Below are 72,089 nucleotides of genomic sequence, written 5' to 3' on the forward strand. Positions count from 1 at the left end.
GTATCAGACCTCAACTGTAACATTGCCATTACTGACATTGTCTCACAACTCTGGACGGACCATAATCTAATAAACTTTACCGCCACACTTGATCTCCTTAGCCCCAAAACTATAACATGATAACCCCCCTCCCCACCAGAAGTAAAAAAGATATTACTGCCGAAAAACTCACCCCCCTCCTGCTCTCAGCTATTAATAGCCTGGAAAATAACACTAACCCAGACACCCTAGTGGATACCTTCAACAAAGCTATGACCACTGCACTAGACACCATCGCACCAACCAAACTGCGTAGAGGCAAGCAAGAAGCACACCTGAATGCCTGGTTCACACCCCAATTTAAGGACTTAAGAAAACAAAAAAGAAAGCTTCAAGCCATTTGGCGCAACTCATCTACCGAAAACAACAAAGTTAAACTAGCCCAATTCTCCAAGCTCTATAAGAAAGAAATTATTAATACAAAAAAAATCTATTCAACGATAGAATCACAAAAGCTAAATCCAATACCTAGGAACTCTTTTCCATCCTCCGGGAAATGGAATGCCCCTGCAACCAGTAGACACCACCCCCAAGGACAAGATATGGTGTACCAACATACAAAACTCCCTATCCAGCAAAATGACCACCCTTCAACACAAAATAACAAAAAAAGGACTCTCTGCCCCTCTCTGATTAAAAATCACCACTGCCTACTGAGCCAAATACTATCCCTCCCTTCAGTTTCAAAACTATCTCCACCATTGACACTCAAAAAGTCATTCTCTCCCTGAAACTGCCCAACTGCAAAGGAGACAGCTGCCCAGCGCAAATAATAAAGGACGCAACCAGGGACCTAGCCCCTTTTATATCGAAGCTTATAAACTCCTCTTTTAAATCTAACACAGTACCTACCAATTTGAAAGAATCCTGGGTCCTCTCCCTACTCAAAAAACAAACCCTTGATCCATCCATCCCAACTAACTACAGACCCATCACTACCATGCCATTCCTTCTCAAAATCATTGACAGAGTGGCCTATTTACAAATCCAGGACTACCTGGAAGCCAACCACCTGCTAGGTTCTCGACAATCAGGTTTCCGTCCCCTCCATGGCACCGAAACAGCCCTGCTAGACCTCAAGACTAAAATTGAGGAGTTGAAGGATAGCAGAAAAATGGCATTGCTACTTCTACTGGACCTGTCTTCAGCCTTCGACCTGGTGGACCACGCAGTTCTATGCAGCCACCTCAGGCTCGCTGCCAATTTCACTGGGGAAGCCATAGCATGGGTCCAATCCTTTCTAGCTAATCGAACTATGAGAGTCTTCTCAACCTCAACCTGCGCTGATCTGATCCAAATAACATGTGGAGTCCCACAGGGATCCCGTGTCTCACCCACCATGTATAACATCTTCACCAAGCCGCTGTTTGATAAGTTGGACAGACTGGGCGTCACCTACACAAATAATGCAGATGACACCCAGATCCTCATACCCCTTTCGGGCAACTATGAAACGGACCTGGCTTTGGTGAACAAGATTTACATCCTCATTCAGGCATGAATGGTGACCTACGGCCCCTGCCTGAATGACGATAAAACGGAGATACTGCTCCTCGGATCCGACACTAACCTAAATAAACTATCCCCAAACTACGCATCCTTCAACATTGAAAACAATATCATCACAGTTATGCCTGTAGTAAAAACACTAGGTTTCTATCTAGTCTCCTCCCTCACCCTTAAAAAGCAAGATAGCTACTTCGCCTCCACAACAGCTTACACTTGCAAGCTAATCTGGGCTGCCAGACCATTCCTCTCCAGGGCCAGTTGTATCACCCTGGCCTGGCCAACGCTCTAATCATGTCCAGACTAGATTACTGCAACGCCCTGGCTAAAAATAAAAGACAGAATCTTCCTAAAAACTATTTCCATCACATCCAAATGCCCAAACAACCTAGCTCCTTCGTACCTAGCGGATAAAATCTCGAGGAGAACCACGACCCGGCCCACCAGATCTGCCAATTCATTCATGCTCGAAACCCCTCGCTTCAAGCTGACTACGGCCGGAGGAACCAGTTTCCCAGTCTAAGCTGCGCAATCCTGGAACTCCCTCCCGATTGACCTCAGACGCCCACCACCTTACGCCAGTTTTAGACACAATGCTATCAACTGGCTCCGCACCAATGACCTATAACCTCCTCGTCCTGTCTCTGACACCCTCCCATCACCCTCTACTTAGACTATGTTTAGAGCTGATCTCCGATTTGCACCTTTGATCAGCTAAATCCTGTATTAGACACTGCATCCACATATATATACACTGTATGTGCACTCTGTAAGGCCCAGTCTGGTCCTGATTTGCACCTTGATCAGCTATAGCTTGTATCATATTTTGTATTATACACTGTATTATATCACATTGCACTATATTGTATTGTTCTCACATGTATGTACCTGCCTGTAACTAAGCTTCGAGAATTCTTGTACTGTTTCGCCCGTCTACCTAAGGGTTTGATGTGCATTAACAAATAAACAAACAAACAAACAAACTTACTACAAGGCCATTGCCTCAAGTTCCCAAGCTAACTCGCTGAGAAGCTCCGCACCTCTGGACGCCTATTATCCACCAACAACCTGGAGATGTGCGAAGCTGAAATCCGTCAGTGCGGGAAGGAAAGAACCAGAAGACAAGCCTTTTCTGTCTACACTTCCAGACTCTGGAACCTCCTCCCTGTCAACACCAAAATCGACCTTGTCCTGTACTTTCCAGGAAAGAGATCAAGACCCTCCTCTTCAAGAACTGACTCATCCTTAACTGGGTCCACACCGCTCAATCCCCACCTGACCTGAGACTGGGTGATTTGCTCCCCACACCCCCTGTTTCCTCCCCTGGTTGCTTGTAGATGCCTTAGTGCACACCCTCCTCCCCTGTTGTCAGCTCTCCGCTCCCTTGTTTTGATTCTTGTGATCTGTTTTCGTTGGCGTGTGCACCCCCCTGGCCCCTGACTTGTAACTCGTGCCAACTTGTGAAACACTTGTGTATATGCACACTATAAATAAAATATCATATATTATATCATTGTACTAATAATAATAAAAAGTTCAAAGACCTAGTCTTAACAAGTCATTTAGCTTCCTGGCCACCCTAAAAGAATAATATAAATGTTCCAAGGTTTTGATCCAAAGCATAAATTCACAAACCTAGTCCAGCTCTATACTAATATAAAACAAACAGATGTTCCATCAAGTAGTAACCAGACCAGCCCAGACCCTGGTGGCTTGCTTCTCTCAGATGTACAGACAACTCAGCACTTAAGTGATGTATTATGCAGCACAGATAATTGGGTTGAAAGTGAGAAATGGACATAACTGACATATGTAGACGTGCTTCTAGGGCATACTCAAAACATGCATGCTAGGAACAGAGCAAGCTGTCATGCATCCAATCTGCAGTGCCTTTTCAAGTTAGCAAGTTATCTATAAACAGCACTTCCTGTATCTGGCAGCAAACTATATTCCTTACATAGCAAGTAGAAAGGGATGCTGTTTTAGAGGGTTGGAAGCAGTGGACTCCTGTACTCCCTGCTACTAGGGATAGATCCTCGCATGTTGCAATCGCAGATGTGATAGGAATACTTCAGAATGACTTGTCTTCAATCAGAAATGATCAACATGCTGCCTCCAGTTGTCATTGCTCTACTAAGCACACTGACCACAGGCAAGCCAGATTGGTATTCAATCTCATGACCAGAACGAATACAAGCTTTTAATCTGACTACAGGAGCTAACTGTCAAGCAACTGCGAATCCTTGCATGACACAGCTGAGTGTGATAAGCAACAGTTCTGTTCTCCATCTGCTTAGGCTGAAAATCGATTTCTTGGACAATACATTCCAGTCCAACGTGTGCCTTATATGTCAAGCCAGACCCTTCAGTCCTGAGGCAATATACACCAAACTGATGGCACTTGGATGGGAGCAGATCAAAGCATTCTCTTCCCCCATATGCTAATGAAGATCCAACCATAAAACGGTATGCTCTTAAAGCCTCTGAAGGATCAGTAGTGCCCATGTATGACCAGCGAGCGTCAATTTGTCAGCGCATTTTCAAGCAAACAACTTATGTTCACATGGCTCATGCATAGTAAAGTTTAGTCAAAGCTGCTCCCACATTCGTGTTGGAGTCACATGGCTGGTTATAGTTTCATAATTGGCGAAACGCTACAGATTTAACTTAACTTGCACCTTTTAACTGGACCAACGTAGTGCTTTGAAGCCTTGAGTTACTGAACTGGTGCGGAAATTTGGCTAAGCGTAATAAAGTAAGAGGTCAGGTAGGTACAAACACAGCGTCGGAGCACACGCACGTCATCCACCATCACACACCAACATTCCAATCTCCAGGAACCGCGCGTGCACTCCCCACCACAGATATTACACTTCAGATACAACACTAAGCAAATTAATAAGCTTTGGTGTTAAGCATATCCTTTCTATTGTGACACAATCCTCAGCCTGAGTACTTTGGCGGGTGATGGGGAGGCGATGGGGAAGTCAAGGGGCAAATTGTAGGATTATGGGTCATGGGGTGATCCCCTGGGGTAGTATGTATGGGGAGATCCCCTGGCTAACCTCATCACACCACACATGCGAGGAGTAGGCTAGGGTCACATTGACAATACTTTTTATTTAATAATGTGTTTTTATATATGCCTTACATATGACATATTTACATATCTTACTATTATTACCCACTCGAAATTTGTACTCACTAATCGACCACGGAAGGATAAAAGGCTGAGTTTGCCTTGCTGGGATTCGAGCCTGCGACCTTCAGATCTAACACAAATCACAGGAACAAGCATTTAACCCGCTGAGCCATCTTACCGGTGGAGACTGTCCCTTTAAGAAGACATATTCTCAGTGAGGTAGAAGTCTTCATGGCCTAATTACTGTAGGACCCTCAGTAACATATATGGAAGAAGTATGTTGTGCTGCTTACCACTCGGAAACAAATTGAAGCTGGGTTCACTTATGCCGCAGTGAACAGGAAGGAAGGAGCGGTGGAGACCAGGAGCATGGCGGCTCAGCTTGTGGGACCTGGCCTCTGAAAGCCAGAGTCCACACACGTATCTGACAGATCCAAGTCGGTGGACTAGCCTCATACGTTCAGTCCACATTTCCAATGGCACCCAAAGTATTTAGGCACGATTGAAGCAAGAAATGAATTACACTCCGACCAATACTCAAAACGCAATAATAATTACATTTATGGAAAACCAGGGAAATCACAACAAGATGGTACCCACAAGATCAAATTAAAAATATGTGTTGATTTTGCGGGAAAGCAATAGAAACATTAGAACATATCATTAGTGAATGCGTTAATCTATTATCCCTACGCATCAAGTATTTTAAAAGTTTGTTTCATTCATCAATGTGTATGGATGCTAAGGATTTATGGCAGCATGTTTATCACATTCATTCAAAATCCATTGGATATGCAACAGCACATTTTTAATCTGTATTGAATTTAGACACTGATGATCTTGATGATATAAACTTGCTCACGTTTAATGTAATTAATGGTCTGGAAGAGAATAGTTTAAATATGTGACTCATGTGCCTGTTTTCTTCTCAATTTTACTTTTCATTGTTTTTTATTTTAATATTAATAGTAATGTATGTAGAAATAAGTTTTAATTGTAAAATTAATTGTATTATGTAAATTCTGTTGAAAGGTTGAAAATTTCAGACGAATCAATAAAAAAAAATATAATAATTATAATAATAATTAGCTCCAGATGCAAATCTCTGAGATTTACTTGGCCCAGTGGGAGGAAATGGGCAGCAATAAAACTCCATGCAGTGAAGCTGGCAGGGTGGGTGTTTCGAGATGCAGCTGGAGAGCCGTTGGGGGGAATTGGACAATGGGGCTTATTGGAGAAGGATGCAGCTGGAGAGAGTGGCGGAACAGGAGAAGATTGGAGAGAAAAGAATAGTAATGAAGCTGTCAGAGGTGGAAAGAGAGGAAGTGGGAGAAGGGAAGAACATGGGAGGGGAGTCACAGTGGAGGAAGTGAGGAACATCAGGGATGAGAAGGAAGAGGTGAAGAGACTCGTGCTAGAGGAGAGAATGTGCATCCAGCGGGAGAAGGAGGAGATGGTGGAGAAGGATCTATGGTGGGAATGGGGAAGTACTGTGGATGAGGGAAAGTTGGAGATTGGAAAGACGTGAACACTAAAGAAAAGGCAAACTTTTGTGCAGCCTGGAGAAGTACCTTACTAGGGAAGTCAGAGGTGGAGATAGGAGTTGAGAGAGTCTGGTAAAACAACATGAAAGTAAAGGAGGAGTTTTAAGGAAGAGACAGAAAAGCTCCCAGAGACAGAAAGGGAACAGTGGAAAGTGAACATAAGAGCGGAGGAATGATGCATAGCAGAAGGATGGCAAAGTTAAAAGAATGGGAGGTCAAACACTGATTGGGAAGATGATGAGAGAAATACACTAGAGCAGACATAGAGATTAGAGCAGGGTAGAGAAAGGGTCAAGCCAACGCTCCAACGGTTAGCGGATTAAAAGTTGGTGAACCCCTGGTGTATAATGAGCTACCCCATCTGTCCGCCTTCGAGATTTGACTGTATTTTACTGTGGCCTATGTGCCTTCCCACCCACCCTCTAGACCCACCAACCACCACATCCCCTCATTTCTCCACCGCTGGCCCTCTTCCCACCCCATCTGCAGTGGTTAAAGATGAACAAACTTGCCAAACTAACATGCAGCCAGTTGGCTGTGGCCAGTTGGGTGAATACCATGCATAAGGAGCGTACATGGGACAGGTGAAGGAATGTGCATGTGGAAGGCATCAAGGAGGTCCAGGACAAGAGCAAGAAAAAGAAAAGAGCAGGCCTAGTGCAGAGCCCCTTAGGAATGAGGTTATTGAGAGTTGGGAGAGTGAGGGATGCTCAGCGGCCCAAACCCACAGCCAGTGGAACACCTAAGGAGGGCGTTGCCTGCTGGCAACTCTGGGCCCCGCAGAGCGACATCCACAAGGTGATGCTGGACCCTTGACTGTCGGGAAAATCAGGCACACTGTCATTCTTACAATCTAAAGAATACTGGACATGTTCCTCTCACCAGTTAATAAAGAAAATCAATTATATGTGTTCTCCCTCGTTGAGTGCTTGTCTTGTCCAATTGATGAATCTCCCCAATAATGTGACAAGGCCTCTGAATATTCAAGCTTTAAATACTGCTACCACAGTTTCTGACCCGGAAGCAAAGTTAGTGTTGCAACGTGAAGAGGGGATAAACACAACCTGACTCTTACAGCTGTCCTCAAGTACATTTTTATTGTTATAGTAAACTGATGGTTTTGAGGGGGAAAAGGAGAACGGAACAAAGAACCTATTAGGCGTGGGCTAACCTAAAATTAAGCGCTTGAGTGGAATGCTCCTTTTACCAATTGCACTGTGATTTTGTTCACTGGACACATTTAGCGGGTACTTAGTTTGGTGTAGCCACGCTCGCGGCTCACCATTTGATGAGAGTGTGCAGCACACGTGCGCAAATAACAACTGGACGGGTGCTTGTAGACCAGTGGTGCAGTTTAGGAATACACGTGATGTCTAAATCCCGTTGTATTATGACGTGTGTCAGTCTCATTTTTATGTTGTCGTCTACTTTTCTCTCAGTACCATACTACAAAACCCTGTTTCTCCTGGTAATCCGCGCCCTGCTCCACTTTAATTTGCCACCACATTATAGTTATTTATTCTGTGTGCCTTGTAAATAATTAATTGTATTACTTGTTCAGGCTCATTAGTTCATATGGAGTTGGTGGTAGACTCAGACCTTCGAGAGAACCTCTGGTTTTATTAGAGAATAACGTAATGCTTTAGACCATCTTCATTGCTAGGGAGGTGCAGTCCCTGTGTTTAATAATTTGACTAAAATGTCTGGGTTTAATGTTAAAAGCTCTAACAATTTGTTTTAAAAAAGTGAGTGCATTTCCTGAATGTGAAGAGCAGTTTTGGTCGGCTGAAGTTTCCGGAGCTGAGGAATGCCTAGTTACCGCTCCTACTAGACTGTTTCACAACCCAAGTTTGCTAATGATGCGGAAAGTAAAACATTGAGTAGTGTACATCAGCAAAAAGATAAGACATTAAAAAAGGCTCTTAATAAGGGTATTTTCTTTAAATGGAAACGCAAAGCCGCCTTTTCATCATCCTCAGTGTCTGAGGCAGATGAAAATACACATTGCTCTGACCTGGTTTCGGTTTCGGAGAACCAAAACTGGCATACATATCTCACTGCTCCCCTCATGAAACAATAGGGGTATCAAACCGCAAAGGTTTAACAGAGGCAATTCCTCTTCTTTACCTTCAATATTCTTCCCAGGAGAAAATAGGAGGCAGATCAGCAAGAATGTTCAATTCTTGGTACAATATCACTCATAGATTCTACAGAATATCTGGGGTTTCCATATTCTATTTTACACAACACGAATTCAGACTCATTGTTGAAAACCAACCAATTGTTGACAGGAAAATATCAATTTCCTGAATTAGGAAATACAAAACCTCCTACTGGAAGGAGCCACCAAACAGAAACACATGAATACACTGGTTTTTCTCAGCAATGTTTTCCTGGTCAAGAAGAAGTTGGAAGGTTTTCACCCAGATATCAATCCAAAAGAATTCAACAGTTTCCTGCAGTACAACCATTTCAAGATGGAGGGCATTCATCTTTTCAGAGATACTCTACTTTCAGGGCACTGGATGACCAAATAGGATCTCAAAGCTGTATATCTGACCAGACCTTTTCACTGCCCCATCACAACTATCAACAATGTAGTTGGAACAAGAAGAAATGGAGATTTTTTGTTTTCCCATTCTGTCTATTATCAGCTCCTTGGTGTTTCACCAAAGTAATGAAATCAGTGGTAACAGCTTTGAGGGCAAGTGGAATTCATCTCCTCATTTACCTAGATGACATTCTCCTAATGTCACTAACAATTCAACAACTGAGAGTCGCCATAAGTCTCATCTAAGAGTTGAGGTTTGTTATCATCTGGAAGAAATCCCAGGTTAGACCCTGTCAAGTCATATATTTCTTGGCTTTTCAGCTAGACACAATACAACCCCCACTCCGCAAAATCAAGACTATCAAGAATGATATCAAAGCAATTCTGAAAGCTCAAATAATAGCCCTAAGCTCATTGGCTCGGTGTGTGGGCCTCCTATTGGCATCCATAAAAGCAGTTTTGAGCCCTCTTCATTATGGGTACCCAAAGGGGAAACTCAAAAACAGTCAGGAACAAATGAGTATTATAAGTCAGAACAAGGAGGTTTGTCCCCAAATTAACCATTCACAAACCTGATTATGGTCAATGTTATTTGTCCACACAATGAATGAGTCTACAGGTAGTTGTGGGCTAAGTCAGAACAAATAAATATGACATAGACATAATATTTAATATATAAAATATACTATTTTATTGTATTTTGGACCGATGAATCGTCCATAGGATAGGGGTATTCAATAGCCCGTACAGAACATACATAGTTCCAATTAATGCAGGGCGAAAGTATTGACTTAATTCTTGCTCTATACAGATTTATAACTGAAATGTTTTCAATGCTACAGCTATAATTCTGATTATTGCTGTTGATGGATTAATCCAGGGTCCTTTCTTTGTATTCATTTTTGCAGTTTTGAAAGCTTGATATTAATAGTGTTTTGTCTGTTTGTTTTGAATAAAACTCTGTGTTTTATTCTTATCTTTCTTCTTTGTTATTGCTATTAATACATTTTTGTGAAAGGTTTGATTTTAAACCATATCACAATTTTAAAAAAGTTGAATTCTTGAATAAAAGGCAAAGCCACAAAAATAGAAACATCTGCCTTTTCAAGGCTGACACAAATTGAAAACCTTAAATACTTAACATTTCGACGTTATATGAAACGTTTTTAGATGTGCCTTTCAGCAGACATTAAAGTAATGACTGTGCTCATCTAATACTATTCCATTCACTTTGTAAAGTAATATGAAGCAGAACCATAAGCCTTTAGTCATTTGATGCTGGTTCAGCGTGTTGTGAACAGGAAATGAACATGACTTTCACTTCTGCTAACACATCCATTGACCTCTAAATGACCTGAGGCCTGCCTCAAGTAACTGCTATTCTAGCCACATGGGCTGATAGAAACGAGCCGATTATTTAAGGTAGGTATGTAGAAGTTGAGCTTTAAAAACATTTGGGCCTGTAGCGAAGGCAAATTCTATAAATAGCCAATAAGCTTGACACGGGGAGGTGGAAGACTGTGGCGACCTGGCAGACGGCAGGTTGTCAGCCAGAGAGAGCGCGTTCAGCTGGGAGGCCTGAAGAAGGAATGGTTATCCTGCAGCTTGAACTTTAATGCGAGAGAGTACTAACTAAAGTAACTAACTAAATGAATTCTTGTATAGCGCAACGCTAACCCAAGGGTCTCAGGGCACTCACACAGACAAACAACAAGAAACATAAAGCAGACCACGGTGATAGGGGATTAAGAAGTCACTTAAAACCAAAGTGACTAACGGGGTCAGTGCCGGTGCCACGATTGATTCCGATACTTATTATTGATCTTATGCTTCAAAAAGGAATGTCTTGAGGCGCTTCCTGAACTGCTGCAATGTTGCACATTGTTTGTTTCAGGTATAATGGAATCGCATTCCAATTTTTTGGAGCCCAGGCGCCAAAACTTGCTCCGCTCAGCTTCTTCATGGTTCTACGCGGCTGGATCAGTAGCATCTGACTGTTTGATTGCAGAGTCCGCTTTGGTGTGGCATTTTCTAATCTGGTTTTAAGGTATTCTGGTGCATTACCTGAAAGACACTTGAAAACAATTACTAGTCCTTTAAAGTTTAGTCGATTCTCAATAGAGAGCCGGTGTACATATTTTGTTTTAACTGTGACCTAAGAAAGTGAGAAAATGATAGCTATGCTTTCTGTACTTTTTAGCATCAATGTTTTTGATCACGACAATGTTATTGATAATTATGGGATGTGTGTATGTAAAAACCTTTTAAAATGAATTGCTAGCGTGGGACATCGACTTCATATTTAGAAGATAAAAAAAACACTTATCAGGCCACTTTCTTGTTTGTTTTTATTTATTTATTTGAACCTTTATAACACGCCACATGCCCAAGGGCCTCAGGGCTCAGATACTTTGGTTTGCAAGACACCACCATGCCTGAAACGGTCGAGCTATCTTCGCTACCTTCCCCAGTCTGCAGTTAGAATCAAACGCAGGTCAGTGGGGTTGTGGGGGGGGGGGACCAAGTGTGGAAGGATCTTGACTGGAGGGTGATGATCACTGCAGGAGTCTCTTTGGCAGATACACTGTTTAGAGATGCTTGCAGGTTCATTTGTGATACAATGTTTTGCAGACAGGTTCTCCTATTGCATGGTGAGTCTTCTGATGGACAATGCAGCAGCCTGCTATATCAGCAAGTTGGGGGGAACCAGGTCTCGGTCCCTGTCCGGCAAGGCAAAGGTGTTCTGGGAATTCTGCATTCAGTTTCGCATCAACGTACGGGCGGAGTACCTGCCAGGTCAGATTGGTGCTCCCTGCATTGGCATGATGGGAGCGATTGAAGGCTGTGTTGGCCCCTTTTCTTGCCTCCCGAGAGGATTTGGTGTCCTTTTCAGAAGGACCTGTACGCATCATGACTGAACACACCACTGCAAACATTTTTCAGTTAAGAACAGATCCATTTGCGGTGGCAACCGATGCATTTTTTCAGCACTGAGGCAGGGTCAACTTTATGCATTTCCTCCATTTCCTCGAAACTTGCTGCACACTCATCTGCAGGGGACATCCCTGGTCATTGTAACTCTGCTTTCGAGGAGTAAGGCATGGTTCACTTTGTGCATTCAGATGGTGGTGCCACCTCTCTTGTAGCTTCTGGTGTTTCCCCAGCTACTGCTAGACCCTCGTCAGCGTCCACACCCCTTTGCACTGGAGAGATCCCTCAAGTTGGTAGCTTTGTCCAGAACAGGGATAGATGTTCCACCTGAGGGGATTTTGCAGAAAGCTTTAGATCTCTTGAGGTGCTCACGGGCTCCCAAGACGAGAAAAGCTTATGTGGCTGCTTAGCAACGATGGGTTCACTAGTGCGTATCAAGGAACTTGGTTCCCGTTCAAGCGGGATTACCACAAGTGGTAATTCTTTTGGCTTCTTTGCATCCTGCTTTGTCATATACTATCAATGAGTATAGAGCTGCTTTGTCCTCTGGGCACCGCTTAGTGGAGGAGTTGCCTGTCTGGAAACACCCTCTGATTGGTAGATTGCTTAAAGGAGTTTATGTATCCAGACCTTTGGCTGTATCCAAATATTCCTGTCTCTGGTATGTTAATTTGGTGTTGACCATGTTCCAGTCTTGGCCGATTAATACTGATCTGCCATTGCAAGCCTTATCACCCACATTAGTGATCTTAATGTGTTTGATTTCCTTCTGGGGGATGGGGATGTTGGGGCTTTAGACCTGTTGGAAGGAATTTTCTATGCCGAAGGATTCAGGTTCCGCTTACAATGCAGAACCAAGTGTGGCTCAAGGGTTGTTTACTTTTTCGGCATTTCCCAAAATTTTGCAATTCCCGTGGTTCAGTGTTTAAGGACTTATGAAGCCAGGTCACAGCGGTTGTGGGGTGCATCGGATCGGTTGCTTGTGTCCCTCCAGAAAACTTTCATCACAATGTCATTGCCTACTTTGGCCAGATGGGTTAAACGGGTAATCAACCACGCAGGGGTAGCTGTAACTTTGTTTGGGGCTCGTTCAGCTAGAGGAGCCATGGCCCCAAATGCCTTTTGGGCTGAGGCACGTTTGGAGAGCATTTGCAGGGAGCTGATTGGTCTAATGCTGGGGTGTTTTATCAGTCCTACTGCAAACCTATTGTGCACACTTGGGAGGAAGCCTTGGGATGGGCTTTGAATGTGCATAATAAGAAGCGCTCACCAATGCCTTAGCACAGCGAGCTTGTGATGGAGAGTCAGGATTTTATTAGTGGCACAAAGTCAAGTATTATCCCTCACTTTAATCCCCCTTACTTTCTCTGTTCTGTGTTTTGGTGTCAGACAGCGCTACAATCGGGCAATCTTTCCACCGACTGAGGCCAAAGTGGCGCTCAGTGGCTGTGGATCTGTTTGACGTTGCTGGCCTTCCTTCCCCAAGGGGCGCTCATGTAGTGTAAAGGGCGTTGCCGTTGGAAAAGAGGGCAGGCTAAAGGGGACTACATTCTCATATGATTCGCCTGGCAAAGGGAGGCAGAAGGGCGCAGGATGATGGTTGTTGTAGTTTTCGGTTTTTCTTGCTGCTGTGGTGTAAATAAACAGTGATGATGAATAATGCTCCCCTCCGTGCCATGAATAGAATCCCGACTCACTGTCACAAGCGAGGCTCATGAATTTCAATGTGTATGTCTGTGTCCCTCCCACCATCTGACGCAAAACCGCTGATCGGTTCCTCCAGCTGAACTTCTTAGCCCTGAAGGGAAACATTCTACAGCTCTAGGCAATATGTGTACTTTTGCTTGCTATGCTATTGAGCGGGGTAACAACTTTATTATACTTTCCACCCAACAGAAATATTGCGTGTTTTGGAAGAGAAGCTCTCAACGAAGAGCACTTGGTTAGAGAGGTCACGCGCCCCATCTTTTGTTTCACCTTTAGAGCCAATCCCCGCTTGAGTTACTTTATTGTTACCTCATAGTCTCCTGCCTCTTTTTAGCATCTGGTGAGACACCAGACAGGCTCAATGTCCTACTTTAGTTCCCAGGGCCATAGTGAGAAATAGCCTTGGTCACATGTAATGTTAGTTTCCTTTCCTTATCAAAAAACCATCTGTCATTTACGTTGTTATGAGGAGATGGAACCTGCCACCTACATGCTCCTCTTTTTAACGCTGTATTATTAGCAGAAAACAATTGAAAGAACCTGTCTTTGTTAGGGAATTATATTGAACCCTGTGGCAAAATGACTACTGCTCTGCAGGAGTGCAGGGGTGAGTAGTGGCTTACCTGCCTACTCAGTCACACACCCCTGCTGAACCACCAGTGACCCCAATCCTAAAGGTAAAACAGGCACAGCCCACAAGGTATACCTCTTTCGCCTTGTGTGATAGCGCAGGCCGAGGGAATGCTTCATCTTAAGGAGTGGTGTAAGCTGATAATAGTTGCAACATAAACGACTTAAGTACAATGGCTCCAAAATAAAAGAATGTCCAATCAAGGGACTATAATCAAACAATAAAAATCCAAACAATCTATTAGAAAACACTAGAAAAACCCACCCCCGTAAAAAAGACAAACTTTGGTAAAATGGCGCTTTGGGTATCTGAGCAGGGGTATTCGGGCAAACCGATTAGGCAACATTGTCAATGTTCAAGGTTATGTTCTTGAAGAAAATTTAGAGAAGGGAGGCTTAAAAGTCATTATCATTCCAAAAGTGGACCTGTGGGCTGAGCGTCTACAAAGTACCCTTTTTTCTTGTCTTGGGTGCATCGAGTTGGGTTCTAGATGCTTTTGCAGCTGTTGAGATGTTCAAGTTGATGCGACCGCACTGGCAGTCAACATCTAGTCGTTTCATGGTGCTGGCTTCAGTCGGTGTTCAAGATGGTGAGACAATGGCTTTCAATTAGCTCAGGGCAGCTGTTGAGAGTCGGTGGCGAGACAATGTTTATCCTGGGTCCAATCAGCATTCCAGACAGGCGAGTTTGATGGCTTCCAGTAGTGGACTAAGGGCCCAAGTCACTTACTGTGATGTCGAGTCCGCGATCTGGTTGTGATGAATCCGACCACTTCAATGGGTCGAGCCGGCATCTGAATGACACAAGATTCAGCAAGCGGTTTGAGGTTCACTTAGAATGCAAAAGGAGCACCTCAGGTTCTCTGGCGTCTCAAGGGTGGCGAGCATGATCAATCTGGCTTGTAGACAGCTCCAGGTGGTGGAACAGGATTCCAGCTGCTCTTGGGCTTCTTCGTTTTGGGGAATCCTAATCCTGAGGCTCCAGCACAAGGTGAGCCCTTCTATTCTGTACTTGTACTCCCACTCAAGGGAGCTTGGCTGACAATGACAGGGGATCCTTCACCTCCAATGAACAGGATCCTGCTTCCAGTGCCACTATCAAAGATGCCGTGCCTAGTAGGAGTTAACCCCCATTGTTCCAGGGGATGGTTATGGGACAGAGCTCTCCTCTGCTGTGAATGCATTCTGCCTTCACGTCACTGGTGGAGGACTTTGGAATGGACCACCCTGCCAACAGAGGTTCAATTAATTCTTACTGCTCAGTGAATTCAGTGATATCAGTGAATTCTTCCTGCTCCATTAGGCAATACAGACTCGCCATCCGTGCAAATAAAAGAGCCCCCATACAGGCACGGGTCTCCGGCGCATCTAACAATATGGCTGAACTTTTCAAGATCTGCAGGGAACTAGCCAACCCTTCTGCAGTCACCTCCTCCCCTTCTACTTCCCCGGCCCTCTGCAATGCACTGGCCTCATACTTTGCCACCAAAACCCAGGACATCCAGATCACCCTTTCTACACTCCCTCACAACTCATCCTGCACCCTTCATTTTCATTCCCCCCTTCCTTCTCCCCTGTCACACCTGAAGAAGTTACCAGAGTTGTCTGCTCCATGAAGGTCTCTTCTAAACAGGTCTCCCCTTGCTAAACCAGCATCATCAAGGATAACATCAGCTTTCTTGCCCCTGCTCTCGCTCATTCCTGCAATCACACTTTCGCCACTTGATCCTTCCCCTCCCACCTTAAACACTACCTTGTGCACCCACTCCTGAAAAAAGCATCCTCATAACCTACTTGCCCTGCCAGCTACTGCCCTATTTCCATCACACCCTTCCTGGGGAAACTGCTTGAGAAGCTGGCCTTGCCCCAACTCAACTCACACACTGAACTTGTTTGTGGTCTCCACGACGGGTCTCCACGACCATCAATCTGGATTTTGCACATCCAGAGGCACAGAAACTGCTCTTTTGAACACCCGTGAACAACTGCTTGCATCTCTGGACTCCAACTCCCCAGCTGTCCTTATCCTTCTCGATCTCTCCTGTGCCTTTCACACAGTCAACCATTCCATCCTCATACAAAGGCTCCACGATACCCTTGGTATCTTGGAACGGGCACTGGACAGGCTGATCTCTTTCCTCACTAACCGCTCTTCCCAAGTCATCCTGGGCACCTTCTCCTCTCCTCCTTCCCTTTTCACCCGTGGCATCCCCCAGGGCTCTATACTCTACCACTGGCTCTTTAACATCTACCTTGCTCTCCTTGCATGCCTCTTCACCTCCTTCTCCTCTAACTTCCAGTGTTATGCAGATGACACACAGCTCTTTTTCAAACTCCCTGCTGACCCTCTTAAACCCTCCATCATCCCTGACTGCCTATCTGCCATCCCGTCCTGGTGCGCCTCTAATGATCTGTGACTCAACGCCTGTAAAACTGAGATCCTTGCCACCGGGACCCCTGTTCTCTCCTTCCCCTCACTCTGGCCTTCCTCCTTGGGCTCTCCCCCTGCGCCTTCAACTGAAGACAGAAACCTTGGAGTCATCTTCGACTCCTCTCTTTCCTTTCGTCCTCACACTCGGGACATTACCAAGAAGTCCCACTTTCAGCTCTTCCTTCTCAAAGGAATTTTATCTTTTCTCACTTTCCCTCAGAGGCTCAATATGACCCAAGCCCTGGTTCTCTCTAGGCCTGACTACTGCAATAGCCTCCTCCTAAATCTCCCATCTTCCACTCTCCGTCCCCTCCAGCTAATCCAGCATAGGGCAGCAAGACTTATCCATGGCCTTTAGCCCAGGCACTGCCTTTTTCCTGCACTAAAAAGTCTTCACTGGTTCCCTGTTGCTGCACGGATTAAATTCAAATCCCTCTGCATCATCCACAAGGCTGTCTGGGCCCAGGGACCACACTATCTTCAACTTTATTTCACTAAATACTCTCCCTCTAGACCACTACGTTCCTCTGGCAACAACTCTTTGTGTGTAAAGCATTAGGTGGTCGTTCACTTTCCTCAGCGGTCTCCCTCCTAAGGAATACCCCCCCCCTTGGGCCTTAGCAGGATCTTTTCAAATTCCTGAAGCTCCTTAAGACTTTCCTCTTTTCCTACTCCTTCCCTTCTTTTCTTCTCTGCCAATCCTACAGTTGCTGCGACTGGTGTCCTGGGCCCTTATTCATCCTCGGGGCCCTGATCTCCCACACTGATTCTGCCCAGCTCCTGTCTATGCACAGCACTTGCATCTGCACACCCTCGGCCCTGGAGGTTCGCACTTACACTTCCCGCAGCCCAGTCTGCGTGGCACTCAACATTCCTAGCACTTCATCTGTGGCTCACCCATGAGCTCGGACCCCCCAGCACTTACCCACTCTTCCCTCCTCCTTGCTACACTGGCACGTTCTGAATACTCACAAGGCATAGTAGGTTCATCCCTTCTACCCATTCCCCCCCCTCTGTGCTTAAATATTGTGCTTTCCTGTATTTCCCACCATTGCTCCCTCCCTGCCCTGTGGGCGCTTTGAAACAGTATTTTCTTATTGTATAAGTGCCTAACAAGCAAACAAAAAATAAATAAGGGTCCAAAGATGAATCAAAGAAGGAGATTAATTCCTCTCCTTATAAAGGCAAAATGTCATAGGGGATTCATCCAAATCTGTTGTGACAAGTGCCCTTTGCCTTATGACATCATGCCCAGAGAGCTTTTATTGCAGTAAATGGGGAACAGGAAGAAGTAGAGGTAGGGAGCCCTAACAGAAACCAATGTGATGGAACCCCTCTCAAACCTACCTTCTGCTACTGGCAACTCTGCCCCTTTCCCATGCCTGCTGACTTCAAAGGAATTCGAGTGGCAGGACTGTGGTGTGAGAGTGGCTTTTGTTATGTCAGTGCTGCCTCTGAAGGACTGGTTCCCAAAAAATCTCTTCGGGGAAGATCTTGTGCCATGGTGAAGATGTTCTCCTTCTTCTGGTGGTAGGAGACTGGGGGTGAAAGTGGCAGCATCCTGGCCATTGTTACACATGGCAGTAGTGGAGACAGTCAGACAGGACACCAATGCACATCAGTCCTGTCATAGCTGGCCCTGCTCACAGAGCTGACACATGTGATATGAAATTGCTGTGGCTGTATAATTGTGTTCACTTATCAGTCACCATGTCAATACATGGCAAGGCTTATATGTAAGGCTCCCTGTTTTCTGTTTTTTATAATTTTATAGATAAATTCAGACAAGAAATCCATCCGCTTTCTGTCTATATTTATTTTATAAAATTGAAAAAACTGATAAACAGGTCTTTGTGCTTGGTTCCCTGCGCTGTCAATATTCATTGTAGGCCAATCACGTTGCAGACTGGCAGCATGTAGAGTGTAAACAATGTTTGAAAAATAGTATTACATTTACGATAATTGCTGACAACATGTCTGTTAGGTTAGCGGAAATCACAGGTGCAACCATTTGTTATTATAGTAAAAATGGAGATGACATTGACGTGGAATAACCTAGTTCCATTTGTGTCCTGTTTGGCTGCATGCATATTTTAATACATGTGTCTTTTTCAATTAAATAATTGCAGAAATATACTGGTTGGAAATTATTTCTTTAGATGCCAAATAATGTATGTGGATAAATACAGACAAAATAGCCACCATATAAATATGGATACATGCAGACAGAAATGACAGAAAAAATAAAACTGGGAGGCTTACTTATATTGAAAAATGTATGCACCACCAGACTGGCTAAGGCATGTAACAGTTATATTTTAGATCAGAAGTGCCGACTGCTAACAAGCCACTTCTGTCTGCAGGGATTTTGTGTTCCAGCAGCAGCCAGGAATGTACATGTTACCTTTGAAACTGCCCTGTGCCACTGCAGTTCTGAGGGCCCCAGTAGGCTTTTTCAGCAAAGGCACGTTTTGCACTATTATTTTTGGCATGGAACATTTATGAAAGGGAGTTTAACTAGCAGACCTCCCTTTCAGAAACAGAATTACCTGCATCATCATATTTTATTAAAAATCAATAAATTACGGCCTGTCCGGCCCTCACCAGATAGTCATTTTGTCACAAACCCACCACCCCAATTCAGCACAGCCAGCGACAATGCTGGCATAGATTGTGCACACATGCATCACAAACGGGTGCTTGGAAGTGATGGCATATATTGCGGATGCTGGCATCATGAAGTGTGTTTTAGAGTGACAATGGAAGCATATATTGTGAGCACAGGCATCATGCAAATGAATTGGAAAATGTTCCACTGTACTGTTGGTTACCTGGCATCTATATGATTTGTTCATGTTTTTACCCTTGGAACCTATGGTAAATTGTATGGCTTTTTACCCAATGTTTGATATAAACTGTACTGTCGCTGCATGTTCAACGATTATCTAAAATAATCTCTTGGGGTGAGAATCCCACTCTCCAGAATGCTCCATAATTGTTCTGGGGCCCCCTTGCTACGCTTGTTTAGTCTCATTACTAGGAAATATTTACACCCCAGCCACCAGTCACCACTGCAGTGGTGCTGCAACCATTTCCAGAGTGGAGGTGCTGTGGCTAGTAATATCCTGACTCAAAAGGTATTGTGAACAGTACTGGTGCTGCTGAAGCAGTGAGTGTAGTAAATATGCGAACACGTTTCAGAGGAACTTGTGCATGGGGGTATACAATGAACCTCAATGTATTTCTGAAAATATATGGTGCAGTTGTGCATTAGAAGCACATTTTACTAACTATATCGACAAAATGTGGTATGCTGAAGGCTGGTACTTTTTTGAGACCAGTTCTGCTTCAGAATGGCCTCTTAACAGCTCCTTGTGTTTATGTCAAAATGGTTCTGTGTCGAACCCAACCACCCTAATTACTGGCCATCCTGATCCATCCCTAGGCATGGTGGAGACAGATTTGTGATTCACTTTTGCATGCAGTGATTCCGGTGTTATCTCTGCCATGCATGTGGCAGAAATTTGCAACACTTTACATGGAATTTACTTGCGCCGGGAAACTGGGCACAATCCATGCATTCATGGAGATGCCACACATCACCAGCTTACCCACATGTCTGCCCAAAACCATTAAGCAATCCTTGAAATAGTAGAATTTAACATATGTCCGTCTCTTAAATATTGCTGCTCAAACCTTAAGTACTGCTGATCAATGCTAAGTGGTGCATGTTGTGGGATTGGAATGTCTGCTAAAAGCAGCCACTAGGCCTTTGATTCCAAAAAGACAAGCAACCCGGATCATGTGACCGGTATTGTTGGGAGAAAAATACAGCTCCCTTTTTAGTTTTGCCTCTTAAGTGACACTCAAAGTGCTAATTTTAAGCCGAAACTATTGTAATTAAAATAAGAGCTTTAACATAAGAGCTTCAAATAGGGGCTTTGAATGAGGCTCTCTAATGCTTTTCAATGCAGATGACATATGAGGGTGGATTTGTGTTGTTTGGCTATGTGTCCCACCCATTTAACACCCATCTCTAAGTGAAATCTATATGACGTTCCTCCCATTCTCACCCATCTCACCCAAAACCACACTCCTTTTGCACTCTTTGCCTGTATTTGTATTGTGTGCTGAATTTGTCAGCCATTTTTACTTCCAAAATGGCAGCCACCATATTTTAATGTTAAGAAAAAGTTATTTGACTTTATTGATGCTTTTAAAAATATCTACTACAGCTATGTTACACATTTTAATGTAGTTTGTATTTAAAATAAACAAGATAATGTAATAGTTATGTTTTGGTTTATAATGTCTTTCAAAATGTTCATGTAGTGATTTGTGGGGTGTTTTTGATGTAAGCAGCACCTAATTCACTGGGCAGTTAGTAATGGCAGTATAATGTGGGTGGTTCTCCAGTCTGTGTGTGTTTACTCAGGGCACCTATTTTCTTTCAGCATCAGACGATATGTAAGGGTGTTAATTTTGTTATGTTTATGTTTATTTATTTATACCAAGCACAATTGACCTGTAGGCATGATGGCGCAATAAAACATACAATACAGAGAGTAAAAAAAACAGGTAAACATAAAAGGCGATATTACTATTTGAATGATACAATCTAGATTAAATAAAGAGAAAGCAGTAACAAATGGCTGCATCTGAAAAAGTCAATTCAGTACAATGTTCATCTTTGTGATCGGTGATATGTGGTGAAATTTCGAAAGTCTTTGTAAGAACATAGCTAAGCTGTTTGATCCGCATCCCACCATAATACAATCAGTGTTCTCCACACTACACCAGTCATCAATTTGAATTCTTCGGAGGACCCTGAAATCTGAGGGGCTGACACAATTAGGGGCAACTTCTATGTTAAGCCAAGTTAAGATTTCATTCTTCAGGGCCTCCCTTGTTTCGAGCTGAGTTGGGTTCCCAACATTGGTTATAATGTTTCTTGTATCCAGAACAAAGCTACTTAGGGTTGGGTCGATCATTTTTGCCATTAATGTTCTTTTGAGGTGTGGATCCAAATGGGAAGTATTGACCAAAGGTTACACCGACCTGATCAGTGAAAAAAAACACCTTTTAATGGAATTTCAGCCCCAGGATTGATGGTGGAGGCTGCTTCTTACTTCTGAACGGGCAGTGCCAGGTCTGTGACAACAATGGGCTCTGTTCGGGTTCCTTAGTGAAGTTCTGTATAGCCAGGAGGCTTTCCAGTCCAAATGGCCTCGTTGGTGCCCCAAGATCATACAACAACTGCTCCTTATAAGCAGACCAGTTGAAGAGAGCCATAAGGGTATCTGTCCCGCACCTGGAACTTACTGAGGTTTTATTATCTAACTGTTTACTGCAAGACACGGATGAGTGGGGCAAATCAAAGAGTTGGGGCAGTTCAGTAGAAGCACAAGATAGAGAAGATGTGGCTCTAGAACTATTGTCAGTATTACTATTGAGCTGTTTATTATTACATAACAGCCCAGAAAGGAGACTTTGTTCCTTTTGGAGCATCTGTCGTCTCTTGGCACTTAAACGTAGCACCTCAGAGAAGCTATTGCTTTTCCTTTGATGGTCCGTCGAGGAGGAGGGTGAAAGATAAGACAAATTAGCTGCACCCTTCCCAGCATTTCCCTGTCAGGGATTGCATTCTGGTAACTGGCATGTTGTAACTTAAAAGCGGTCCAAAAGCAAATTCAGTCCAAACGCCTGGGAGCCACCCCAGGAGCGAATTATGATGCAAAGGAAAGACTCTTACTCACGTTTCCTCCCAACAACCGTGATCTATGGGCTGTTGCCGTCCCCACTACCAGGCGTAGCAGCTGCCTCAGCAGCCAGCACAGACACAAGGGATTAACTGAAGAGGGGAGCTATGGGCAGGAGCGCTGGGTCTAGGTCTCAGGGGACCTTGGGGTGAGTAAACGCAGAGTCCTGGTGCAATGCGGCTGACACCACCGCGGCCGACACCGCCGCCACCCAAAACGCCCTGAACTCCTAGCTGGCGAACATGCTGGACTCGCTGAGAGCACTCTCTCCTCCGACGCGGGACGCTAGAGTAAACGACCCTACGCAGTAGGCAGAATCAAGCCCCACTGCCTAACGCAGCCACCGGTGCATGCACTCACTCTGCCGTGCTGTACGCAAGGATGGAATTCTAAAGCAATGTTAGCTATTGCAGGGGTGAGTGGGACATGACCAAGCAATAGAAATACTGCGTTTGTGATCTGCAATAGCAAGTCTATGGTAAACTCGTGTGGAAGACCTGGTCACAATGCACAGTGGGATAGGCTCGCTTGGTCGGTCCTCTTAGCCGTCGGGTGACTAGAGAGCATAGTCGCCTTAAATTACTTTCCCTTCATCAGTCGTTCCCCCATGCCTGCTGCAGAGCTGTACCTGAAATACATTTTCCTTTGGGCCACATTAGCCATGTGTGTGATTTACATTTGTGTGCTACTGCAGCGCTTTAGCAAAGGCAAAGGCGGTGGCAGTGATTGTGTTGGCTGTGTCGAAGTGCCACAGATTTGGTTGCAATTTTGCCCATGGAGCACCCTGTGTGTGCCGCTCCGCTAGCGCTGACGTCTGCGCCTCACATCTACGCCACTCACCCGAAACACATGAGAACAGCACGCGCTAAGAAGAGTTGTGTGCTCTCTCTGTTCACGCTTCACTTCACTCACTCAACTGCACATCTGCAAGGAAGTCTTTCATGAGCTTTCCTGCGTCAGTAGCTCATTCCCCAGGACCAGAGAGGCAGCAAGGGCTACTGAGTGCTGTTTGCAGAACAAAGGTCTTTTCTTAAGAGTTATTGCATGCTATGTTTTTCTGACTCTCTTAGCTATGATTATTATTACATTGAATATATCCTCTTGGTACACTTATCCTCGGGATATACATGTCAACTGTCAGCGGTGCCATTTTCCTTGATATGTAATCCTGGATGAGCTACTTCCTCACGTAAACTGCGCCAGAAAACAGGTTATCGTAACTGAAAATAGCACATTATAACAAAACACTCTAAAACGGCTTCCATAAAGTGGAATGGACACATTATTTAAAATAGCTTGAACCTCTGCCTAGTGTAGCCATTATTGAGACATTGGAAATCACTCTGTTCTGCGTTTTTACCTTTGACACTTAACAGCGCCCAGGATCTGTTTCCCATCACATCGGCTTCTCCCTCCTTAGAAAGCTGGCTGCTTATGGTCATGCTGCTGGATTATGGATGGTGAGAAAACATGCCATTTCCACGTTGCATTATTACCGGGACTGAAAAAGGTTGTTTTTATTTTTTTTTTATTGAGGCTGACAAATGGTTCCTTCAATTCTGAGCTTGTTGCAAGCTGTCAGATCAACCATATGTCATCTGTGGTGAAAGGTAAAAGGCAAGAAAGTCACAGGTCTTAAAAATAATGTATTTTCACCACCAAATACATGAAAATAATTTTGAACTGCAGTTCCTTGAAGCACTCCACCTGTGTATAAGCGCTGCATAAATAAGCAATTACAGTTACAATTCAGTGTACTGTACATTTTGCTCACAACATGTAGCCTTTGAGATTCATAAGGAAATAAGGTTAGGTATCCTTCAGATAAAACTGTACTTCTCTTACATGTGGAATGTCTGAACATTCCTGAAACAAGCACTGGCAATGCCAACAGTTGGGCGTTTGTGTAGACATGCAAAAAGGCATTTGCCAGGCACTGTCGTAGTAGTATTAACTAACCATTGATGGTAGCAGGTGCACCGTGTTGGAAGTACCTGGGCATCTAATTGCAGTGCATGGAAAATGTCTAATTGTTCACTCTAGCATACCTGGTTGCCATGAGCCTGCAATGCAAGACATTACTATAATCCCTTACCCTATCATTGCCCACCATCCCCTCAGCTGCCTGGCACCCTTCCCCAGCACACTCTGTAGTATACACGTGTTGCTACATGTATTGCCTGATATAATGTTAGGTTATTTGCTTAGTGCCTGGCTCCAGGAATTCTCCTCTCAGCACTAACATATGTGACCCTCGTATGGTGTCTCATTCCAATAATTACAGAATGGCCGACCAATCAGCCCCATCCCATAGGGCGACGAGCAGTTAGGTACATCTTGGGCCATTCTGATGCTGCTCCCCAGGCTGCCCCTCAGCATTGAGAAGGGCATCTTGACTGTGGTGACACCTGGTTTATCCTGCCTTTCACAACACCCAGCAGCCGCGTGCAAAAATACACATGCTCTAGATCAGTGTGGGCGGTAGCCATTGTTGCCATGGAGACTGCCATTGCGACGATGGCCGCCACATCCCACTGCTGCGATGGATTGCAGCTGGTCTTCGCAGAGCCATTTCCAAGTGATTTCTTACTTCTTAAAATGAATGTAATGAGGCTGTTCAAGTTATAGGTATTGAGTGAAAGCCCAAGTTTTAAGTGTTTAAATCTGGGTTTATGGATAAATGTAACTCACTAGATGGTGTCCTGCCATAGTAGCCTGCATCCAGCTCCTAATTACATTTCCGGAGCCAGCTAAGTTCCCCCTTGCACTGTCCCTCCTTCTCCCTTGCACTGTCCCTCCTCCCCCTTGCGCTGTCCCTCCTTCCCCCTTGCACTGTCCCTCCTTCCCCCTTGCACTGTCCCTTCTTCCCCCTTGCGCTGTCCCTCCTTCCCCCTTGCGCTGTCCCTCCTTCCCCATTGCGCTGTCCCTCCTTCCCCCTTGCGCTGTCCCTCCTTCCCCCTTGCAGTGCGCTGTCCCTCCTTCCCCCTTGCGCTGTCCCTCCTTCCCCCTTGCACTCTCCCTCCTTCCCCTTTGTGATGTTGTGCTTCCCCCTTGCGCTGTTCCTGCTCCCTCCCTTGTGCTGTCCCTGCTCCCTCCCTTGCGCTGTCCCTGCTCCCTCCTTTGAGCTCTCCCTGCCCCCCAGGCCTTGTGTTGTCCCTGCTCCGTACTCCTTGTGCTGTTCCTGCTCCCCACCCCTTGTGCAATCTCTTCATAATGTATAGAAGTCCTGCCAAAAATGACCGTACTACTCCATTCAAAGTATAGCAGCCGCACTGAGAAATGTGCCCTCTTTCCATTCGAGGCACAGTAGGTCTGTTGACAAATTAAAGGTTAGGTCAACTCATCTGGGGTTCAAACCCACGACCTGCATGTTAAACACATATTTCTGCAGCAGGTACATTAACCCAGCAATATATCTCACCAGGATTGGAACCAGCAGGCTATTAAACTTAGATCTCTGCAGCAGGTGCATTAACTGACTGAGGTATGTTTTGCACAGGGCTGACTACCCTGCCAGGCCCATAGGATTTGACCAGTGTTAAAAAAATGTAAAACCTGCAGAACTTGTTGGCTCTGCGCCAGGGCTACAGGCAAACGAAAGGACTGCCCTGCAAATCAGGAGCTTTCAAAGGCTGGTAGGTGTGGGGAAGTGTCAGTCACTTGTCATTTATGTGGAATGGGAAACTATGCCCGGATTTTGCCAACCTCATATGGCCCATCAATGGTGCTCATACCTGCTCATGGAGGGCGGGAGATGTTCAAACATGGTTCCCCTACAGTCCTTCAGCTCTCTGCCCAAGCGGCCAGCAATGCAAGGGTGAATGCATCAGAAAGAGTGTGAATCCTCAAACTTCCACTTAAAAAGCCTCAAGTCATTAAATGCTGTTCCCAAACGAAAGTACACGAGGATGAAATTCCCCTGCAATGGCATTGCTCTGGTGGCGCTACCCAATTCCTCATTGTAAACCGGCTCGGGTGGCACAATGGCGAACAGGCTGACCATCAGGCCAGTGAGTGCCATGTTTGTGAGCCAATTTGGGCCACTTTGATGACTTGGTTCACAGTACAGCTAGTATTTTGTGACACAATAATTGGACATTGCGCTTTAAAATGCACAATTTGTAGCATCTCCTCTAAATGCGGAAGTAGGGGCCATGTTTTTGATGCGCAGTTCTATTTTGCGTCTTATTCCGAATCTTAAGGAAATGAAAACATATAGGTTAACTACTTTTATTGCAGGCAACATTAAAAAAAGAAAAGCTAAAACCAAAATGTAACTCCAGCCATTTTTTTTTTTTACAAAATTCTAAAGTATTATAGAGTAGACTCAGTGAGAGCAAACATTCATTTAAATAGTCTCTGAAGTACTAGAACAAATTGTTAACAGCATTATGCTGCAGTCGGTGCTGTGCTGGACGTGAACAGAAGGCTGGAGCTGGGCGAGCCAATCAAGTCAGCTCATGAAACCGTCCAGCACTGAACCCACCTCCTAGCCTTTTATATGACGCAGCAGCAGGTGAACGCCCAGGGCCAGATTCTCTCATGAAGAAGTGCACGAATGCGCTTCTTTCCTTTGCGCTCCTTCCAGAAATGCGCAGGTCACCTTATTCTCTTGCACCTGCACATTGCGCCAGGACCTCCACATTTCGGGGGCAGGGGGCTGGACAGTGGTGCAGCGATGCACTGCCCAGCCCCCTTGCGTATATTGGTGTTGGGAGAGCGCTCTTGAAGCCGTTGTATGACATGCTTCCAGCAAACGTGTGGTTGCTGGGAGCGCATTTCACAGAGGCGGCCACCAAAGGGACCGTGAGATGCTTGAAAAGAAGAAAAGCATTTCCATTCCTGTTTGGGGGGGTTGGGGGGTGGTGGTGTTAATGCAAGTGTGACAGCCGTGGTTTAAACCGTGGCCGTCACACTTAAAAGAAAAATCATGACAGAGTCAGAAATGACCGCATCATGCTTTGGTACGACGCTGTTTCGGTGGGGGTTTTTATGAAAACACTTTCCTTAAAAAAATCATTGACATTTTGGGGGGAGGTAAGGAAGGGCAGATAAGCGGTTGGGGGGGGGGGGGGGGGGGTCTGGAATAGTAAAACATAGGTGGGGGAGAGGGAGTTGGGGGAACCCAGCAAAAATATTTTTTACAGAATTGCGATGACTTTTTTTGGGAAAATTCTTTTGGGAAAATACCCATCGTAATAATTTCTGTCGATGAAATTACATAGAACCCATGCTCTGCACCCCCCTGCCCCCCTTTTGCATCTGTTTTTACAGTGCAGGGGGATCACCCTCCTTTCTGGACATCTTAAAGTGCACCGCATTTGTCAATTCAGCATGTCACTTTAAATGTCCAGAAGAGCCTCCTGATATGGGCAAGTGCACAAAGGGGTGAAAAATGGCATCTGAATGAGCGAATCTGCCCTCTGTGAATTGGGCAGAGCCTTTATCGGAGCAAGCGAACACCTGCGGCAAAAAGTGTTTTGAGAATCTAGACCCTGTTGTCTGGAATTACCTATTTAGGCGGGGTTTAACAAAACAAGGACTCAGAGCCTGATTTACAAGGCGTTTTTCGATGGGGGTTTCCCATTGAAAAACACTTTTATAAATCAGGCCCAAGACATCATCTGCTGCCTGACAGAACATGAGTTTCTGTCAGGTTTCTATTACAAAGCTAAATAAATATGTTGGCCTGACCCCTGAACAATTTGCCGACCCTGCTGTTAGCAGTCAATTTATTTGAAGATGTTTGCATGCGCTGCAGCATCTCCAGCACCCCTCGTTCCAGTGCCACTGTAGTTCTGGATTGTCTGAACCCTAAAATGCCCCCTTTTACATTTCTAAAATATTTCTGAACTTTTTATTTAGCAGGAATGACTACATCAGATGGATAGTTGCTTCACTTCATTCGATTTAGTTTTGGCTTGTGCGGGTCATCCAGAATGTGTCCGTAAATCTGACCTTTTGCCCAGAAGTTGTGTCTGTAAATTTGATGCTCTGTCCTGAAAAGTTTGACTGGCTGTCCAGAAAGTGCACAGGATCCAGATGGTGACCCTAGGGGGCATCCCCTTGGAGGGACGTGGATTCATAAAAATGCCAGGAGTAACGAAAGTGACATCCAGACCTGATAACATCGCAGGACGTGATGTCACTTAAACTTTGACCCGGATGGCATCAGTTCCTCTTTAACCCTAGTGGCATTACTGAAGGTGGCTTGCAGATGTAAAAAAACGTACATAGATAAATGTTAAAATACCAAATATGTATTGAAGCAGACAAGAATATTTTAGATACCAACCACATTTTAACAAGGGGTGCTGCTTTCATATGCCATGTATCACGTTATGATATAATTGGTTAGACCCAATAGTACAATGTAGGCCAAGGCAATATTGGTTCCACCATCGGGTTTGTGATTTAAACATTTGAATATATCTTTAAGCAATAATTATGACAAAGCATTGAGCAATTTTGGGGAGTTCAGTGACCCGATTCTTGCTGAAATGGACTCAAACAAATTTGCATTGATGGAAAGCCCAGTGAAGATGTACAACAAAATGATAATTGTAAAATGGGGAAAGATATACAAAGAATGATGCCACTGTATAAGCTACAAAGGGAGCTAACCACATACCTAAGGAAAAATAGCGAGATGCAGTCCTCTATGATGAGATTCTCAGGGCAGAAATATCACATTTATATGTGCTTTCTTCTTAACATACTAAGCTCCCTAAAAAGGTGGGGTTCCCATGAGAGGGATCCCTTGGCAAGAAAGAAATTGTCGGCTTTGTAAAAATCTCAGGGAGGCAGAAACGCTAAAATATTGGCTGATTGGCTGTAGCTCAACACTAGGGCCGCGGAAAAGTTAATATGGATATTAGACGATTTAAACAGTGAAGTCATGTGGGCTCGGCTCTTGTATGGATACTCTATCTCAATGACCATTGCTTTAGTGAATACCTCATTAATGATACACAAAAGGTTGGGGGAAAATGTTTTTTCTCGATTAGTCCACCATAATGAAGTAGGAAAGGGAGTCATTAGTCATATAGGTGTAAAATGTAATCTTAGGGGGTTAGAAAGGGAGGCCCTGATAGGCATCTATATATTGTGTTGTGTTGAATGAATGTCTGTAATATTTGTTTTAGAATATTGTGCCTCAAGTCATTTATTGCCATTTATAATGAACTAAGAGTTGTGAAGCATACGATAGAAATTGACAGGTTTTCTAGTCTTGCAATATCACCCAACTGCTGAGAGCTACGCAGGACAGCTGCATGGGAGGAAATCCCTATTTCCCCTTAACGTTTATCCACTGAGTGAAATAATCAGCCTGATAAATAGTTCACTAATTTGTCAATCAAAAAATGTCTGGGCTTTCCACTGGAGCATTGTTGGCAGTTCAAAGTAAATCGAACCTCTGCCGCTGAGCTGACTATACCAGAGTCCTTCTTGGGAGTTTTAGAAGAAGCCATGCAGCCATGTTCTTTACTCTTCTGAGTCTTTTTATTGCAAATATAGTCTGGATTGCAGTAATCATGTCTGATATAACCAGTTAGTCACAGTCATTTTATGCAAAGAAAAAACAAGGGCAGTAGGTGTTTCTTCAACAAGGTAAGTTGATCAAATGAAGATCCTATAATCTTATTAATTTAAAGCATCAAAGAAAGCTTTCGGACAATTTGCATAGTGATATTGTGGACTTCAGAGACAGGGGTGTGTGAAATACCCAATGCTATTAGCCAGATACATGGCTCTTAAGGGAGAGTGAGGGTGGGTTATTGGAATCAAGGGATCTACAAGCAACCGGGGTGGGGACAGTGGGGAGCCCATCACTGAGTTTCAGGTAAGGTAGGGTGTGCAGGGTGTGTGGACCTAGGTGTTAAAGAAGAGCTATTTCTTGAAGAGGGAGATCTTGAGTTCTTTCCTGAACTGTAAAAGTGATGGGGCGGGGGGCGTGGCTTGGAGCCAGAATCCGACAACCAAACGGCTAAAAGCTACCAAAACACTCCGTTTGCTCTGAAACTCAGCACCAAGACGGAGAATAGGACAGAGAACGGTGGTCCGGAGCGGGACCCCCCTTGGGACCCAGCTCTCACATGCCATGCCGTGGCATCACCTGGCCACCCAGCTAACGTGACACCCAAGATGGCGATGGGACCGAGTCACCTGTCCTGCAGGCTAGCGAGGAACTGCTGAAGCACTCTCAGCGCCTCCCACTGACCCACTTAAGGTCTGCTGCCCCCACCTTCCACTACGGCCCCCAGCACACGACAGCAACCCTAATGGTACCCAGCTAGGCGAGTGAGCAGCCATCCGCACTGATATGAAAGTAGACCGAGGCATGGACCCCTTGGCTGTTTCGCGCAACCGTTGAGTGGTTCCCCCCACCAAAGCAGACGCAATGAAGCAGAAACTGACCGGAGAACCAGCCAGCTGCGACGAGTCCCGGGGCAGCCCTGCAGGTGTCACCCCCCTAATCTCTTTCCACCGCTCCAACACAGAGCCCTGATAGTGGCGCACTGGTCCGGGTGGATGGGTCGCTGACTAATCGCCACGAGGAATATGACACTTCAAAGCTCCCTTGTTTCTCATGAAAGATATCTGGCGGCAGTACTACTGTGTCCCTTTCCTAAATCGGTGCTTCCCTTCAGCCACAGAGGTTCACTGAATGATAGGCTGCAGGGACACTCAACTACCTTTTTTTTTTTAAAGGCTCTACAAAATACTTTGCCATTCTAAACTAGGTTGACCAAGGACAGAAATGTTACAGCAGATCACAATAACCAGGATTTATCCCTTGCTATAGGAACACTTATTCCTCGCCATCATGCCCTTGCTGGAGGATTCAGCCCCACTCACTCACTGTTTTCTGCAATTCCAGGGCAAATGTCTGACACGTGTAACCAGCCCTTCTTCAATGTCAAAAATATTCCTCCGCATTGCCAATCAAAAACATGAGTCGGCTATTCAGCACTTGATAAGGAAAAACAGCTAGATAGCAGATGCACACGCCCCAGCTCTGTGCTAGCTATCCCAACTAAAATATCACCCCGTTCCAGATGCACTGCTATTCTATGACCAGACCCAATCTGAAAACAATCCGACCATCATCCACAGTATCAACTAATTATTGGTAGGTTCATGATGGGATCCTAGCACTGACATTCATTTCAATGTGACTTTTCTTTGAAGCAATGCTTGCATCCGGCAGCAGCAATCCTCCACCCACTCGGGGGAACACACCATTCTTGCAGTCACAAGTAGAAGAAATGTTGGTTTGAACACTTGAACACTCAAGAGTTTCTTTGGGCCTGTGGACCTCCCTGCAATCGACACTGTTAAGACGGATTTATAAACTCTGACCTGGTGGACAGAGGTTCAGAAGGCCAGCCTAGTTTCTTGAAACAGGATAACCTTCTGGACAAGCCAGACCAATCAAGGTAGCATTAGCGGTGGTCAAGGCTAGGTCTCAGGAAGGTTGATGGAGACGGAAAGACATCAATGAGCAGACAGAGTAACGGACACTTACAAATCACTTCCAGTCAGGTGAATAAATATTAAAAATACAAATACATTTATTTAAAGGCCTTTGAGATTCAACACACAGTAAGAAAATCACAGTAATACTTCTAAGCCAACACAATCCTATCTATACACATGTATACAAGACCAATGGGACCTAAAGGGTTGATGCCCAAAATGGGTCCACAACCTAAAAAGGGAAGGAAGCAGGTAGTGCAAATAGTCTTTAGGTAGTTCTGCATCAAACACAATCCTAAATGAAAGGCAGTCCAATCCCTAAAATGAGGGGAGCCTAGTGCTCAAATGTACTTGCATGGCTGGTGCACGCTGTAGTGCAGATGGACGAAACAGGGTCTTTTGTAGGGGCTGTAGCAGCTCAGGAAGGCAGGTGAGGTGATGCAGAATAAGTTCCCACTATTCGAGGAGGGTCTTCCCTTGAGGGCATAGCATGTTCCAAGAGTTGGGGATAGTTCACTCATGCATAAAAATGGATGGATGCGCTAGGGGCCACCGGTAAAGGTTGCAATTACTCACCGACCCCCGGCGCACTCCAGACCAAACTTCGGCAGTCGAGTCCACTTCGGTTGCAGGTTCGAATGTGGCAATCTCGCGGCTCTGTGGCTTTCAGCGACAAAGTTACAGTGATGATTCCCAAATGGGACAGTGGCGATTTTTCTGCTCCTGGTGGATGGATCAGGCTAGTTACACTGTAGCAGGCTTCAGGGCACAGAGGGGCACAGCTGCAATGAACTTGCAAAGTTCATCACCATGACTGGGCGACACAGTAACCGAGTATACTCTGGTTTGGGCGCTCTCTCTTTACTCCAGACCTGGGAACACCTGGTGTACGAAATTCGGTGTGAGAGTGCCGTGAACACAGAGCATGCAATGTACTTAGTTTCAAGGGCCTCCTCGAAATGGCAGCGGTATCATGGCAGAGCTCCTGCGCAAGCTGGTCAGCCCACTTGTTGGCCCAGGGACACTTCCGACAAGGCTTACTTGCAGGTTTTGATGAAGGTGCCGAGAATAGTTGGTCCCACCACTCCACTGGGTTGAAGCATCTTCGCAGACCTTCCAGGACGACCAGATGCAGAGGGGTGCAGCGGGACGACAGCGGGCTCAGGGTGCCAAACCTTCCAGGGGGTCACCAGCAGTTCCACTACTCAGCTTCTTAGTTTCAGTATACTTGGATCCTACTTGGATCCTATCCTTCGTTCAATGAGAACTTCAGTGATCGACATGGTATAGGTCTTATCTCTTATCCAAAATCTCCATCGCGCCAAAACAAAGAGGACCCAATGGGAGATCTGCTCACATACAGGCAAACCATATGTGGACCAATCATGGACCACAGTGGTCCCATGCATTCACAGCACACCATACTCTGTGGCTCCCAGGATGTGTATTGGACCTAGACAGTGCAGCCCACATCCTGGAGGCGCACACACACAAGGCATGCAGAAGCCAGCGAAAGCTTGGTGTTTCGCGAGAGAATGCATGCCCAAATAAGGACTGACCCCGGTTGGCTCGACATGGGGAAGGTGAAGGGGCAAGATGGCCAAAGGACAGGACAAATAACCTTGTGGCATGGCCATTTTGGTGCCAGGCCAACTATTCGTGCCAAACGCGGTAACTGCGGTTTACCTGGCAGGAAAGGGTTACACGAAAAGATAAGCTGCCACCAGCCCTGTCCAAGGCACATCTGCACTTCTCCTAAAGAATCCTTACAGAGTATCTAGGGCCTTTAGAAATGACAGGGAGACCCAAGTGTACTATACTGGAAGGTACACTGTGCATTTGCAACATGTTGCAGAAAAGTTGCAACATTGACAAGGACTAAGGGAAACAAAGTCTCCCAGTACTGACTGTCTTTAAGGGCATGTCAGCTTCCTCATAACAAAGTGAAAAAGCCCAGGGGAGTGGTGTTTAAAAAAAGCAAAACATGGAGGGGTACACAACTGCAGGGAAAATTACACATGAAACGGAAATGTTTTCTAACAGACACAGGTACTCCCCCGACCCCCCGGAATAGGGGAAGCCCGCTGGGGACCTAGCCAATAGGGCAGCTGAGCTCAGGGTACATGCTCAACACTGACTCCTAACACGCTTCTCTTTTGGGAGGACGCCACACAGGCTCACCATCCCATCTAAAGGGCTTCACTACACCTGTGCACAGGAGCTCACACCGCATAAGTGCAGGGTCGCCTCAAAGCACTGCTATCCGGAGGTGCAGTATGCAGCAGTCTGACCCTACAGGAGTGAGAAGGAGATTAAGCAGTCCGCATAAAGCTTATATGAACCTCGCCTAAGCAAGTCTGTAAGGAGGAGCAACAGAACTGCACAGAGCAAAGCCATGTCAATGTAGACATGACCTGATCCACCTTCACAAAACAATGATGCAAGATACAATCTCGTATCAGACGGATGGAGCACGGGAGCACTCCTCGGACATCGAAAGGAGAAGATGTCAAAAACCCCTAAAGCAGTGAAGCAAGTGGACATTTCCACTTTGCTCTTGGCGACCACCATGGAGAAATCAAAAAGAGGGGAACAGGCTGAGGCATTGACCCAAGGAGGAGATCTTCAGCTCCCCAACACTCCTCCTGCACAAGCTCTAACTAAGACAGACCTTCAGGCAGGACCCCCTGGCAGCCATGACAAAAGAATACCAAAAAGGCACCGCAGAACTACTGAAGAAAATCACAGCCTCGACAAACACGTGGACGAGGTCGAAAGTAGAACCACACTGTGCGACCAGTCATATGAGATTGTGGAAGGAGCAGACAGCTTCACTGCACAGGAGGCCAGATGTGAGGGCCTGGAACTCAAGCCGGAGGACTCAGAAAACCGCTCTTGCCACAATAACATCTGCCTACGGGTAATTCTAAATCCCATCACGGATGCAGAGCTAGGCGACTTCACCCGGGACCTCTTCCATTTCATCCTAACGCTTCCCGACAGCGCCCCACTGGAACTGGACAGGGTGCACCGTGCCAGATCGAGACTAGCACCAACCAGCCCACCAGATGTCCTAGCGAGACTGCACTACAACAGGGTTAAGGAGGAGATAATGCAAGAAGCCAGGAACTCTGCTCGCATTCAATTCAGAGACGCCTCCATGTCAAGACTTGAAGGTCACGAGGAACAAGAATACCTCCGTCCCTAAGCAGCCAACAGCGAGACAAAGAAACACTCGGTGTTCGAAGATTAGGGCCACAGGTGGTAGGAACAGGATACCCAAGGCTTCCGGATGGCTTCTGAAAGTGAAAGGGCAAATTAGGTGATGGCATGAATGCAAGCAAGTTTCTCTTATGCATGTAACAAAAAGAACACCTACCAGAAGCCAGGAGATGATGTGGAATAAACGGCTAGGGCAATACCTGTTCCCTCAGTGGGTCAAAAGAGCACACAAAAGCACTGGGCCTTTACATTTTATGAGTGAGTGCCTTTACACCACACTGGAGACACCTGAGGCTTGATGGAAAACCTGTGGCTGATAGAGTAGCAAATTAAGGCAAAGTCCAGGTCAGCTGATCCAAACAAAGGGGAAATACGTAAACAGTCCGCAATCAATCCAAGGTCATAACCGAGAAAACAATTAGAAGGTGTGGAACAAGAAGGATGAGGCAAGCAGGAGTCCTTAGAGCGAAGTCCAGAGGTCTGTAGCACGAAGAGACATAAATCCAGGTCGGAAAGCCAAACGCCATAACAAAACAGCTGAGAAGCGCTGTATTGCTGGATAGTGTTTGACTTATGCCGCAACTTCTGTCACGTGAGCCTGTAGACCACGTGATGCGTCACGTGATTCTAAGGCTGACGCAGCGTGATGGGTGCTTTTGTTGACTGCAGCAGTAGGCGTCGCTAGTACCTGGATGGACTGCACGGCAGTGTTCCTGGGAGCGAGGTACGCTTCAGGCGCTGTCTATATGAGGTACCCTTTCTCCATTGTGTGTGCAAACGCCACGCTAGTCATCACCCCGGGTACATACAGTGGCTCCTACCATGGCATCCTCTCCAGTAACTCGGCAATCTTTTTCCCACTGAGGGAACAAACCCCTGATGCAGGCGGAGGGGGGAATCAGGAACAACAGACCCAGGGCCTGGGCATTTTCGTGGGTGAGATCTGGAGTGAGAGCTAGATCCTTGCTGTATGTATGAGAGTGTGTGCGGGGACACGTGGGCGTGACACTCCATTACTATATCAAAACCTAGCCGCAACCACGCTGCTTTAAAGGCAGTCTCTAAAACCATTGACGGAAGGGTTACCAGAAAAGGAAGTTCCCCACCTCACTGAACTTCATCCTGGAGGCCAAGCAACGTCAAATCCGCACCATGAAAGAGGCAGAAAAATCCAACCGGGGAGGTGGAGCAGCACCCAATGAGGCCTCACTGAGAGGCACCACGAAACCCTGGACTCTGGTGGCTAGGAGGCAAAGGATCAAGGGCCCAACCTACAAAAGCAAGAAAAGCGACAAGGACTGAGACGGAATAACTCACCTGAAAACGAGAGGTACCTGCTCCAGGTGCTGCATATCTGATTTCCCAGATGACGCCTCTGGTGCTCTTCACAGAACGGCATCTACACCTCCCGCAGGGGTCAGGCAAGCTGCCCCCTGGACTGAAACTATTGAACACTCGCTGAGGGGACGCAAAAGGATGCAGACGCAATCCTGAAATGCCCCTGGAGCTGGCGGTCAGTGGAACGATAAGCAGAATTGACGCAACTGTAGTGTTTTAACTACGCCATCAAGAGGCACCAGCTGTTTCTATTAAGGTTGTCGGGCTTTAAGCCGATTGCCCCGAGGTTGTAGGCTGGGCTCATGTGCTCGCTGTTCGTTGGGGTGGGTCAGGTGTTGGGAATTTGTTGGGAAGAAATTTGTTTGAGGGGAAAGTTAAGAGGTAGGAGCAGCAACAGGGAATCACTTGGACAGTGAAACCGGAAATATGGGGCATTTGAATTTCATCCCATGGGGCAGAGGTCCGGGTTGGTGGCTGATGAGCTTGATAACACGGAACAAACATGACAGCTCACTCTACTAATGAACTATACATGGTGACCTGGAATGGGCAAGGCCTTAACTTTCCGGGGAAGCGGAAATCAGTAGAACACAGACTATCTGAGCTCTCAGCTGATATAGTCTGCCTACAGGAAACACACCTCCTGGTGGCCAACGAAAAACAGATACACTTTGGCCGATTCACTAAGCGCTATTTTGTCACTGCGGGAGAAGAAAAGAGGGGGGTTGTCTTACTTTTCAGTAGGGAGAAGCCACTGACACAAATCACTGTAAAACAAGACCCAGTGTGGAGATATTTACTAGTGAAGGGTCACCTGCTCGAACAGGCCCTAACCTTTGCCTCCATATACAGCCCAAACAGTGCACAAGACCGCTTCCTCCGCACCATTATACCAGACATCACCACATTCACGGAAGGCTGACTCCTCATAGGAGGAGACTTCAACCTGGTCCCTAACCCACGCAATGACAAAATGATTCCATCTTCAAGGGAAGATTATACTCGAGCAAAAGTTGTTGCCAAATTGATGAGGGAAACAGGGTTAGTAGACATATGGAGACTCCCTAATGAAGGAGCCCACGACTACACATTCTACTCCCACGTCCACAAAGGACTCTCTAGAATAGACCTAATCCTTATGTCTAGTGTGCTGTTCCCCTGCATCGTAGAGGTTCAAATCCAACCAAGAGTGCTGTCAGACCATGCCCCAGTATTAGCCTGAGTGCGAGTGCAGGGCCTTCCAAATCAGTCGCAAAGGCACTGGAAGCTGGAATACTCATTGCTTCAAGATGCAGTCACTACGGAAGAAATATCGAAGGCCCTTGTTTGTTATTTTAGGGAAAACTCCTCAGTGGGGTGCTCTGAGGCAGTGATCGGGGATGCCATGAAGCCAGTGGTGTGTGGAGCTCTTATCAATTGCGCTGCAGCGCAAAGGAGAGCTGGGCAGCTAAAACCAACTAGGCTTGAGGAAAAAGTGATGGAACTGGGGAAAGTATTTAAAAGGCGCCAAACCATAAAATCAGGAATAGAGCTCAAAAAAGCAAAATCCACTATGGAAATGCACCTAGCAGACAAATCCGTTCTCGGGCGTTAACATACACCAAACAATATTATTACATGAACAGTAATAAAGCGAACCGGCTGCTGGTGTATAAGCTGAAAAAAGTACATACCCAAAACAATATCCAAACACAAAAATGTTACTATGCACAGAGGGCGATAAAATAAAGTCAATGATGGACCACCACAGGGAGGTTGCGTCGGGAACCCCAACAGAGAAAGTGGCACAAACCAGTTATCTGACGGATATCCCTAGAGGCAGTGGTCGAAGTGTACGAAAAGAAGTAGTGGAACTATGTTCCCTGCTGGCCTGCACCCACTCCCCACAAACCACATTGCCACAACCCCTCCCACACACAATACACCCCCAAAACACTTGCACCTGCTGTTTAAGGGAACGTTCAGTGCAGTGCACTGAAAGTGAAGGTTTCAACTTCTTCCTACACTTTTATTTTAAAAGGAAACCATTCCGGAACGGTTTACTTTAAAAATAAAAGTATAGGAGCTGTAAAAGGTAATTTAAAAAAGTAGAGGAGCACCGCTCCCGACCGCTCCCGCTCACTTCGACCACTGCCTAGAGGTGAAGAACCACCCTAGCTAGACTCCCTCGAGCTTCCCATCACAATAGAAGAGGTAATAGAAGCAATAAAATCCCCAAAAAACACAGCCCAAGGTCCTGACGGGTTCACTGCATAATTCTATAAGGCTTATGACATCTTAGCTCCCCCAACTTGTGACACTATTTAACTCCTTCCTGACCACAGCAATTACTGCCTCCATGGAAGAGTCCTGAACAGTGCTCATGCCAAAACCAGGAAAAGACCCAGAGAATTGTGCCTCCTGTCGACCCATAACATTAATGAACAACAATGCTAAAATCCTGGCAACTTGACTTGCAAGGATCCTCCCCGAACTAATACACCCAGACCAAACGGCGATCATCCCAGGCCGCACCACACAAGATAACATTAGGCATACCCTAAACTTAATTGAGAGCACATCCAGGACAGGGATTTGACGCTAACCCACTATGGGGTCAGACCAAGATACATCAAATGGGCTCTTGCCAACTATCAACACCCCTTTACATCTCTGAGAATAAACGGTGCAACGTCTCAGAAACTCACCATCTCTAGAGGCAGACAGCAAGGTTGCCCCCTGTCACATTTTATATTCACACTCTCCATGGAACCTATTGTGTCCAGAATCTGCGACAATCCACAAATCAAAGTCCTATGGGTGGGTGGGAGCTGCTAAAATGCTTCCATGTATGCAGATGATGTTCTTCTCACTGTAACCCAAATTGACAGCTCCCTGGAGGCTCTCTGGCAGGCGGTCTCGGCATTTGGAGAGGTTTCAGGTTTTAGGGTCAACTACATGAAATCTAAGGCCTTGGGGGTAAATATTTCACAATGGCGCAGGGAAGCACTGACAAGCACAGACCCCATCCCCTGGACTAGATCCCACAACACTTACTTAGGGGTACAGATAGCAAACAAAATTGAGCGTGTGTACCAGGCTTATATCCCACAGCTATGCAGGGACCTACTAAATGACCTAGAATGCTGGCACAAACAAGAGGTGCCATGGCTTAGGAGAATTATGGCCCTGAAAATGAACTTAGTGCAAGACTGATCTACCAGAGCCTTGCCCTACCAGTCACCATCCCTGAGAGAGAGCTCCAAAAGCTAAATAAAAAGGGTTACTAAGATACATATGAGGCAGGGAAAAAACCATGAATAGCCAAGAAAGTCATGCTATGAGGTGCGGCAGAGGAGGCCTTGGTGTTCCAGACGTCTCTAGGTATTGCCATGCAGCACAACATTCACACTCCTTTGCTTGGCAGGTAGCCAATAACCAACCCCGGTGGAAGCAAATAGAAGAAGCATGGGGCTCATCTCCGCTTGCAACTCTGCCACACCTCACAGCACCTCGTGGGGCTCCGGGCATTGGCCCACTAACATCCACCAAAAACACGGTTCAGTGTTGGAGTAAAGCGGCATGTCGATGGGGCAACAGAGGCTCATTGGGACCCCATACCCGGTATGGCACAACCCTGACTTTACTCCCAGGATCAACCCAAGGGGACTCCGTAAATCACTGATTTTTTCAACAACGGGACCCCACTATCCTTTGAGGAATGCAAAGCAAAATTCTGACTCCCAGAAACTGAAAGATTCTGATATGCCCAGCTCAGGCACTGGATGTCACAAAACAGAATAAGAACACACAGAGGCAGGTAATTTAACTCGCTAGAGTGCACCCTAACATCAGCGGTCCCGAGAGGGAAAATCTCGCTCCTCTACAGACTCCTAGATAGAGCCGACCCCACCAAGAAGGAGAACTTGTCTTGGGAGGATAGCTCAGCGGCAATGTGCCCGACTTGGAAGCAAGACAGCACGGAGCAACACAGGTTCAATCCATGGGCCAGCGCTTAGAAACCTCTGGGTATTGAGCGTGTTATAAATAACATATCAGATCATAACTATATGCTTAAATGGGAAAGGACTGGGGTCCCATCTGGTACCATATGTATAAAAGCTCTAAATGTGTCACGAATAAGGAGGGGGCAGTGAAGGTGTGTTATCGATGGTATATAATCCCAGAAATTCTGAACAAACGCAACCCAGCACCATCGCCACAATGCTGGAGCGGCTGCACAGCAACACGCTCACTGCTACATCTCCTATGGACATGCCCAAAGTCAACCCGATTCTGGAGGGAGGTCCTAGAACAGATCCAGTTGATCACGGTGCTGACAATACCATGGGATCCAGGAATTGTACTACTGGGGGACACTATTGATGGGGCATTTCCACTGGCAGGGCACCTGGCGGATCTAACCATACACCTATCCACGGCAGACAAAATCACCATTGCCCGATTGTGGAAGCAAACTGAAGGCCCTGTGATCTCTTTGTGGTGGACAAAATGCTGGGACAGAGCAGTTACTGAAAAAATAACTGCCACTCAAATGGGAAACATGGGGAGATTCTACAGCACCTGGTCCCCCTTTCTAGAATACGTTGAACAATTCCGGGGGATTGTCCACCAACCACCCGCACTTCGTTGGTGCAAAAACCCTCACCTGACGCAGATAACCGCATGCCTCACAGCCACATGGTGAAACCCAAGCCCACCAATATGCCCCAGGCTCCACTGTCACACCAAACCCAAAACTATACACTAGAACCCATCACTATAAGCCTACCATCAATACCTGTCAATGAAATGTAATGATTAAGATTCTATGCATAATGCTGTCTCCTCCCTGATGCACTGTTTCAATGTCTGTTGCTCTGATTCCTCTGTTTTCACATATGTTGTAAAAACGCAATAAAATGCGATATTGAAGAAAAAAAAGAAGTGATGGGGCAGGTTGGATGTTGACGGTGAGGAGGTTCCTGAGTCTTGGAGCGTAGACAGAGAAGGCCTGTCTTCTGGTTCTTTCCTTCCTGCCCAGTTCTAATTCAAGCCTGCCCATTTCCCTACTTCTGGTGTATCACAGGCCTCCGGTGATGCTGAGTTCCTCAGTGAGGTAGCAGGGGGACCTCAGGATGATAGCCTTGTAGAGGATGCAACAGGATATGAAGAAGATGCAGACTTGCAGTGGGAGCCAGTGCAGTTCGATGATGTGCTTGAATTTGCATAGTCCTTTAATGAGTCTTGCTACAGCATGTAAGACACATTTCGGGTGCGCCAGGGTAGTCACCGGAAGGCCTTCCAAAATGGCATTGCCACAATACAGGTGGGAGAGGACCAAGGCTTGGACAGAGGATCTGAAGTTTTTTTCTGCAATGAAGGGCTTGATTTTCTGCATGAGAGAATGTTGGTACCAGGCCATTTGTGCCCTCCTTGCTGTTTGAATTGGAGGTTTCTGTTGATGTTGAACCCAAGAGACTTGGCACAGGTGACCATCTGGGCTGTGAATCCCTTGAGGTTCATAGCAGAGAGCTAGATTAGGATGTCAGGATGTCAGGGTGTTTGAAGTGTACATGCTGTTTGGCACCTTGGCCGTTTGCGCCCGTCACAGCCCCCATGCCAGCGCTCATCCCCGGGTGCGAACCGCCTTTGATAGAGGGGGTGGGATGGATGGGCATGGGGCGTGCAGATAAGGCACAGGAAGACTGCTGAATGGAGACACACTTATGTGGATTGCAGGGGGGCGGCCTGCCTCAGGGGAGGCCTGCCTGGAGACACGGGGTCTGAGGAGGCCATGTGAGCGATGGCCCCTGGGCGTGGGATACCTTTTGAAGTGTACATGCTGTTTGGCACATTGGCCATTTGCGCCCGTCCCTTGCCCTTATGTGATGTTAAAGGACACGGGCCATCCATTTTTGTACCTCCTTTCCACTCCATTTTGGTGACCAGCCCTCACTGCGATAGTACAGCGCGCAGAGCACATGGCCCACAGCCTCGTTCCCACTCTGACTGGAAAACTCCAGAGGTATTTGCAACAGCTAATAAATGTAACACATCACTCTCTGAGATCACAGTCCTGCATGTGAACCGGCTTGAACCATGCACATGGCTCGTTCATCTCCACAAACGTGTCCTTGCCCACGCACCCTCGCCAGTGGAAAGTAACTGCCATTCTGACCCTGTGTCCCTGCAAGGTATTCTCTTCATGTGCCAGACCACTGACCACGCCATGATGGCCACCTAGCAGATCCCCAACTAACATTAGACCACTACTGCAGTATATCGTTGCCTATCAATAACAAATGCCACATATCGGAGATTCTTGTGAGCACAGACCCACACTTCAAACACTGTATTATAGTGGTCAAGACCCTAGACCTAAGGCCTGTATAATCCAATGTTCATTGATAGTATTGATATATGTGTGACTTTTACAGAGACATAACCGACTGAAAGACTTTGAACAAGTGTTATTTAGTGCATGCATTATTGATAATATATTTGGTTATCTTAGATAGTGACCACCCCGCTTCACAGCGACCTGAACTTCACCTATTCCGAGCACAGGTGTCTGACGTCCACCCTTGCATGGAGACACACTTGATTGATTTAAAAAATCGAAACAACCGTTGTTAACATATATGTGGCGTTTTATTTTGTAGCTTATTTTGATAACACAAAAATACAAAAGTTTACACATTGTACAGTTCAGGTTGCAGCACAGCGAGAGAAAATCCCCTGTACTGACCGCTGTCACTAGGGAATGTTTCTCTTATGGCATGAACGGCACACGCGGGTATCACTCTTCGACCGCGGTGTCCAAGCCTCCCGTGAAGCCACCATGTAAAGGAACAATAGGCTACCAGCCTGTACCACCTGTGAAAAGGAATGAAACACACTGTTTTTAAATGAGCAAGATAATTTTAATAAACGTTTGTTGTCAATGACAATTCTTGTAACTAATGGCATTCTGCTCGGACAAATGCTATCTAGACACTGCACACTATTGAACGACTTTCATGCGTTACAATGATATGTATATGTAATTTTGGATATAGTAGAAGACCATGAAATAGTAGTGGCATCACAAGCAGAGTATACTTACTCGTTACTCGGATTACGAGGACGAACAGTTGCGCGTAGTTCGTGCATAAGCACCATCATTATCCTCAACACGGACCGTGTGAGGCAGGCTGCCCAAAGTCTGGCAGCTCGGTGATGCATTGCGGTCGTGGCTCGCCTCCCGAAATGTAGGCCACGCATCCCGAGTTTTCACAGCAGCAGCAGTTCTCCTCCCCGGTCGGCATTAGCTCGCACCGATTGCATGTGCACCAGGTGGAAACACCGTCCATGCGACTAGGTCCAGTGTCTTCATCCGTTGATTCGTCCTGCCAACTGCTGTCCGAAGCCCCATCGTTTTTGCGTGTTTCCCTTTCCAGTAGTTCCTCCTCAGTATACTCGGGCTCGTACATGTAGGGCATTATTGTATCCATTGTGTGTTGCACAAACTAAAATAATTGATAGCGGTGGTACTGGTATCTGTCCACTCGGGCTACAAACAACGAAGGTAGCTGACCAGAGCACAGAAACGAGTCACAGAATACTCAAAGTAACACAGAGAGAGGAATGGAATCGAAAATCTGCTGCTGTGTGTTGTGAAACGGTCTGTTTGTACTTATTGAGGAAAGAGGCGTCCTGCCATTTCCATGGCGACACGTAATTAGCTGAAGCGCAGCAAATGTTGACAAGAGACGTGCTTTGGCGTTGTGAAATGGGCGGTACGCGTCTGCTGTTGACAGGCTCAGGGGCGGGGGATATGATTTAGTGCCACAAAAGCAGGTCAGCCAGGCCGATGGGAGAAATGATAGGATTATCACAAAATGGCAGCTCCCTGGTGCCTGTTTTCGTGTGCGTTTAATGGACGAAAACTCGAGTAAGGTCCATAGGAAATTGTTCTAAAATCGAGCGACTTAGGCTTAAAAACACATGGCCGACCCGTAGGGGCAATAAAAATTTTCGACCGAACCGTTCCTTTAATGAAGTCAGGCAATTCATTTCAATCATCCACACCTGAATACACATAACCAATATGCAATGTATAAAAGGTGTGGTTCTAATCAGCACAGTGAGTGAGCTGGGAACCTGTTTCACATTGAGGAGACCGCAAGGCAGAGGACTGCTGGACCAGAAGCATGGAGGGGCGCAACGTGGCAGATCGCTGACCCACTTAGTGAGAAAGGCTGCAGCACTGCAAGGGAGTCGTGCCCCCCGAGAGCTGAAAACAGCCAAAGAACTTGCTACGGACATTGTGTGAACAAGTGCTCATTCCCCTGGGGTAAAGAGAGCACAGGCATCAGTGGGGCCGTGAGAGTGAGTAGGAAGGAAATTGTTACAGTGTTCAAAGCTCATAGGAGCCCTGTGCGCATGTGCGTGAGGATTAAGTAAACACATTGAAAGAAACCTTTTGGTACATATATGTGAAGCACATTGCCACCAAGGAAAGGTCCTGTAAGAGCAAGATTGCTGAAAGCCAAGTAAGATAAAGAACAGTATAAAAAGGGGGCAGAAGCAGTGCATTCTGGAACATGAAGTTTAAAGTGTGTGAATATCAAAACAATGAGGCAAGAAAAAAGCCTCATGGGACTTATGGTCCGAAAGTGAAAAGTGAAACGAAAAATACCGGAGACACAAGTCACAGCCAGGATATCAATGGGGGGTCCCGCACAGGGCTGGGGAAAAGACACTGTGCCTTTTTGAAAGGCCCTGACATTAGGAAGTAAGAAGGAAATAAGGGAACCTTCTTGAACTGTGAAATCAAAGGGGTCCAAGCCAAAACAAGGTTGACCCATTGTGAACATTGTGCTAAAGTGGTCCGAGCCCGAACGAGGGACACCTATTGCGAACTTGTGAATGTGAAAATCTTGAGAAAAGGAGGTTCGAGCCCGGGGGAGGGGTACCCGGGGCGGACACCAAATCACCCAAGATATTGTGCATGTGAGAAGAAAAGAACTTTAATGTTTGTTTGTCGCATCAGGCTCTCCGTAGTAAGATACTTTGAATGGCAAAGAGACTTTGGCAAAGAAGGGCCTGATACTGAGATTTCGACCTGCATCTTTGTGCTGAAAAAGCCAGAGTATGTGCTAAGCTCGAGTGTGCCGCCTTGTCCCGTGCTGAAAACTTGGGGAAGGGGAGCCAACGGCTCAAGTATCCTGACGTATCATTTCTTGAACACTTTTCTTTTGCATAACATTGTTTCCCACACTATTTGTATTGATAAGATTGGCAATAGGTTTATTAGTACCGGCCCTTTTATTTTGACAAGACTCAACTAGGACTGCATTATTATTATTTGATGGTTGTAGCTTTCTCCCATCTTTAGATTTAGGATTAGATAGGCGTTTTACCAACCCATGTGAAAGTTCAATAAACACCCTTGAACCGTGATCACTTGTGTCTGTCTTACTGTTTGATACAATGCCTTCCTTGCAGTCAGCAGTAGGAATTCAGTCTTGGAGGGGTTGGGCTTCAGGTAGACACTGAACATCCAGGAGTGGATCAATGTGAAGCAGGCCTTGAGACTGTGGATGTCTTCAATGGAGGATATCTTGAGGTAGATCTGAGTGCCATCTGTGTATTGGTGTATGTGGATGTTATGTGGAGCGAGGAGCGTTGCGAGCGGTTCCATGTAAAGATTGAAGATCACAGGGGACAGGATGGCTCCTCGTAGGGCTTGTGGGAATCCACAGGTGATGGGTACAGTTGGGTTATCTGGAAGAATCCATTTGTACGAACTTTTGGCGATTCGCTCGATAGGATTTGAACCAGCTGAGGACTATCTTGCTGATCCCCATGCAACGATGTAGATTGTCAGGGAGTGTCTGGTTGTCTGCTGTGTCAAATTCTGCACAGAGGTCAATGAGAACTAGGAGGCAAGGATGGCCATCTTCAAGGATTTTAAGGGCATCGTAGATCACCTGTTTTTTAGCTGTTTCTCTGCTACATCTGGGTATGAAGCCAGATTGTTAGGACCTAAGTGGGATATTGGCTTCCATGTGTTGGAGGAGTTGTGAGGCTACTGCTTTCTCAAGGATCTTAACTAGGAAGGGAAGAGGGGTGATGGGGTGGAAGTTGCTGCGATCGTCAGGGTTCAGTTTTTGTTTCTTTAGAAGTGGGAGGATTTCTCCGTTCTTGAGGGTTGAGGGGAAGGTGCCTTGAGTTAGGGAGCTGTTGATGATTGTCACATAAGGGAGGAGTGCTAGAGTCGGAAGGGTCCTGAGTATGGAGGCAGGGAGGATGATGTCCGCATACAATGTGGCCTTGAGGGATGCTAAGGTGGCAGAGAGATCTTCCATAGTAAGTGCCTTGAAAATTGTCATGGTAGTTGGGGCTTTGTGAGTTCGCATGTGTAGTGTGCTGTAAGATGTGGTGTTAGAGTCTATTTGTTGGCGGATCATGTTGAACTTGTTGACGAAGAAAGAGTTGATGGTGGTGGATTTTTCACTGGAGTGTACTACGGGTGCGTTGGGCAGAGCGTTGATGCAGTGCTTGATGGCTTTGAAGAGGGCTCTGCTTTCATTGTTGGCATTGGCTGTGCTGTTTTGGTAGTAGATGGCCATGGCAGTGTTGATCAATCAACTTTGTGTAGCACAGAGTTCATTGGGCAGGGCGAGGTCAGATGCGCTGAAGGATTTTCGCCAGTTCTTTTCTTGTTTTCTGATGGTTCATTTTTCTTGAGGTTGAGTTCTTGAGTGCACCAGGGTGCTGAAGGTTTAGATTTGAGGGTGCACCGTTTCACTTGGACATGGTGGTTGATGTTGTCTGTGAGGGTGGTGTTGAGTTCTTGCAAAAACGAGTTGCAGTCCTGGTTGATCAGAGGTACATCAGCCCATGTGAGGTGAGGTGAAGGTTGGTGAAGCCTTCTGTTAGAGCCTCCACTGGGAAGTTTTTGTAGGATCTGAAGGCTTGATTGCTTTGTTTGCCATGGGTTTGCTTGAGAGGTGTGGTGTAACTGATATCAAAGGGGATTGCCTTGTGGTCCGACCAGTCGAGGGGAATAGGAGTGCTGTGATGGAGGATGGGCAGTGATGATGAGATTGAGGATATTACCTTTCCTGTGAGTTGGTTCTTTTGTGTGCTTTGTGAGGTTCAGTGTGTTGTGTAGGTATTGGAGACCCTCCTTCATTGACTTGGTTACTGGGTTGCCAGAGATGTTGAGGTCACAAAGGAAGAGCTTGGTGGCATGCATGAGAGACATTGTGGTGACCAAGTCTGTGAAGTCTTCAACAAAGGAGGTGTTGGACTTTGGTGGTCTTTAGATGAGATGAAAAGTGACTGTGTCTGTTGGGGAGAGCGGAAAGTGGCAGGATAGGTTTTCGAAAGAGCCAACAATGGTGGTGACGTCGAGTCGGGCCAATAAAAATGACATGAGAGATTAAAAGAGGAGATAATAGCAGACAGAGTTATAATGTAGAGAGCGAATAGAAGAGGGCTGAGGGTAAATATTTGCAGACTCCAAATTAGAGAAGGAGAGAGGGAAATTACTGTCCAGCCTCGGTGACTGAATAGCTATGATCAGTAAGATAGGAAAGAACCGCCTCCAGAAGAGATCTTGAGAACCTTAAAGATGAAAGAGTAGAAAGAAGAAAAGCAGCATCAATAGAATCAAAAGCTGCAGAAAGAAGAAGAATAAGGATTGAGGAAAGGGTACTTTTAGTTGCAGAGAGTAAAGAATCACTAACAGAAAGGAAACCCTTTTCTACATAATGACATTGGTGAAAACCAGATGCATAAAGGGGAAGTGATGATCAAGATAAGTGGAAATTTGGGTGTTAAACACCTGCACAAGTCAGGGGTCAAGTCCTAAAAATAATAAGGGGGGGGGGCACATTAAAAAACGCAATGGGATGCGACATCACCTGAAATTAGCATATCAAGGTGAAATATGTAAGTTTCATTCAGTTGCATTTGCATAACCATTCAAATTGATCAGGACAAATGGGCATTTGTCTTTCATAAAATAAACATACACCAAAACCAAGAGAGGATGTTTTCTTCTAATAGGGTTTGAACATTTTAAAAATTGTTTTAAACCCCAAGAATCAATGCCAATGTTTTCCCTGGAGACTGCACCCCCAAAAAGTGACATTTCACCTTTAGTTCTTTCTTATTTTTTTTACCAGGTTATGTGGTGTAGTGGCGAAGTGCCTGGCCTGTGAACCTGGTATCTGCAGTTTTGAATCCACAGATTGTGCTTAAAATTGCAATTTCGGAAAAGTCAGTGAAAGTGTCTTGTTTTACACATAGCCTCTAAAATTCCCTGGGGACGGCGTCCGCCCTCTGAAAAAAGCGGGGGATGCTGTCCACCTGCGTGTACCCTCGACTTGACCTTCAAGAAAAAAAGGAAGCAGACAAACAAGATGGAAATTTGTTAGAAGAGAGGGATTAAGAGATTGAAAAAGAAAATATGAATGAATGTAGAATGTATACATTCCAAAGTACAAGTTGCAGTAAGTAAAGAGATGTACAGAGAAAGGTAAACAAAGAAAGAAGTAAGTAGGGGACAGACCATAGTAATATTGTAATAGCTAATAGTGTTCGCTGGTGTAATAGCTGCATGATATTCACTATTAAAACGTTTTTTAAGAAATATTGCCATGTGACATTTTAGGTTGCTTTAAAAGCTTTTTTTGGTTTTCAGAAAGTTTTTCTAATAGGAATTTTGAGAGCCAGTTTATCTTCATGAGATTGTGTTCCATGCCAGTGCCCTTCTAGGCTATCCAGGTCTAGCTTTGTATCCTGGATCCCTTTATTATGTGAGAGGTGTGATTCATTGGGGTTTCCTAGATGCCTAAATTTTATCAATGGCGAATCACATTGTCAATAGCAGTTTATGAGATATGTGGTAAAATCATTAGTTAGCAGGAGTCCTCGATTTTATTAAATTCAGCAGTGAAAGAAGGACATTTTTCACTAGTAACAGAAGATATTTACTGAAAATAACTAATTGCATCCCTCTCTGAAAATAACTGATTGCATCTCTCTCTCTCTCCCTCTCTCCATATCCATATCCATATCCACCAGGTGGATAGGCCTACCAGCAGGCTAATGAAATTGCTGCTCCAAGTGGTCTCTAGCTCCTGCCAGCTCCTGAGTTATAGCCTGCGACTACCTCCTTCCAGAAGGCCAGAAATAGATTGGTGGAACATCAAGCGAGGAGAAACAACAAACTTGTCAAGGATAAAAGGATTGCTGATATTTAGTAAACACAAATGTGTCCCGTGCATTTCCACTGAGACACATCAATAAATTGCGTACAGAGGATGTTTGTCTATTTCATGCATAAACGTCATGACAAGGAGGGTTGCATATCATTTGCGTCCGCTGATGTAGGATAGAGGAGCGTGGAGTATGATTTATTGCTGCAAGAGCACTTGAACATAGGTCGATAGCCCAACTGATTAGATTCATCACAAAATGGCGGTTGGGGGCCCATGCAGTACCCAGATATTAATCTCACGAAATGTGTAGTAAGATACACTGAGGGAACACATTTAATAGATCGATATATGGTCCGAAACCGGTGTGTTTGTGCTTGGTCAATTATAAGACCTGAGTGCACACCTCCTTTAAAGGCTAATCTCACTCAGGGTCTAGGTTAACTGGTTCAATCATCTGCCTTTCAAACCTCCCACCACTCTCTTTGTTAAAACACCAACTCTTGGGACCGCCTGCCTGTCTCCCACACTGGTAGCTTCCTTCTGCTTCCTGCTTTTATTCCACTGTGCTGGATTCAAGTAAATCAATAACAGATTTGGAGAGCACATAAAAGAGAACAAAACGTGTAAATCGTTATTCCACCTTCTTCGAAAACTAACGGATCACGTCAAACACCTCAAGGGAATGCGCGCTAGTCTCCTAACAGGGATAACCGAGAGGTGACCATCCCCAGTTGCATTCATGGACATATGTTTCCATTCTGAGGAAAGAGTAGAAAGCAGGAGGCAACTCAATAAGTCACACATCACTGTCAGGAGAGCAAGATCCCCAAAATCTTCCCCAGAGACCAGGGTTTTGTCCAAAGCCATCATCCATCCGAGAACGCTCAATGTCCTTCAAGCTGAGCCGCTCCTTTTTTCAATTTTCCCAGGAGGATAGCTCAGCGGCAACATGCTCGCCTTGGAAGCAAGACGTCACGGAGCACCACAGGTTCGAAACCCGGTCCGTGCTTAGAAATCTCTGGGTATTAAGCGCGTTATAAATAACCTATCATATCATCGTATCATAATAAACTAAGTATTCATCCCCGGCTATGGACCCCAAACTTTATGCATTCCCCTTCTGTGTTCTCCCATTCCCGAGTCACCAGCACGCATCGCTTTTCACCAATTTCCATCACAACTTACTTTGCCTAACTGCTCGCTCTCGAAGTCATATGCATACTCCATACGTCTGTCAACTGCCAACCCCGACTCACACTCCCTGTCCCTGCTACACTACTAGCCCGGCTCCAATTTACCCCTTGCCCTCTCCATTTCCTCTTGAAGTTTCTAGTTCTACTTTCTCACTGTCTTTTTGCTCCGGTCATCTCTGCTTTGCCCAATTTCTTCCTGCTTATGCTTCTCGCATCCTTCATACCCATCTCTCATCCTCTTCCTGCCTCTCCCAAACCTCTGCAATTTGTTTGACACTGTTAGTTACGCGTTGAACCTTGTGGTTCAGGGCCAGCTAAAGATGTGTCACTGTTCGTGAGGGCCCATTTCAACATGATGGTTGGGGGCCCCCCTTGCTTAGAGTGGAGAACACCAGTCAGAGGCAAGCGTGGGGTTCCATACATTATAAGGGAGACAAAGAAATACTGCCAGGGGGTTAATAGCCACAGCTATCACGAAACAGACAGCCAGCAGGGAGCAGAAACACTAAGGGCCTCATCACGAGTTGGGCGGTATCCCAGCAGTATTACCGCCAGGATACCGCCCGCGCTAATAGCGTTACCGCCACCCGGTCCAGTGCTATTAGCGGGTTGGGCGTTAATGTGCATTCCCCATTCCCCATTGGGTCCATTGGACCCAATGGGGCATTTTCGGTGCAATTAGCGAACTAATAGCGCCCAAAAATGGACGTTAAGTTGGCGCTTTTACCCATAGCTTAGAGCTGGAGGTAAATGCTGCCAGACTCATGATTGGGCAAACCCTTAAATACGGTGGTAATAGCGTTACCGCCGCATTTAAGGGTTACCACCCAACTCGTGATGACCCCGTAAATGTATTGATCTTTCTTTGTTAGCAAGAGGCTAATTTTGAGCAACCGGAGTAAAAAAGTACCACAGAGGCCCAGGGAGGTGACGCCCGGAAGGGCTCTAGTAAATGCAGCTTACAATGTGCGCACTGCAAAATGCACATTTAAAGTCCCGAATGAAAGGCGTACATTGCTGTGTCATAAGACTTTTTTCTGCGGACATGCGGACCGTTCCTGGGGTCCTTTCAATTATTATTTTTTTAACTTGAAGAGCCCTTCAACGTTTTAGTCGCAGAATGTTGGCAAGTATGCGTCAAGTCCTCACTCCTGCCCCTCCACAGATCTTCCAGAGTCATCTGGTGAACCCCCCACCTCCCTTTGAGTACCAGACCGAGGCATCTCCCATGCCACCTGGCACCACGACCAGTGCATAGGGGTTTCCGATAGGATATCATCTCAGAGAAAATCACCGTTCCTGAGAAACAGAAAGATTATATTCGGAGCCACTAAAAAACGTGTGCATCAGCACTGAACTTCTCGTGTTGAAGGAGATGTGTGTCAACCCATTGTGTACTCCTTGGCTCCCCTGCAGCCCGCAGTCTCTGACCCTTACGCACCATCTTACGGACGGGCTACAGCCTATACTGTCACAAGACGACCCGAGATGGCGGGCTCGAGAGGAAGCGGCAGAGCGGGACGCCACCTTGGTTCTTTCTCGCCTCCCTTATTCTTTATCTGCCCTGCTTGGCAATTGAGAGATGGTGGCATTCACTGTAACACTTTCTGGTGCTCGTAGGGTTTGTATACATAACACCTCTATGACATCTTTCAGGCGATTGGAGAGTCATAGTTGTGCACACTTAATTGCACCCTCTCAGAGCTCATCAGGAAAGCCTTGCTATGCGACCCCAAATGTGATTTGTGTGCATGTCCCTCAAATTAACTAGCTTTCCATTACAAAATGTCCGGAGGACTTGTGTGGTAGTGGGGAAAGTATGGGATGATTGAAATTCTGTTATAAGTTTACAATTTAAGGTATCCAATCAACACCAACTGCAACAAATTATATTTAGAGGTTATACAATGTTCTACCACTGAGTGTCAGTGCTGCATTATAAACATATATTCTGTTCTTGAAACCACAGAGCAAGACGTTTGGCAACCAGCCTTTGGACGTTGTCTGTGTTTTTTGGCGCTTGCGCTCCCTGTAGGCCACGGCCAGCAAGGCGCAGGGTCCCAGGACTTTAAGTGGCGAAGGGAACTGAGGAGGGGCCCTCCTCTGGGGGCATGGCTTGCATGATGGGCACGGCCTGAAAAGTACACAAACCATAGTAAGGTACGTAAAAATATATATAAATGTATGTAAACATTTATATATTTGTACTGAGTACCTTCCTATGTTTTGTGTACTTTTTACGCCACGCCATCTTTTATAAACATAGAAATGTGTTACTTTGGAATACAGCTTGCTCAACGAGTTCCCAAAAGAGTATGTGTTGGCGGTGAGGGGCAGTGGTAATGCCATAGACATTAACATACCCATGGCTAGTAATTGGAGGGGTAAATGTCCAAATATGCCCACATGATGTGCGTCTCTCCTGACATCCCATCTACATCCTATCTCTTTTCCAATGCAACAGTTCTGGATTACATCTAATAGGCAGGACAAAAAAAGTATGGATGTAAATCTCTGAATCAATTATAACCACCAGCATTGCTCTAGCCATCCTTACAGAGCATTGCTTACAAATCAGCCTTGGCTCTACCAGTAATGTGAGCATCACTCTTCAAACTGCTAGGCCATAGGACCTACACATGCCTGTGGTTGCTTGTGTTCCAGTGCAGAGGGGACATTGCCGATCAACTGTGATTGAAATGCATATTTTGATGGCAGAACCAAGACTAATTTGCTAATGCGTCATCCCCTTCTGTAATGGCGCAGACATACTAAAGAATGATGACATGAACATTTGCCAGGAGCAATGATAGTGGTAATATTTACTTCAAAGCCTTCAATCTGTCACTTTTTGATTTTACTACACTCTTCACTCCAGAATGATATGTTAATACTACTAGCCTTATTTTTTCACTTACACTCAAGTAGTTAATTCAGCAGAATATGTACTTTGAATGTAATTTGTAAGGATCCTCAGTCAGTTAATGCACCTGCTGCCAACCATCTTACACAGACCTGCCCACCATACTTATTGACCCATCTGACTTGCTACTCTCCCATCACTACTGTAGGGGTGGTCAGGAAGGGTCCAAACGATAAAGAGGGATTCATGTTGCACGCACCATTTTTGTGACTGGGGCTGCAGCAAACTGGGCACGATGTTGCAGATTCATATGTATCCAGTGTAGTTAAATGTGATTGGGATTTGTTACTTAGTGTTACTTTTTGGTTAAATTGATACATATTAGCTTTGCACGCGCATACAAAGACAAATGCCAAAACCACCAAATGAAATATAAAACACGATCAACAAGGAGTTTTCGTAATGCGCATGTAAGTAAGAAGACTGGTCATAGAGAACCCACTGAGAAGAACAAATGACAGTTAAACATGAATACACACTGATATACATACACAGGGAATTTATAAAATCTACATGTAGTGGCCCTTTTTTTTTACAAATCCATTAAAACACAGCAGTCAGGGTTTGACTTTGAGAAACTGGTTTTGCAGAGTTTGCGAGGTCAGAGGATGGGTAAATAAGTAACTACTACCTTAGCCGATGGTCAGCTGAGCTAAAGAAACTGGTCATGGTTTTTATGGCCTGGTAGTGTTGCAGAAAGCAGATGTAATCTTAAGTACATGCAGAAAGGTTTTTTTAGCTATTTGTTTTGACCAGCAATAAAATATAGGGTGAAGAGGCGCTCAAGGCCAAAGTAATTGATACCCAGGAGTTTCAATTGTATTTTCAGATGTGTTGTGCGTGTTGAGATGGTAATCGTTTAGATTAGAATGTGTCAATGAAGCCAGTAAACCAGGGTGGATGAGATCGCTATTGTCATTTCAAAGAAACTTGTTTACTCAGCCTCCTTTATATCGCTTGAAGTATCTATGCAAACTATGTGCAATTATGCTTAAGGTTAAAGGGCTCAGGCCAGCTGTTATTAGTAATGAATTATGTTTGCACACACATGTTTAACTGTTTGCTGATGTCACGACCTACCACAGACGAATCCCAAGAAGGGGTGTGCTATGAATATGATCTGGAGGTGGTACTTAAGATAACAAGTGGCCAATGAGAATGAAAGAATGGAGAAAGATGGGATTTCTTGGTAGAGGTTTTGTCCAATCATGTGTGGGGGGTAGATTGTAATCAAATATGTTTTAACTGTTGCGAAAAAATGTATATGTGTCAATTTATGTGGTTCAATGAGACTTGGGTTAGTTTGACTCTACAGCTTTATCTAGCTCCTCCCCGGATGACTGTACAATAAACTTGGCACAAGACCATTACAATCTGTCGAACAGGGCAGTAATGTTGGCACCTTGGGGGACAGTGCCAAAACCACAAGTAATGCTGGTGTCGAGGATGGAGAGGTTGAGTCTTTAAGCAAACTCAGTTTGCCAGTCTCTTGGTGGATGTTCTGGGGCTTTGCTAGATACTTTTCAGCCCTTCCTCCACCCTCCTGTGGATCTAGCATGCAGGCGCTTGTGGATCCAGAGATCCAGGATCAAGTGGGTACTGCCAGAGTGGAGGATGAAAAGTAGAGGAGAGGAGGTCATCGACAATGGAACAAAAAAGAAGTGTGGGGATACTCAGAACTCCGAGGACTGTGAGTAACTGCAAATTGATCATTTACCCATGGGGGGAATCTGGATTAGGATTCTCAAACTAAAGACGGAAACTGTTGAGCCCCAAAACAAACCAAAGTGTTGAAAACATGTGTTATACATTTACATACTTTGTCCTAGCCCTGTAAATATTTCGTACAACTCTCTTTTTAAATATACATATGTGTCTCAGCCTCGTGTTGATGGGTTCTATGTGATTGCAAAATAAAGAACGCAATTTTACTGAAAAACAAAAACAATTAAAAAAATACAGAATTGGTTTCTTTTTTTTGAGGGCGCCCAAGCTCCCTGTTTCCCCATGTTTAAAACCCCAACCCAACCCCTCCCCACCAGTTTTAACCCCTTACACCTCCCCCACATATATTCTTTACAAAAATGCAGTATTTTTTCATTGTTTTTGTTTTCATTGCAAAAGCATTCTTTATTTTATATTAGTTAAAATCACTGGATACCATGTTGATACTACTCGGCTTCATTACATGCATCAGCGCGGGAACCTACACATTTGTCAATGCACCTCATTCCTGCCACTAAATGCACCCTATTGGCCCCTTACTGCGTTCACATCACTGGCAATACCCCTTCATTCCTGCTCTGCAGTGTCCCCTACTGCCATGTACTATGGTTCACCATAATCTTTGTGTTTATTTGATGATCATCTCCAAATGTTACTCATTGTTAATAATAAAGGGTGCAATAAATGGTAAAGAGCCCTATATTGTGGTACTGTGGCACCTAGCACCATGTGAGAACTGCAGCACATGTATAGCGGTACATTACATGAAGATACAGTACATTAGTTACATGTAGGCTCAGGGTAGTGTTTGTGTTATCCGTTTTTATGTTATATTATCAGTTTTTATAAAGGGCATGTACGCCGGAGGCATCTTGGCGCTGGAGGAGGAAAGGGACTGCTTAAAAATATGGGTTTTAAAGCACAACGAAAGCCCAAATAGTCTTCTGTGACTCAAAGGGTGAGTGGACTACAGTTCCAAAGTTTAGAGGCCACGATTGAAAAAGGAGCGGCCGCCCACCCTTTGCAGGCGATAACGAGGCACAGGAAGAAGACATGCATCTTGAGAGCAGAGCGAACGTGTCGGCAGTTAGGGCCAGAGGTTTTCCCGCAGATACTCCATCCCCCTTAGCCATAAAAGGCCAGATAAATGATGCATAGGGATTTGAACCAGACCCGTTGTTGAACCAGCAGCTAGTGGAGTGAATAAAGAACTGGAGAGATGTGAAAGTCATAAGAGGTATCTGTAGCAATACGAGCTGCTAACATCTGGACCAGCTGTAAGAGGCGAAAGAGGTAGTGGGGTTGAGCAAGAAACAAAGAATTACAGTAGTCCAGCCAGCTCAGAAGAAGAGAAGCAAACACCAGAGGACGTAAGTGAGCGGGAAGAAAAGGCATGACTTTACGAAGAAACCTAAGTTGGAAAAAGCCAGTCTTGCAGATGGTACTGACCTGCGCTGAGTTTGATGGAGATGACAAAAATCTAAAACCTAAGTCTTTACCTCAGACACAGGCGAAGGACAGGCCCCACGCTCGGAATACCAGAAAGCCTGAGACCAAGCTAGAACGGGAGAAGAAAGCCTAAGGTGCAGGACGTGAGAGGGGCCGACCACCCTCTGTCTTGCCTCCATTTAACTTCAGCCAGTTGCAGCATATCCACCTGTACTCCTATGAGTAGCATTGGAAGCCGTGGGAGTGGATGAGCAAAACAAGAGGCTGAATGTAGATGAAAAAACAATGCAGGAGACAATGCAGAGCCCTAGGGGACCCCACAGGAAAGAGAAGTAGAAGAGGGGAGGGTCTACCAGCGATTTTAGGCAGTTTTAGCCTGTCCAAAGAAGTAGCAGCAAAGACAAAGGTCTGTGTTAAAAAGGAGTAATCCATTTTATTTGAACCATGACAGTTTGCCTGTATGTAAGGTATCATCTCTTCCTAGGGTACCCTGTTCCAGCTGTGCTTCAGCAGCTTTCTAGGTTTCAGGTTTACACAGGACGATTTTGCGTGGACTAAAAATGGAACGACCAGATGTGTAAAAGTAGATGAATTTTGCATTATAATGTTGACCTAAGCCCGAACACATCTTGGCTGCTTTGCTCTCATTTCTGAGTTTTCATTCTGAACGCAGTAAGGACACACAAAGTCACCGCCTCGATAGCTTCCCCAAAACATGTCCCTACACAGGAATGCTGAAACCGCTGAACACGTGGAACTCTGTAACAGGGAGACTTGAAGCACTGGCACAGAAGTAGCTAATCTGTACATTAGGTGCCATCTTTTCCGCAGCTAATTGTGAATGTGCGAGCCAGACAATTAAAGCGAAGCACAATTCATAGCATATTCTGTTTTTGAATGATCCAGCTACTGAGTAGAAATACAGACTGACCTTTTAACCTAGCAATAACATACATAGCTTAGCGCTAGGAATGTTACCTTGTGCTGGAGAACACGATATCGTCATACACCCATCTCTGCTTTACTTCCCAGACAGTAAATAGTCTGCAGGGTGACATGGAGTGTTCGAGCACATGTTGCCATGATAAATTGCCCAAGGTTAATGGGTCTGTAGGTCACAAGTCATTGTCACGTGATGAGCTAGCCTGAATCCGTCATGGTATCCTGAAGGTGCATAAAACACATCTACGCCCACATGTTTTTGCTCACTTTTCCCATGCCTGTATGCCATGCATTGTCAAAGGCGAGTCCACTTGAGTGTGAATTAACTATTGTTTATGTATTTGTTCCTTGTGACTGGTGTGTCTTCATTTCTTTGCAGTAGCCTCCTAATTTTGGACTAACAGATGGTCAGACCATAAAACTAAGAAGGGAGCAAACGTGGTGACCAAGGATTCAACAGCAAACAGCAGAGAACCGCGGGCGAGCTGCTGCAAACCTAAGTCACCCATAGTTTCAAAGAATTACATAACTAAAGGTGTAACAGGAGGATTGAATTTGAGATTGAAATCTCCAATAATCAGCAAATTAGTGAACGTCAAGTGCAGGCTAGCAGTTGGTTCCAGAAACTGGCCGCAAAAAGATGAATCTACTCCCGGAGGTTGAAAAACTGTTAAAAGGTGTAAACTAAAAGATGCAGATATGGGAACTCTAACTAAAATTGCATGAGTAAAAGGCATGAAAACCATTGGAAAAGCTGTTTTACTAATCACAGCAATGCCTCCCCGGGGTTAGCTGACACCCGGTCAACACAGAGAATGTCATAGGCGTCTGGAAGCATTTGGGCCACAAAGGAACCAGAAGACTCAGTCAGGCAAGATTCTGTGACACACACAAAATCGGGATTCGAATCCACGAGAAAATCATAACGGGAAGCCGCGTGTGTCACAAGAGAATGTGCAGTAACCAGCAGCCTTTTCAAATAACCAGTTCTTATTATCTTAATAGAGGAAGGAGAAATATTTGTACCAGGCAAGGTTGTGTCAGGTGGAGCTAATGACATGGGCTCACCGCAGGGCCATTTAATTAAATGTGCATGTCGGCATTGGGATGCCCATGGCCCGTCCTGCGCACGGATGAGCACAGACAGGCTTAACTTAGGTGCAACTTCGGTACGACAAGTACGTGCCCGCAGCGCTTGTCTGCATCGCTTCCGGACCTGGTTCTCCCTTAATAGGCACATCCAATTGCAGAGGGTGGTCCCGTAATGCTCCATGTAGGCAGCAAGGAAAGACTGCGGCACCGAAGTGCACACAAGTCTTATGATAGAAAAAACCACACTGCCGAGCAAGCTACGGCGTGTGAGAGAGGCCAGGCACCCTCCGCTCTAATAGCGTACAAGGAAATTAAAATCTAATTAAAATAGGAAGCTAAAATAACAATAGTGCACTGGGTAAGTATCCGGCGTCCAGGCACCCAGCCGCTGCCCCCCGCCACCCTTCCTTGGAGGGCTCATAGTGAGACCCATAGGGTGAACCTGAAGCAGCTGACCCCTTACCTAATTCCTGGTACCACCCACTAGAGTGTGAGGCCAGAGGATGGCCTCCATGGGTGGTACAACGACCCGAGGCAGGCCAATGCTTCCTTGCACTAGCTCACACTAGCGTTCTTTACCTCTCTTACATCTTCCCCCTACTCCCTTATATATTCACAATACCTACAACCTGCTTAATATCTAACCTACTTAACATTTCCCATAAAATCCGCCATCTACTTAACATTTCTAATATTTAGAAATATATACATTACACTACTTAACATGTACTATACAATTAACTATGCGTACATAAATATACATAAACACGAACAGCAACATACAACATATATAATACATTATGCCACAATGTGGGATCACTGCTGCAGTCAGTCGCCCCCTGCAAGGTACCTTTTTCTTCTGCCTCATCTGGGCGACCCTGTTGCTGTGGAGGTTGCCTTCATCATCACTGCACACCAGACGCCATCTTAAGTCCAGGCAGTGTCTCAGTTGAGATGGGGGCGTTGCTGTATTCACAGCATGCCCATGGCCTGCTGCATCGTCCTGACCCACCCTCTCTGTATTTCCTCAGAGAGACGCAAGAGGCGGGCGCTGGAGCTTCACCTGGGCTGCCTCACTGTGACAGCCCAGGGCTTCTCTTCACCTAGGCCGCCATGACGTGGCAGCCTGGGACTTCAATAGTACACTTGTCAACCAGACTGGCTTGCAGGGCAGCCAGGATTTATCATCACTGCTCCGCCTCCTTCACCCGCTGGGCCACCTGACATGCAAGGTCCGAAAGAACCTCACTGTTGGGCCTGCCTTGCTGGCCATGTGGTGGGCTGTCAGGGGCACGGTCGGGTTACCTGGTTCCAGCTGCACCCCCACTACGAGGCCCAGACTGGACGGCTCTACATATTCAGCCAGGGCATCCGCACGCATGGTGTTTGGGCTCTTTGATTTTCCTGGGCCCATCCGGTCTAGCCCACGGACGGGCTAACACCCCCTACAGCCCCATGGACAGCCAGGCTCCTCCTGGCACACAGCCCTGCCCCAGTGACCACCTGCCGGTTCACCTCCCACACGTCGACCTGTGCCACAAAGTCTGTGGGCTCTGGTGGGGCTACTCGAGGCAGTATTCCCCCAGCCACCCCCCACCATGGATTTCTTTTTGTTTTTCTCCCTGCTTTGTTTTATCCTTTTCTCATTCTGTTACTTCGCCTTTTCTCCTATTCAAATCCTCTTTGGGTTCCTTTCTCCCCTCTCCAGCCCATTTGTGGCATAGAAGTTCTGTCCCTTTGTTCTACTTTCTTTTGATCCATTCAACATTCCATCCGGCCCCAAGGTGGGCTGGGTGTAATAGTCAACACATAAACAGAAATAAACACACACTCGCACAACATTGAATAAACTCTTGTATTAACCCTGGTGTCTGTGTCTTTATTTCTAAGTTTTCCCATGGAGACATGCATGTAGCCCCTTCTAGGCGGACCACCTTTGGGCCACGGGCTAAACTGGGAGTAAAAGCAAGTGGCCTGCAGATGTCCATGGCCCTGCGTCACCCCGCGCCCGATCATTGCCTTGGATGGAATGAGGATGCAACATTTAGCCCCAGAAATAGCAGTGTTTCGTTCTGCACAACCCCAAGCTCACCAGCCTACAAATTGGCAGCTGGTACTTCAAGCCATGCGGCCGTAGAGGCGTTGCAAGTGGGGGACTGAGGAGGCTATAGCCCCGGTCATTTGGTTGTAGCCCAGGATAGAAGCTCAGGGACTACAACCAAAAGGCTATAACTAGCCCCGAATCCCGCACGTCCCGGCATTAGCTTAGCCCCTGATCTTTTCCAGACCTAGCAACGCCCCTGCATGCGGGGATCATGGCCATAAGACTTTGGCTGTATTGAGGAGGGCAAGGGAGGACCAGCCAGATCCTAAGATGTTCACCGGCTCCTGGAGTTCCCCAGGCAATGTAATGGCGAAGCCGCTGCAAAAAGTGGACAGGTGACAACCAAGCATTTGGGTATGGTGCCTCCCTTAGGTGGCCTAGTGTAGAATACCAAACACAGCATAACAGCACCACCCTGTTAGGGTATTAGCCGGGTCTGTGCTTGGAGGAGGGGGATAGGGCACCAGGCATACACCCAGCATAACATGGAACGCCCAGGAGCCAGGAACATGTCGTGGTGACTCCTGCCTTTTTCAAGTTCGGTTCCTCTCGAGGCTGTCTGGGACTGCAGCGGAGAAATGATAGGACAAGATATAAAGCGAGCAACCCTGCACTTGACATTTGCACTTGACTCCACCTGAAGGAAGGCTCTCCCCTCATCTGCTAATACTACGTAGTTCTACTGAGATGACCATGGAGCATTCAGGCCTGCTCATCTGAAAACGCTGGATTCCAGAATATTCTATGGAACTGTTAGTTTTGGTGTTCAAAGAAAGGCACTGTTTAGGGTGTTGCATCAAATAAAAGAACCATCAGTGCATTAGAGGGCAGTATGCTGGTGTCCCAGACCAGAGATGCTTCAGTGGACACACGGGAGGATAGCTCAGGGGCAACACGCTCGCCTTGGAAGCAAGATGACAGAGCAACACAGGTTCGATCCCCAGGTCGTGCATAGAAACCTCTGGGTAGTAAGCGTGTTATAAATAACCAATTACAATTACAATTAGTGGGGCCCTTAGAAGACCCAACCCAAATTCCATAGAATTCCCCACTCCACAGGTGTTGTACTCAGCTTACTTTCAGAACACCCACAAGTCAGAATGGGATTGGACTTGCAAGTTGCCAACCGAGTCTCCAGCTCCATAACCACTCAATGGGCAGCTAGCGCTCGGGTGTCCCACTGCTGTTGAGAAGACAGGATGCAGGGGCGGGTGCAGGGAGTTGCCTGTGGTGGCACGTGCTACCCCTGGAATCTGATTGGCAACCCCAGGTGGCACACCATTATCCTAAACTATGATCATTGTTTGTGCGCTCACACTTCATGGCACCCCTGCATAAGGCAGTGCCCCACTTGGGTTGCCCCAGTAAAAAGAGTCTGGACACGCCACTGCAGCGTTGCGTTATGCTGAGCAGTATTTGCAAATGTAAAGTATGGATCGTGGGAGCAAATGGAAATGGCCTGTATGCTAAATTGCAAAGTGTGTTGTGGGCACATTATTCATTTTGGGAAATTGCAAAGATTCCAGCGACCATTCAAAATGTTCAAGCATGTCCATGCTGGATGACCATCAGAACATGTTCCTCCATTTTCAAGCATGCCCATGATGGATGACCATCAGAACATGTTCCTCCATATTCAAGCATGGCCATGCTGGGTGGACATCAGAACATGTTCCTCCATTTTCAAGCATGCCCATGCTGGATGGGGTGGCCATTAGAACATGTTCCTCCATTTTCAAGCATGTCCATGCTGGATGACCATCAGAACATGTTCCTCCATATTCAAGCATGGCCATGCTGGGTGGCCATCAGAACATGTTCCTCCATTTTCAAGCATGGCCATGCTGGGTGGCCATCAGAACATGTTCCTCCATATTCAAGCATGGCCATGCTGGGTGGCCATCAGAACATGTTCCTCCATTTTCAAGCATGCCCATGATGGATGACCATCAGAACATGTTCCTCCATATTCAAGCATGGCCATGCTGGGTGGCCATCAGAACATGTTCCTCCATTGTCAAGCATGGCCATGCTGGGTGGCCATCAGAACATGTTCCTCCATATTCAAGCATGGCCATGATGGATGACCATCAGAACATGTTCCTCCATATTCAAGCATGGCCATGCTGGGTGGCCATCAGAACATGTTCCTCCATTTTCAAGCATGGCCATGCTGGGTGGCCATCAGAACATGTTCCTCCATATTCAAGCATGGCCATGCTGGGTGGCCATCAGAACATGTTCCTCCATTTTCAAGCATGCCCATGCTGGATGGGGTGGCCATCAGAACATGTTCCTCCATTTTCAAGCATGCCCATGATGGATGACCATCAGAACATGTTCCTCCATATTCAAGCATGCCCATGCTGGGTGGCCATCAGAACATGTTCCTCCATTGTCAAGCATGGCCATGCTGGGTGGCCATCAGAACATGTTCCTCCATATTCAAGCATGGCCATGCTGGGTGGCCATCAGAACATGTTCCTCCATTTTCAAGCATGGCCATGCTGGGTGGCCATCAGAACATGTTCCTCCATATTCAAGCATGGCCATGCTGGGTGGCCATCAGAACATGTTCCTCCATATTCAAGCATGGCCATGCTGGGGGGCCATCAGAACATGTTCCTCCATTTTCAAGCATGCCCATGCTGGATGGGGTGGCCATCAGAACATGTTCCTCCATTTTCAAGCATGCCCATGATGGATGACCATCAGAACATGTTCCTCCATATTCAAGCATGGCCATGCTGGGTGGCCATCAGAACATGTTCCTCCATTTTCAAGCATGCCCATGATGGATGACCATCAGAACATGTTCCTCCATATTCAAGCATGGCCATGCTGGGTGGCCATCAGAACATGTTCCTCCATTTTCAAGCATGCCCATGCTGGGTGGCGGTGGCCATCAGAACATGTTCCTCCATATATCTTTGACAGAGTGAGGGTTATCGGGGTGCTGAATGCAGCATTGACATTGCCCATGTGTGCTACAAGGGGGCGACTATCCAAGCATTACAGACTTTGCACACATAAAGATATGCTTTGGGGAGTGTGTGGCAACTCTAATGCGTGCTAGGTGGAGCCTTGTGGGAAAATGTGCGTTGTTAGTGAGATATTAATTAAGGGAAATTGCATAGCTCTCAAGTCAAGTGACTCATTTGGAGGGAGTTCTCGCCTAATCCTCATAGCATGACTCTTTCCTAGTTTGGAAGCCCTCGTGAAACCTGCCCAGGCTGGGAGCAGCCCCGCTGGCAGGTGGAACTCCAATGGTAGTGAGCGTGTGTGAGGCTTCATTTGTGTTTCAATTGTTCATTCACTCATTTTTAGCAGGAGCAAATATCCTTACTAAAGGTTGATGTGAAATTGAAAAGCTTTAATCACTTGTATCTCTTTATTCCAGAATTGTATGCCCTCTCCTTTGCCACACCCACTCAGGTTACAATGATCAAAATATGGCTGCCATGTCCCCACACATGTTTGGCAAAATGACTCCTGACTAGGACTCTACTCCATCGAGCTTGACTGGGGTCCTTCTACCATCAACAACCTCGTTGTGCTTTTCAACTTCTAGCAACAAAGTGCTTTGAAGCATAGTCATCAGTAGGCAGTGCTAAACAAGATGCCATAAAACATGACACAACTTAACACCATGCAATGGCCGACATTCGGAGCACGGAGTGTATCTTGAGGTAGGCTGCCAGCCCCTGACTCTTGATTTTCGTTTGCATTTATTTTATCTGCACTTTGATTTTCTTTCCTTTTAGGTTCCGGTTTATGAGACGGGCCGCGGCTTGTGACTGGACGCCGGATACTTACCCAGTGCACCATTGTTATTTTAGCTTCTTATTTTAATTAGATTTATATTTCCTTGTACGCTGTTAGAGAGGAGGGTGTCTGGCCTCGCTCACACGCCGTAGCTCGCTCGGGAGTGTAGTTTTTTCTATCATAATAAGACTTGCGTGCACTCCAGTGCCGCAGTCTTTCCTTGCTGCCTACACACAGCATTGCGGGACCGCCGACTTCCGGGGCTTATCTTCCGGTCCACTGCTTACCGCGCGGATATACTTCAGGTAAGGCGGCCAGCCCCCTGACTCTGGATTTTCATTTGCATTTCTTTATCTGCACTTTGATTTTCTTTCCTTTTAGGCTCTGGAAGGGTGGGCTGACGGAGCAGATCCCCATTCAGAGGGAGTTGTAGATAGGGAATTAGTAATACACAAACACGTGATTTTCTTTAGATCAAGAGGGATCCAGCTGGGACCTCTATAAAATCCACCCTGGTGTCTGTGTCCAGTTAGTAAAGGAAGAACTCAGGGTGTGGCCCATCTCATGTTAACATCAATTTTATTTCACAGGTGCAGCCCACCTCCCTATCCAGCTGGCCTGGAGGCAGGGGTGGTGGTTTTCATGGAGACTGCCTGTGGTCTGGGGTGAGGGAGCTGTGCACCCTTGCCTGGACCAGGGGCAGAAAACAGGGGTTACACCCACATCCGGCCTGCTGACCAGCTGCTGAAGTGCTGCCTTCTCAGACGTGGGGGCTCCTGAAACCTGGTGTTGACTGGAGGTGGGTGTGGGGACTGAGAGCAGTGCTGACTGTGTCCCCCACTTGTGTTTTGCTGCAGAGTCTCACCGGGCCCACGGGTGTCTGCGACCTCCCGTCGCTTGTCTTGCAGAACACCCCAGGACTGGCTAGCCTGAGAGATCTGGTGTCCTTGAACATGCCTGCCTAGAATCACAATGGAACCTACTGCGCTTTGAAGCGCTATATTCTGTGCTAGGGGACCCTCAGACCACAGGTGGTGGAGAGGAGATTGGTGCAGCTTTTGGGGTTGCCTGCACCCCACTCCTAGCAATGGACTGTGCCCCTGTCCCATCTGGTGGCTTACAGTGGTTTCTTACCTGGTCCTAGCTGCACGTGGTGAGCCGGCCATCTCTGTGTCTGAGTTTTTCCTGCTACTTTAAGAAGCGAAAATCGCCATGAACACATGCGTGTGCGCGGGATCCTTTCCATAACTGTTCAGTGCCACTTTAGCACCCACCCCTCTTGCTATGGATTCTATGGCACAGTCCATTAAGAGGCAAGTTTGCCTGGACTTTCCAGAAAGGACCGTAACAGACTGGCAGCTCGTGTCCCACTCCAGCATACCCTCGCCTTGTTTCCCAACTGGTGTCAATGGTGTATTCTAGGTTGCTGCCCAGGATATAAACAAACAAGGGTGCCTAGGGCTACAATGGGTATGCTCTTAAATGTATAGTTCCTGCTCTTATGTCATGCTGCCTCCTTATGAACTGCACGTACCCCAGTCTCAATCGACCGGGTGCACTTGATCCTCCCCCCTCTCTATGACCCTCTGGCACTTGCGCGATCCGTACGCACCGTGCCAAAGATTGTCGGTCTCATCTGTTGTCTGTACCCCTTAATTGCACTGTTAAAACTGCAGAATCGCCGTCAGGCCTATTTGCTGTCTCCCAAACTGTTAAATGTATTTTTTACGCACTTACTCTGCCTGTGCAGCCTATTATCGTCTCAGAATTACAAGGGCTCTGATTGACTGTTTGTTTTCCCCTTCTTCCCACCCTCCTTGAGCGCTTTGAAACACTTGCCTGTTTATAGGCTCTATATAAATAAACAAAACCATGCCATACCAACTGCGATGAGGGATACTTGACTGCAGATGGCAGTATGATATCCTCCTGGAGACTGTCTGGGAGTAACTGTTAGCTTGTAACTGGGTGCCTGACAGTTGACCACACCAATGACTACGAGGACTGTTGACAGGATAGGGAACCTGGGGACTTTTGTGTGGAGAAGGTGAGAGGACAGACACATTTCAGGTGAGTGATGATATCAACAGGGAGGAGTCCCATTTAGGATTTCCTCAGATTCTTGCCTAATCTCCTGTTTTTGAGGGGTTATGGCCAGAGTGGGTTGGGAAGGGATATACACGGAACAGCGGGGTTGCGCCCATGGAGGCACACTGCTGAAATCTCTGCAACCGTGCCGTCCAATGTGTGCGGACTAACATTAAATAAACAAATATATTGGGGTGTTTTATGTTGTAACAGCCGGGGATGAGAATGACACTGAAGAAAGCCAGGACTGCGCATGCCCGGTGTGGTTGGCAGTCGTGTGCGACTATATAGTTAGGTTTTATGAGACATGGTTGCTGTGTTGGGCAGAAGATTAGGTGAGGGGTGCCCCAGTAATGGGGGATTGGGAGTGCTGCCCTGGCTGTGTGAATTGTCTTATGTCCTGGAGACTCAGATTATGTGAGGATGCACGTGGAGCAATGCAGCACATGGACCCCCAGCTCTAAAGGAATTGGAGCTTCTGAGGCAGTGCCCCTCATGTGAATACTCAAGTACCGAGGTTGGAAATAAGAATGAGAGTAGCTGCTATTTAGCATATGCCATAGTATAAGTGCCATTTTAGTTTATGGGCACATATATACACATACACAACCCCTCACGCCTGTGGAGAAAAATTTGGAAATTAAAATTGTGTGTACTCCCTGTGCCTGGCACTGCAGTTTTATATTGACTAGGCTCTGTAACCTACCATGTTTAAACAGCGTTGCTTGCATATGCGAGGCAGACACTGTAGGACGTACTGTGCATGTCTTTGCACTGAAGGCCTCTCGCCTAGCTTGTTAAAATGCTCACTTTCTCATCTCTCACTTCTGACATGTTTCCCTTTTGGCATAGAAAGCGGGATCTGGGCTTTTGCAAGCGGCACAGGGGAGCGGAAGTCGTCGCATCGCTAACTCTCTAGCTTGTCTCAAACGTCTTGTGGTGCAAAAAACCTTGGGGTCATCTTTGACTTCTCTCTCCCCTTCTCTCCACACACCACTGACCTTGCCAAGAAGTCCAACTTTCAGCTTCACCTCCCTTTCCTTACCTTCCCGCAGAAGCTCAATGTCTCCAGAGCTCTGGTTCTCTCTAGGCTTGACTACTGCAACAGCCTCTTCCTTAATCTGCCTCTTTCCTCCCTTCGCTCCCTTCAACTAACCCAGAATAGGGCTGCAAGGCTTATCCTTGGCTTCAAGCCCAGGAACCGCATCTCTCCAGCCCTAAAATCTCTCCACTGCCTCCTGGTGACCGCAAAGATCAAATTTAAAACCCTTTGCATCATCCACACGGCTGTCTGGGGTCTCTACATGAAGCTTTCTCTCCCTAAATACCTCCCTGCTAGAGTTCTTCGGTCTTCTAGCTCCAACTCTCTGCAGGCCAGACATTTCTCCAAGCAGAGAGTGGGAGGTAGATCCCTTTTCTCAGCAGGATCCTCCCTCAGGAACGGCCTCACTGCCCCCCTCAGACTTGAGCCAGATCTTCCTAAATTCCGGAAACTTCTCAAGACTTTCCTATTCTCCTCTTCCCTCCCTCTTCCCCTCCTGTGCTAATGTCCCTCTGCTACTGCAACTGCTGCCTGGTCCCTCCTGAGTCACACACGGGCCAGACCCTCCAACCAGTTCTCCCCAGCATCCCTTTTCAGCAGTTGCCCTCTTGCACCCTTCCCCAGACTAGCCTGAATCTGGTCCACCCTGTCCATTGCACTTGTCTACCCCTCCCCCCTTTTTCCATGGTACTTGCCCTCTTAGTTCCCCTCATCACTTGCCCACCCCCCTTCTACTCCCCCACTCCTGCACTTCACCCTCCCCCCGTTCACTGGCCCCTACCCAACACCCCCCTGCACTTTTATCACCCTTGTCCTCTGCACTTGCACAGTAGGATTGTCACAAGGCCAATATAACCGTCACTGTTGTTTTTATTTCCTATGCCGCCCCCCGCCCCACCATTTTTTGTCTTGCGGCGCTTGGAAACACTTGTGTATGGGAACCATACAAATGACCAATTAATAAATAAATATGGGAATCTTTAAGGAGTGTGGGCACCTTCATTTACTGATATTCGACAGGGTGACCTCACTGGTAACACTGGCTTACATGAAAGATGAAAGAGCACAGCTGGTGTCAAAAGCTGGTATAATGAAGCTTTCTTCTTTGCCAGCAGGATGACTTTAGTGTGCAGCCTTGACCTATTGAGAATGTCCCTTATATTGGAAATCATGAGCCATGGTGGGTATAAAGGCCAGAGGGCTCGGGGGGAAGGGAACGTTCAGGAAAGTGTGTCCCGTGTTGAGGTTGGGCTTGTGCTTTCACTGCTTTCTACTAATAAAGTGTTTACCAATCCACCAGAGTTATGCGTGATCCTTCTTCCTCATCACACTGATGTATGAGGCTGCCACCACTCACAAAATGTAGCCGGTCAACGGAAGTACCCAGACAGTGTGGGCCAGTGACCTGGTGAGAATGCAGTATGTAGCAATTAACACTGAGGCGGAAAGCTATCTCGGCCATGATGCAGACACCAAGGAGAAAGAGGTTCAGGTTACTGGAGACCTGGGAGCACCCGAGCTGTACTGGGAATGCCTACCTGTGGGAATTAGCCTAAGAAGGCATACCACACGTTAAACCAGATTTCTGTTTGGGTTTTGAAGAAGGGGCACATCCCACCATGCAAGACTCTCAGGTCCCTAAAGTTGGAGAATGGCACTGATGCCCTCCTCGCAGTCATGATCCAGACGTATGACCACGTGAAGGTCCATCCCGCCTGGAGAAGATGTACCCTAGTTTGTATACTGGACCTCGATGACAGTATTTTGTTGGTCCCTAGGAAAAGGAGGCTGGATCTTTTTGTTCTCCTTCAGCACTTTACGCTGCACTATTGGAGAGCCAGGAGGCCCATCACGGGTATGGATGCTGGGTGGACAGTAACACATGATCATATGTAGAACAGCGGCGTGATCTGGTATGCCTAAAATGAGTTGAAAGATACATTGGATGCTGTGTGTTGACCCTCTAGGGCACGGGACTGCAACCTTAAGTTCTCAAGATGTTTTGGACTACATCTCGCATCGGTTTTAGCCAACATAGTAAATGGTGCGGGATCATGGGAATTGTAGTCAACAGCATCTGGCGAGCCTAAGGTTACAGACCCCTGCTCTAGGGGATGCAACAACCCCTGGGTTCCAAAGTGTGTCTTGGGCATCCTAGGTACAGAGGGAGGGAGAGATAGAGAGAGGGGTTGGGGGTGGATAAAGATAGAGCTCTGCCAGTCTATGGCAAGAAACAAGCCCAGCGGACAGATCACTGAGACCCAAATGCCTCAACTAATGGAGGGGTTGCTGTCTTGGAAGGAAAATCTATAAGCACTGAGGTTGTTGGCAGCGGAACTGTAGAAGAGTGGCTACTGAGCACCCACATGGTTGGAGAGCATGTGAAGAAGTCTAAGACAAATCACTTTTTGGGACACCCTTGTGCATTTGGGCATTTGGTTGAGCTGTAGATATTTGACCAAGACCACATATCAGTTCTAAGAAATACATTTTGTTAATGTTGATACATTTATGATGAATCTTCTGCCTTTATAACACTGGATTTATTTAATTACAGGTATTACCTATACCGGTATCAAGAAAAGGTTATAGGTATCCAGAGACATGAGATTGTTGCACCCTGTTCATCTTGTCTTTCCTCTCTGCAGTGTTCTGTTTCTATGACACACAACATGTTGCATTTATTTAATGTTCAACCAGTTTAATCTATTTACTTATTGAAGATGTCATGAAATCAAAAATAAACTCTAATGCATTGCAAATGAATGGGCCAAAGTAATTTCAAGCGAGCCTCATTCCATCGGTAGCAATGCTTTTGAAAAAGAAATAAAATGCTTGTATTGGATGAAGTAAGGCTTATGGTTGAGTAAGGAGTATATTGAAGACAATGGGCTTCATTCCGACTTGGACGGTAAGGGATAAGGGATAAGGGTAAGGGATAACGGTCACCGGTAAGGAGACCGGTGCCGTTAAACCCTTACCGCCCAATTCCGAGGTCCCTTAGCGGGAGCCACAAAGGACGTGTGGTCTGACCACACGTTCTTTACGGGTCCTGCTAAGGGACCAGGGCGCTAATAGCGGCAGGTTATTACAGCATCAGCACACTCGTGATGAGGCCCAGAGTGCACTTTGCTCTACCTAACTGCACTATGTTTCTTAAAATGACGCAAGGTGTGTGGGTATGCGTGATCCTGAAGGGTAAGACCCTGTGGTTAATGCACGTGCTGCCCCACTGTACACCCAGATCTGGAGTTGAAGGATTATAGAAGTAATAGGAGATGCTGAAGAGGCAGGAGACTGTAGTATTTGTGCACACCTATTCTAGTATAGTCTTATGCTTTTGAAGGAAAAGGAAAGCAAAAGAGACACACATGAAAGTGCATTTTCTTACGTAGACCTTGTATTTAATTTACTAGAAAATGGTTATACATTGACAGTGTAGTATGTATCACACAAAACAACATGGAGTGAAACTGTGAGGGGTCTAATCCGTTAGGCAAAAAATAGGCTTTGGATTTTTTGAAAAAAAGTGGAAGAGTGTAGCCCCCATGTAATTTCTGTGGGCTCAGAATGCTGTTTTCCTTTTTGATGGCTGATAAATAGACAAGGCTGCCTGGCACTGCTGGAGCTTAGTTCCCCATTCTACAGGTCCTGGTGTGATGTCATGCTGGCTGGCATAATGATGACAATGCAAATGGATATGCTCACAGGGGCATGCAGAAGAAAGATATATACGCCCAAAAGCTACTCTCAGGAACACTGCCACTGGTGGCTCAAGTGGTAAGTCATTGGTCTTGGAATGCTGGAGAATTGAGTTCTAATCCAATGTGTGGCATGTTTTTAAAAAACATTTTTTTATTGAAAATGGGTATGCATTGCCCTGCGCGATCAGCCAACAGATAATGCCCCTTCAATACCTGCATTCCTACTAAAAGTTGTGCCTTTATTTTCTGCACTCTGGGCTTGGTAATCCCCATACACAAGCTTGTCTCTCTGGCCCCAACTGACTGGAAAAAAACAAGGGGAAAAGGTGTAATCTACAGGTCATGGTTGATACCATAATTGCACCGGGACTCAAACAGGACACCTTCTCGGGGTGCTGTGAGGTGACCACGGCCACTGCCTAGCAAGCAAACCTGTATCAGCATCTCACCAGCAACTGAATGTGTCGCCTGCAGGCTACATGTTAGGAGGTTGCAGTAGGTGCATTAACCCAGTGGGCTGTCGACCCTCCTTCCTCTGAGAGCAGGAAACTGAATTTCCATGTTGCCTTCCTTTGGCACATTA

At 46.2% G+C, this 72,089-nt stretch overlaps 1 long non-coding RNA gene across 1 annotated transcript; it reads left to right on the forward strand.

Annotated features, from left to right (window-relative positions):
* Nucleotides 1-22,170: 22,170 nt before the first annotated feature.
* On the forward strand, nucleotides 22,171-49,582 carry LOC138581429 (uncharacterized). The gene is made up of 2 exons (XR_011304550.1): nucleotides 22,171-22,655; nucleotides 49,343-49,582. It is a non-coding gene; the product is annotated as an uncharacterized lncRNA (long non-coding RNA).
* The last annotated feature ends 22,507 nt before the right edge of the window (nucleotides 49,583-72,089 follow it).

Source organism: Ambystoma mexicanum, chromosome 3p (assembly GCF_040938575.1).
Source record: "Ambystoma mexicanum isolate Mex_15411 chromosome 3p, UKY_AmexF1_1, whole genome shotgun sequence".
NCBI classification, from domain to species: Eukaryota; Metazoa; Chordata; class Amphibia; order Caudata; family Ambystomatidae; genus Ambystoma; species Ambystoma mexicanum.